This window comes from Corylus avellana, chromosome ca2 (assembly GCF_901000735.1).
Source record: "Corylus avellana chromosome ca2, CavTom2PMs-1.0".
NCBI classification, from domain to species: domain Eukaryota; kingdom Viridiplantae; phylum Streptophyta; class Magnoliopsida; order Fagales; family Betulaceae; genus Corylus; species Corylus avellana.
The window spans coordinates 28,192,641-28,264,729 of record NC_081542.1 but is presented as its reverse complement, the minus strand read 5'-3'; the positions used below and the strand labels follow the sequence as shown (position 1 = coordinate 28,264,729).

Sequence of the window (72,089 nt, the reverse complement as noted above, 5' to 3'; positions counted from 1 at the left end):
TTGAGGAAGAGCCTATAGAAGTAGATGAACTTGCAGCTGTGCAAGAAGCGAAAGAGGAGGAGGAGACTATCACTATGGGTGCTGCACAATATCGTTCCATCAGTGAAAAGATGGCAGCACTCTGGTTTGAGCTGGTAGATTAAAGACGGGAGGCCTGAGAGGAGAAGGTCTGGGCAAATCAGAGATTAGCCAAACAAGAAGAACTACTGCAAAAATAAGAAAAGCTACTACAGACACAAGGAGAACTACTGCGATCCGTTCTCGACCGTTTGCCACCACCTTCAGGGGCATCTTCTTTGGGACAGCAGTGAAAGGAGGACCAAAGTCTGGATGAAGACGTTAAACTTAGCGCTCATGGGAGGCACCCGACAGTCTATCCTGTTATTTTTTTCGATTGGTTTTTCAATTTATTTTTATGTTTATCTTTAGTTTCTTGTTGTTTCCTTTTTATTTTTTGAGTGTTTTGCGTTTCAAGAACAATTGTGCTTACGTTCAAGTTTGGGGGTGTGCTACGAGCCATGCTATTCTAGCTAGTTTCATCCATCTCCCGGGTAAGATCTTTCCATGTTTTACACACATTGGGGACAATGTGTAATTTAAGTTTTGGGGTATGGGAGACACATTTACACACACTTGGTCCTAATTTTTGAAAATATATATATATATATATATATATATATATATATATATGCATGTCCATGTTTGTCTTAAAATTTTGGTTGATCTAAAAGAATTGTGATTTGATTTCATTGGTGAGCTTACAATTTTGAACACATGATCAGATGATAGAGTTTTTCAGTTTGGTTACTTGCTTTAGGCAGTTGAGAATTCACATGTTTGATCTGATCTTACACGAGCACATTAGCATATAATTTGTGAGGTATGACATAAAAGTCGGATGTGTATGTTTCTATGTTTTGGGTAAAACTGGATGACTTGTTAGATGGATACTTTGGCATAAATTATAAAAAAATAAAAATTGATCATTGATAAGCTTTTCACTAAGTAACTGGACCTCTTGTCTCATTAAGCATTGAGTGTTCACGTTAAAAGGTGAAGAATTTTGATGTGGTTAATGTCATGGTTAGTTTGGTTTCGTAGCCTTTTTGACTCGAGTTAGTAAGTCCTTAAGGGTGTCTTTACACCTAATACCCTAAAACCACCTGGTTTGGGAGTCATTGACTTAACACTCATTACATGGGTCAACTAGAAAGCTTAAGGGTACCAAACATTGCACAACCTGACCAAAAAAGAAAAGAAAAAGAAAGTTATGCCATAGTTAATCATTCTGATACGAATTTCAGTCATCTTTGAAATATTGAGACATTGCACCTTGGAATTACTTGGAAGCTTCATATTTTTGTGCTAGTTCACTTTACACTGTTTCAAATTTGTGATGCCTTAGCCTGCCTTTTGTAAGTAATTAGACTTTAAAATTCCAATTCATTGTGAAAATGGAGTTTGACATTTTAAACTTGCCAATGAATGAAAATCATGGTTTTGGGTGACACTTGAATTTTGGATAACATGACCTGTGCATAATGTTTGAGGGTAACGTTCCTGGAAAACCCTCATGAGACTTCACTCATCCTCTAGGGAATGCCTAGAGGTTTAAAAGGCTTGTTGCATATGATAAATGCAATCATACATCTCACGAAAGATGGATTTAGCTTTTTGTTTTCTATTTTGTTTTTAGTTTCGTATTGCTAAGGGACTAGCAATCTGTAAGTTTGGGCGTGTGTTAAGTGCCAAAATATTCATATTTTAGCTCTTAACTTATATTTGTTAATTCTTTAGTTTTGATAGTTTGTGCTATTATGTGTTTTCTGTGTTTTTGTAGGCTTTTGGAAGAAAATGAAGCATTTCTAGAAGTATCGGGCTTAAAGAGCAAATTTAGGAAAGCTAGAGGCTCTGATAGTGCGATCGATCGCAGTGAACCTGCACTCGAGCACACTACTAGAGGATGTCCAGACAAGTGCAGGCTTACGCTCGTACGCACAAGAAGAAGGCGCGATTGTAGACCTGCGATCGAGCGCACATGGGCGGCGATCAAGCACGCCAGTGCGTGAAGAGCAAGGCAACAGCTGCCCTATTCCGGAAAGTGCCTCTTTTCACCCCAACTAGGGTGTTCAAAACCCTAGGCAAACTAGGACGAAGAACCTACGATTTTTAAGGTTTCTAGAGTGTTCCTAAGGCCTATAAATAGACCTTTAAGCCTATAGAATAGATACACAATTTCAAGGAGAAGAATTAGAGGCTCTTCAAGCTCAAGTTTTTGGGTTTCTTCTTTTCCTTTCTAATTTATTTTATGAAGATGTTTAACATCAAACTCATGTGTAACTAAACTCTTTAGTATGGCTAAATTGAAGCCCTAATTATGTTTATTTAATATTTCAAAATTGGCGCATTTATGATAATCATATAGTAATGCTTTGTTGTGCAAATATCTACCTAAATTAATAGGCAAATAATTGTACGTTTTACTCGCAAGTGCACAAGATCAAACAATAGTATAATGCAACAAGTACGAGATCGATCTCACGAGAATTGTTGCTTTTGTTTTAAAAATATCAAATTGTCACTAAATTGATATTGTGAAAAAGAAATAAAAAGATATAAAGATAAATGAAAAGTAAAGGCAGGGCTTTGATATCCACCACTAATCATACTTAGATAATATAACAATATGCCAATGATCCAATCATATTATGAATACTTAATGTTTGCCAACCTGAGGGTATGGGTGTCAACTCCTTAAGCTATTGATTTTCCTAAGCAACGAATTAGACATGGGTGTCTACTCTAATTCTTTTCTTTCTTAAAGGATTTAGCATGGGTGTCTACTAAGTTGTTCTTTAAGAAAGCATAAATTTGTGAAAATTGACAAACACATGAGGCCTAGGGCATGGGTGTCTACTCTTGGTTCCCCATGTTGATTAACCTAAGAACCCGGTGTGGATTTCTTTTGTTACTCTTATTAAACCCAGGAATCGATCATGGAAATTGATTTAATTAACTAGTCCATACCACATGCATATAATGCCCAATCACATACATATGAGGAATTCAAGAAAACAATAATTAATCAAGTTAAGCAACACAATATGATTATCACAAAGGCACCAATATTGAAATATTAAATAAACATAATTAGGGCTTCAATCTAATCCTCCTTAAGAGTTAGTTATACATAATTAAAATAAAAGAAAAGGGAAAGGGAAAGAAAGAACCAAAAACCGCTCCTAGAAGTACCCTCCAATTCCTCTCCCCAAAGTTGTGTCTATTCCAAGATCCCTATTCTAAAGGTTTAGAGGTCTTATTCATAGGCTTAGGAATACTCTAGAAAACCTAGAAACCCTAGTAAAATCGTAGGGTTTAGTCCTAGTGCAACTAGGACTAGAAAAACCCTAATACGAAAAAAAAAAAAAAAAAAAAAAAAGAAGAAGAAGAAGAAGGGAGTCTGGCTGCAACTTCTGGAATTCTCTAGTGCATAGGTGCGCTCGATCGCAGCCCGTGTGCGCTCGATCGTACCTCTACGATCGATCTTATGTCTTCTGCACTCTATCGCAATGCAATCGAGTCTTCTCTTGTGCACACAAGCGTACGCCTTGCACTCGCTCATCTAGACTTCTCTGGAAGTGCGCTCGATCGCAAGGGACCTACGATCGATCGCACTACCAGAATGCTTTTACGTGCTTCAAGTCTTCTTGCTTTTTCCCAATTTTATCCTTTAAGTTCGATACTTCTAGAAATGCTTTCTTTTCTTCCAAAAACCTATAAAACAAAGAAAATATAAAAAGAAAGTAAAATTGCACAAACTAACAACACTAAAGAATTAACACATATAAGTTTAAAGGCTAAAATATGAATATTTTGGTACTTAACATGCTTAACATCATTAATTCCGGTTTTATTGATTTCCTCATATGTGTGTGCCTGATCAACATATGCATGTGGTATAGATTAGTTATTTAAGTCAATTTGGATGATCGAGTCATGGGCTTAATAAAGTGACAAAAGAATTCCTCATGGGTTCTTGGGTTAATCAACATGGAAAACCGGGAGTATACACCCATGCCCTAGGTTTCGTGTGTTTGTCGATTTTCATAAATTTATGCTTTCTGAAAGAATAACTTAGTATATGCCCATGCTAAATCCTTTAAGAAAGAAAAGAGTTAGAGTATACACCCATGCCTAATTCGTTGCTTAGGAAAATCTATAGCTTAAGGAGTATACACCCATGCCCTTAGGTTGGCAAACATTAAGTGTTCATAATATGATTAAAGCATTGGCATATTATTATATTATTTGAGCATGATTAGTGGTGGATATCAAAGCCCTACCTTTATCTTTATTAGCTCAAAAAATCAATCTTTGTTTTATCTTAATTATGGAATTTATTTTAAGCATAATTTACGGCAATCCATGTGGAAATGATCTCGTACTTGCACCCTATACTATATTGATCTTGCGCATTTGCGAGTTAAACGTACTAAATATTATCTATTAATTTATGTAGTATTTGGCACAACATCGAGCGCACTCGTCCAGACCCTCACGTGACCTACTTTTTGGTCACGTCTCCCCATTTTCCCTCACTTTTTCCTTGCGCCGTGCACTCACCCAGCCTCCCTTCTACACGCACAACGCCACCTAGTACCTCCCCGGCACCTCTGCACCACCACACACCACCGACCCTCCTCCACCTCCACCGCACCCCAACACTTCTCCTTTCAACTTTTATCCCCTCATTTTTCTCCCCTCACCCATCTTCCCGTTTTCCCCAAATTTTGTGTTTGAAAGTCAATCTGTGGGTACCTCTCTACGTACGGATTGTCTCTATGTTGGACTTTGTTGGTTTTGCAGGGGGTTGGGTTGTTTTCTACGATGGTTTTTCACCTCCTATTCTTGAAGCTACACGCCAGGTGTTCGACAAATTGCCTAAACCACCTTTCAACATTCCTAAAACTCGAGCTTCATTGTCTCTGTCCTCCAGAGCCCGAGACACGTCCTCCTCGACCACTAGGCAGCAGAGGGAGCTCATTCTAGATACCATATTTGCGGTAAAGCCGACTTCACATCTCTTAAAGCCCCCTAGTGGGTGGTCAAGGAATTCCAGTGCCGTGGCATAACGGGATTTTTCCAACCGGTCAGCCCGACTGTCTACGAGCGCCTGGTCTAGCGATTCTACCAAAATCTCACTTACGACTGCACTCGGCTGGACATCCTCTCCTCATCCATGAATGGTTTTGAAGTTGAGGTGACCATTGCGAACATCGCTGCTGCCCTCCAATGCGCCCATGAGTGCCCATCGACTATAGTGGATCATCTTGGCACTCCTTGGTACATGAATTTTCCCTTTGGGCTCACTACTCAACAGATCGTGGATGATATGTGCGAAGGCCATTACACCGACGATTACCGCAACTACACCAGCAAGGCCTAGATGCCTACACGACTCTGGCTAGTGGACTTCATCTTGCAGCGTAATGCGTGTCCCTTGGTACACAAAATCTAGTGACGGGGACCATTTTTAGCCGCACTCTATCCCTTTTGTAAAGGCTATTGGTGCTCCATTCCTGAGCTCATCTTGGGTCAGCTATACAAGTTTTAGGACAAGGCGATTGCACAAGGCACTATGGGTACCGACACATGGGGACTCCCCGTCCCATTTATCATCACCCATATACTTCAAACATGGGGCATTGAGGGCGTGCCCAAGGATGGACCTATCATTGACCACCCTCAGTTCGGACTAATCTAGCGAAACCAAAGCTATTCCCACATGCCACGGAGACGTCAGGTATGAGCAGTAGCTGCAGAGAGGGACAAAGGTGATGCAGTGCCTATGGACATGGACGGGCCCAAAACTGAGGATGGGGAGGAGAAGACCATCACCATGGGCATCTCCGAATATGAGGCCATCCGCAATGACTTGTCGGACCTCCGGGTTGAGTTAGCTGATTAGAGAAGGGAGGCCTAGGAGGACAAGCTCCTGGCAGAAGAATGATTTAAGGCACAACAAGAACTGTGGCAGTCCATTCTATCCCGATTGCCACGTGCTTCAGGGGCATCTTCTTCTGCACTGCAGTGACTATTCAAGTACTCCTATCCCCTGCATTGTTTTATTTTCTCTATCCACACACTGAGGACACTATGCGATTCAAGTTTGGGGGTCTGTGTACACATGTTATTCTTGAGCATGCACTTGATTTTAAATTCTGGTTTGCATTTTGTTGGTGAGCTTAACATGATGAACACATGATCACTTGACTAGGGAATTAGAGATTTTGTTACTTTCTTTGGCAACATGAGATATTACCTGTTTCAATTTGATTCTCACAAGCACATTAACACGTAGTTTGTGGGGTATGAAATTTGAAATCAATTATGTATGTTGTCAATATCTTGGATGCAGTTGGGTAACTTGTTGGAGGAATGTTAAGTGCCAAAATATCTATATTTTAACCCTTAAACTTATGTGTGTTAATTCCTTAATATTGTTCATTTGTGTTATTTTAGTTCCTTTCTGGGTTTTACATGCTTTTGTAGGCTTTTGGAAGAAAATAAAGTAAATCTGGAAGATTTGGGCTCAAAGAGAGAAATTAGGAAAAGTTGGAGCCCTTGACAGTGCGATCGATCGCAGGTGCCCTACGATCAAGCGCACTACTAAAGAAGACAAGCAGTGAACCAGCCATGTGCGATCGAGCGCACAATAGAAGAGGCTCGATTGCAGACGTGCGATCGAGCACACACGGGTTGCGATCGATCGCACCCGTGCGCAGGTGACACATCAAAAGTGCGTCCAGACTGATATACTTTCCATATTAGGGTTTTCCAACTCCCACTTGTAATAGGAGTAAAACACTACGAATTTCCTAGGTTTACTTGTGTAACAAGGACTTCTAAAGCCTATAAATATACCTCATAGCCTCTAGGAATAGGTGTGGAGAAAAAAGGCACAAGCTCTGGAAAGGAACTGAAGGCTAGATCAAAAGGAGTTTGGGTTTTCTTCTCTTCCACCTTTTATCTTTATTATGTAGTTTATATTTTTAATTAGGGCTAGATTGAAGCCCTAATCATGTCTATTTATGATTGCAATATTGGCGCCTTTGCTACAATTATATTTTGGTGTATTCAAGTTGATTAATACATGTTATCTTGTATTCCTCGTATGTGTTTGTCTGGCCAACATATGCATGTGGTATGGACTAGTTAGTTAAATCAATTTGGATGACCGAGTCCTGGGTTTAATAAAGTAACAAAAGATATCCACACCGGATTCTTGGGTTAATCAACATGGGGAACCGGGAGTAGACACCCATGCCCTAGGCCTCGTGTGTTTGTCGATTTCCACAGATTTATGCTTTCTTAAAAAACAACGTAGTAGACACCCATACTAAATCCTTTAAGAAAGAAAAGAATTAGAGTAGACACCCACGCCTAATTCGATGCTTAGAGAAATCAATAGCTTAAGGAGTAGATACCCATGCCCTTAGGTTGGCAAACATTAGGCATATCGGTATAATTGGCGCATTGGCATATTGTTATCTTAATTAGTCTGATTAGTGGTGGATATCAAAACCCTAATTCTTTTTAGTTTTAGTTTATCTATTATTTTAATTCAATAGTGACAATTGAATTTTATTTGTTTAATTAAATAGGAAATTACTTCTAAACATAATTTACCAATCCTCGTGGGAATAATCTCGTATTTGCCTGCTATACTATCGTTTGATCTTGTGCACTTGCAAGTAAAACAAACCAAGTATTTACCTATTAATTTAGGTGGGTATTTGGCACAACAAGGAATAACCTTGGCATAATAATAATAATAATAATAATATTGATCACTTTAAAGCTTTTCACTGAGTAATCGGACCCTTGCCTCATTAAGCAGTGAGTGTTCGAGTCAAAACATGGGGAATTTGGGTTGATTGATAGCATGGCTAATTTAGCTTTGTACCCTTTTTGACTCGAGTTAGTAAGCTCTTATGAGTGTCTTAACACCTAATGCCCTAAAGCCATCTAGTTTGGGAGTCATTGGCTTAACGCTCGATACATGGGTCGATTAAAAAGCTTAAAGGAGCTAAGCACTGCACAGCCTGCATAAAATAAAAATAAAATAAATTGCCTTGGTTATTTCATCTGATGGGAAGTCCAATGAATTTTGAGTATTGAAACATTCATGATTGAGATTAGTTTTTTAAGCCTCATGACCATGTGTGAAGTTCACTTTACACTAGTTGAACCTTGTCATATCTCATAGTGTCATGTGTAGTAATTTGACTCTAAATTTCTGGGAATTGTGAAGATGGAGTTTGTTTTGTTAAGCTTGCTAATGAATGAGAACCATGATTTTTATTATGCTACATTCTTGGGGATAACATGGTACTAATAATGTTTGTGAGTATCATTCCTGTTAAACCCTTACGAGACTTCACTCATCCTCTAGGGATTCCTAGGGGTTTGAAAGGCTTGTTCCATACGCTAAATGCAATCGTATATCCCACGAAAGAAGGATTTATCTTCTTCTTTTTTTGTTAGTTTTGTTTCCATTTTGTATTGCTAAAGGACTAGCAATATGTAAGTTTGGGAGTGTGATAAGTGCCGAATGTTGCACATTCAAGCTCCATAAACTCGCATATGTTACTTCCTTAGTGTTGTTATTTGTTTGATTTTGTTTTGTGCTTCAGTGTTTTAAATGAAAGGTGCAAGAACTCCATTGAAAATTGGGCAAAAAGCACATTTTGGGAGCATCTTGAAGGCCTAGGATTGAGCACACCAGCAGAAGGGCTCAAGCGCACCTGCGCACGAGCACCCCACCAACTAAGGTCTAGCACACATGCGCTCGAGCGCATTCCCCTTGGGCTCAAGCACACTCGGCTTTCCAGAACTCGGCAGAAGTCATTTTCCAACTTGGATTGGGTTTTCAGTCTCCCACTTGAACTAAGAGACTGACCTATGATTTTTCTAGAGTTTATAGGGCTTCTAGGGTTCTCCTAATCCCTATAAATAGGCCTCTAAACATTGAAAAAATTACACTGCTACCTAGAGCAAAAATTCAGTAAATACTTCTTGATGGCTTGAAGAGTTGAAGGGAAGTACGTCATGGCAGGAGGCCATCGTAGTAGAGTCATGAGCGGCTAAACCACTCGTGGGGTATTGATATAACCCTATCCAAGCACAATAGTTTGATTGTATCTTAATTTAGAAAATTTTTGTTTATGCATGTTGGTTGTATAATTATGATGATTGCTACAATTTGATGTTGTTCTTAATGTTTAAATGCAATTATTCTAAATTCAAAATCAATATTGGTGAATTTCTTAACTTGTCTTAGAAAGCTTTTTATCTGTATTGAGCTCAAATCATTCTTGTTTTATATGATTATGGAGATGATGATTATACAACGAGTTTAATTGACATATGATCAAGAGGGTTAGATAGGCCATACCTAGGGAAGACAGATCGTACTACATTTTAGTTTAGTGTAATTTAGGTAGACGGTCCGTACCAACCAAAAATGGGTTATACTATTCTCTTGATTATATGTACCCTATTAAGGAATTAGATAGTCCATAATTAGGGAAGACGGATTGTACCGCATCTTAGTGGTTAGGTGGACAGTCCATGCCAACCGAAGATGGATTATACTTATTCCTTAATATGGTAATTTCTTGTTTATTTTTATCATGCATAAAATGAATTTCTCTAATTAAATATGATTAACCATTAATGTGCGGATAACGGTGAAGTCAATACCCTATATTCTCTCTCTCTTATATTGCAATTCTCTTTTGCGTTTATTTTATGCACTTTAGTCAACAACAAAATGACAAATCTTTTCTTAAGTTACTTTTAGTCTTGCAAAACTTGATAGCAATTCCTACGCAGTCCTTGAGATTCGACACCCTCAATATAGCCCTTTCCTACGAGGATTCGTACTATTGCGAGTGTTTTATTATTATTGATATTATTTTGCTTTAAAAAGACCACATCACCTACCAAACTGGTCAAGGCCAGATTTGGGGGCGTTACATGCTCAGAATAAGCTTACTGTCTGACCATCAAATGATCAAATATAAGAGGTTGAACATTCAGTCACGACATCAAACGTTCATCCAGATGAGGGTTGAACGTTTGGTGATCGGCAAAAACTCATCTCAAACCAAAAACCAATAAAACCTCCTCTTGGTACGTCCTTAGGTCTTAACATGATCCGAAATATAGTCCTAAACCACAGTAATGCACTCATGCAGAAAAGATGCGTCCAATATCATCAATCCACTAATTCATCGTTAAGCTAGTGTTAAAGCCAACAAAAGCCATCTAAAGGCTTAAACCTACAAGTTATGCCACGAAAACAAACCAAATAGTAAAACAACTAATAAAATTAGTTGGGCTAGGAAAGTTACCTCCTTAAACCACAAAAGACCAAGAAGACTCCTCCTCCTCCAAGACACTCTCTCACACTCACTCTAGAGGAAAACTGACTGGAAAACACAAATGTTTTACAAAGAAGCCAACTAGGTTTTTGGTAATACGGATCTCGAGGCAGTTGCAGACATTTGACATAACAATATTGATTTAGTTTTTGTTTGAGGACTTATTGCAGAATTTTGCAGGCTACTCATGGTAATTAGTACTTTTTGGTGATGTTTCAAACCTAGTGTTTTGAGATGTACTTGTGTATTAAGGTTTAGCATAGATATTCTTTTTAGTAATGATAAGTATAATGTAGTGATTTTAGTTAATATGTGACTCTTAGTAAATGCTATGATTGCATTAATAAAAGAAAAGTCATATATTTATGCTGCTTAGTGTGGCATCTCACATTGCCTGGGTATGGAGATGGAAATGTGTTTATATGTATACTTACACCCTTTATATCAACAACGCGTTTTAAAGTCATGATGGTCATGATCCTATCAGAACTCCGCAGTTAAGCGAGCTTATGCGAAAGTAGTACCAAGATGGACGATCTCCTAGGAAGTCTGATTCGGGAAAGCCAAAAGCAAACAATATTATGTGTCAATGAGGAGGGGTGTTATTCTTAGTAATCTCTTTTTGATGAGTAGAGGATATATTTGAACTTATTTACTTGGTAAATGAGTTTAGGGAGACAATCGAGTTATTTACCAATTAATTAATTCCAAGATCGTTACAAGGGAGCAACCACCCATTGCTGGAGGATGGTCATTCCAGCTACCCCCAGCAGTGGAAGGTTGTCCCACATTTTCCGTCTTCAATTTCTCATAATACGTTAGGACATGCATTTTACTCCCATTTGGTGTTATATTTCCAATTTCATTCCCCATGCAATAATTCGAATCTAATGGTACTCCATTTTGTGTCAAAAGGTACAACTAAAGTTCTTCCTTAATGTCCAGTTTTATGGTAAGAAAGTTCATAGGTAAATAGATGAAACTCATAATTATAAAGCTCTATTCACCAGGAAATGCATATCCTGTCCTACTTATGCACTCAATATGAATATATTATTAAGGCAAATTTATTGTTGGATGCATCCAATTTATTCAAAATTGATAATATTACTCAACTTTGAAGTTTTATGGAAGATGGAAACCTTGTTGAATTTTCTTAACTTCCAAAAAACAATGTTCATATTATATGGCTGATCAGAAGTCAGGCTGGGGGGAGTGATAGCCTTTACTCAAGGTCAGAGAAGAACGGCAGCATACAATCAACTCCACAACTAAATAGAACTGATAATTCTTATAGGTTTTTTACCGTCTATGAAATGTTGGCATCTTTAACCACCTTCATCAGTGGTATCAGTTCATTTGATAGGCCAAGTCATTTATTTGACCCATTTCCAACTATTCTTAGAAAAGCACTGTCGCATTTGTTTTTTATTTATAATTCCCTCCCTTTCCCCCCCACACACACACATTATATATATATATATCTTAAAATGCAGTAAATTAAAATTCATAAACGAAACAAAGTTTAAACGCATTCCGGCGAATAAGTATGTTTATGAACTAAATTAAGACATATAAACATATTATTTTGCTTGGTCAGTTTACTCAACCAAATCACAACACACACCAGAAGTATGTGAAGCAACTCAGTGGCAAACTTTAATCCATCAAGCCCTTCAAGAAAGGTAAAATAGTACACAGAGAGAGAGAGAGAGAGAGAGAGAGAGAGAGAGAGACCCTTGCTTCAGTTACAAAAAACACATTACACTTTCTTCCATCCATCTCTATATCATACTTGGTTAAGATCGATGAAGGGAAAACTAAAAGCAAACAAACAGAAGGGGGAGATGAAATCTTCGTTTCTAACTTGGAGATTAAAAAAAAGTGGAATTACAAATGATAAGTTATGAAGGAAATGGTACAAAATAATAAACAATTAAGAAAGGAAATGGTCTATTCAATATGAGATGAATTTTTCTTGTTCTTTCCATGCCTTTCCTTCAACTTCTCGACCTTCCCATTACCAGTATTCTGATTGCTAACAGATTCAGCTTGAGCACTGCACATCTGAGACTTCAACTTAAACCCAAATTTCTTCGACACGCTTCCCCAGGCACTCGAACCCTTTACACGACCCAACTTCTCAATCTCCTGCCTCATGTTTGTACATTCCTTCTCCAGCTCAGATACTCGCAACCTCATGTGATCCATTCCGACCTTCAAAACCTGATTCTCCCTCACGGCGGTGGCCCAGCCTCCTCCTCCTCCTCCTCCTCCTTCATTAGATGCAGCAATCCCACTTCTTAACTGTCTTGATCCATCAAGATTATCTGAAACCAGAAAGCAGCCAGCAATGGATGTCCTGAGCTGAAGCTGCTCAAAGAAGAGAACTTGAACAACTATTCTAAGAGGAAGCCTCTCATTCTGTGCAGCATGGGTGCATGCTTCTAAGGAAAGCTTCTGGCAGTCCATCAGCCTGCAGAGTTGTTCTCTTTCCGACTCTGCCAACCATGGGTGTGACTGCAGGTTTGATAACCAAAGGGAAACCAAATAAGCCCAAATTTAAAAAGTGTTTCCAATCTAGTATGTTGTCTTCTTTTTTTATCATTATTTTTTTGTCCCTTTCATTTTTCTAAGGGCCCTATAATATGATTTCAGACCCTGGTAAATCCAGTGCCAACAGCAACAAACTTGAAGCTGATTGCTCTGTCAATAAGTGTCCATAAATACAAATAAAAAGGACATAAGGATTAAAAATTGGGGACTCAGCAGAAGGTAGCCCTGTCTGGTTCAAATTTCCAGACTGAAACCAAGACGAAGTGAAACCGACCTTGGTTTGGTGGCAGTAGTTTGTTTCAGTTTCACAGACAGAAGCAACTTGATGTGCAGTGCTGAGAGTCAGCCAAACTTTCATAAATCAAGTACCAACTACATAAACATGGGGGCACGTTCTAATAGGAGAAAGAATAGAAAAGCGCCAGATAAATAAAATAAGATATACCAAAAAAAAAAAAAAGAACAAAACAAAACAAAAAAATCAAAGAAACCAAATCCTGTCAAAATTGTAACCTGACCCAACTGAATTTGAATTGAGGTGATTCAGGTTGGGTGCAGTCAACAGCTGAAATTGGCCAGGATTGAGAGTAGCAAGTTTGGGCTAAGACGTAGTATGTTCTTTCACACAATTTCCTGTTCAACTATGTTAGAAGTCAAAATGAATTACGAGCTATTCAGGCCCAGGGTTTTGTATGTGAATGAAATAATCAATACCTTCAGATAAATGTCTATCGCGCGGTAAAGACCATCATCCAAGGGCCTTGCATAGTCAGGAACTGCAGCAGCAAGAGCCTGAAATTTGGGGGGCTTCAAATTAACATCAGGGGCAACCTCTGCGAGGTACCCATCGATTAGCTTGGCTACCATTGTGACTGGTGTCAATGAAGGTGAGCCAATCAATTGGCCATCATCGATTGCACATGGAGAGGCCCCACCTGAAACCTGATCCATCTCAAGAAAGTGCTCAAGAATCCGTTGCACACAGTCAACATTGTATAGTGTCTCCATGGAATAAGAGAAATTGGGCATCAACAGATCTTCCACTGTAGCTTGATCAAGCTGCATCCCAATTCTTTTCTCCAAATTTGATATGCAAGACTGGCTGACTCGCAGAATCATGGATGTTCGAAGTAGACCAAATAAGATCTTAGTTGGCATTAGGCCCTTCTGTATTGGAAGTAGCCTATCAATCTCTTCCAAGAAAAGCTTCTGGTCTTCTTCTGATGGCGGAGCCCCCATAGCCACTGGTGCCAGACGGTTACTGGACTCACTGGCTCCCTGACGCCGATTCAAACCTGGCAGGTACCTTTTTGCATAGCAAGTGAGGGACCCAGCAATAATATCCTGTTTGATGCCCCGAGCTTCCATGACTGAAATCAACCTCTTATAGAGAGGCAAACTTAAAGTACATACGTCATCGTACCACCAATCTGAACTCGCATTCTTTGGTTTAGCCCCTGTACTTATCCCATTCCACAACACACTCCCTCCGGGGCTCTGCATGGGCCCACTATGCTCCATAACAGGCCAGCCAAATAGATTTGGGTCAGTACATGCCTTAGTAGCTAGCGACTCAATGCACCTTTTTGTAATGTTAAGTTCTTCAGCATAGGGGAGAACATCATCACAGGTTTGCAGAGCCTTTAGTGAGTCTTTCCAACTACGAAGAACTACTTGATTCAGAAAGGTCTCAGTCTGAGTAATCAAATTGCCTTCACCATACTCCTCTTTCATTTCAAGATGCTCGGCAGCACAGCGTAGGTACACAACATTTGAGGATGTAAGTTCAAGCTTCACCCCATAGCAGAACTTGGCCACAAGTTCAAAAGTTTTAGCCCCACCAGGAATGTCAGGAAGGTTTATGACACATCCTTCGTCTCCATCTTCAGATGCTTTTGCAATCAATTTTTCCATAACCCCGCTTCTAGAGAGCAAAGGGAACTGCATTATCAATTATTAACAAGTGTAAGACATTATAAATGGTATTGCCTGTTCCACCTCACCTAAAAAAGTAAGGAACTATACCTTACAGCTGATATGAAGCAAAAAAATATTTCAGCAATCATTTAATACATAATTTACTGGACATAAAGGTAAATTGAACAGGATAACTAGAAAAAAAAAAAAAAAAAAAAAAAAGGAGAGAGAGAGAGAGATAAGACTTAATAAAGTGTAGTTCATCAGAAGTTCTTTATAATGATCACATGCTGATCTCTAGTTAGTTTGGCATGCAGGTCCACATTATAACGAGACTGCCCCCCACCTTGAGTAGGAGTCAACAACCAGCTTGGGCAAGAAATCAAGAGACGAAAATTTATGAGAATGTAGGAAAACATGCAACTTACTCACAATAATCAAGAGGCAAGGTTTCAAAATGAAGGGGGGGGGGGATGAGGAATTACTAACATCTAAACCTACTTCTACACCAGGAGACTATTGGACAGGTAATTGAAATCTTGTTCAGTGTTAGTAACCCTGGCAGGCAGAATCTGAGTATATAAGCAATATAAATGATCGTTTACCCAATGAATTAACTCCACTAGATAAAGGAAGCAACATAAGGTTTTTGAAAAGGTGAAGCAAATTATTTTGAACAATTGTCTATATTCAAGTAAAGTACAATGACAATATATATCTCAAAAGGAATTGAATATTAACATAGTAAATATTGGGTACCTTGTGAAGATGAAAGGACATCTCCCCAACTTCAACAACAATATCACTAGGAAGTCCAGTTGTGCAGAACCTATAATATTACAGGTATATGAAACGTCAAAAAGAAGAGAAGAAAAAATAAGAATTGTTACACATGCACACGTATGCGCGCACGCACTCACACACACACACACACATGTAAGTGAAGTAGCACTTTTGTGATCAAGTAGAGGACCTGGGGCATATCACCAATTAAAAAATGGCAAATCAAAAACACCATTTCATAAGCAATAATCCATTGTGAAGTGCACATGATAAATATCCTTAAAGGCACGTTTTATCAAATCAAAGCAAAGATATAAACTGATCTCAATGACAGTATTTCAATAGTGTTACCAATTGGTCCTCTTCCTTGACGAACCATCTTATGAGAAAGGTTTCCTTGTTATACAAGTTTAAGGTTTGTACATACTAGAGTCATATTATGACTTGTATGTTCTGATAAATTCCACCATCAACAGAAGATACACATTAAAATGGGTAGAAAGCCATCTTCGATTCTTCCTTCTTTCATCTTACCACTTAAAGTTGTGTCATTGTCATAACCACAAGACTCAATACACAAAGAATGCAAGTATAAATATGAATGATCATTTGTGAAGCCATCTCAGATTGTTTATTCTAACCACAAGACAATCCACAAGAGGCCAGATAAGTTCTGGCAGGTAATACACTAAATGTGAGCCCATGGATGCTTCTAAAAGAGAGCCATATCCACATCATATACTTATTAGATACCAATACTCCTCGCATATTCCCCAATACATATCAAATACATGTTAAATATACCAAAATCGGAGAATAAAGCTATATATCTACAAACATTTCCAATAAATTTATCAATGTATGTGTGTTTAATGCACCTAAAGTTTACAACTAGAAACCTTTTTGTTATCTATATCCCTCTTGTCCAATCATCAACATATACCATACCTATACCCATCCTTCCTAGCCAATTGGTCTTACATATGATATATCCATCCTAAATTTTGAACTTAATGAGAAATATTCATTGCTCAATTTCTTACATTCTTTGATCAATTGAGGGGGGAGAAAGTTTGGAAGAAGTCAAACTTTCCCAGAATAAAAAAGAACTAGGAAAAAAAATTTGAAAAAAAAAAAAGGAAGTAATGGAAGGTCAAATGCCAAACCAAACTCAAGCACTTGGCTTGAGGTCAAAGCCCAACAACTTTTCCCATCCTTAAGAACTTCCCTCGTTTACCAACGAGCTTTAGCTCAAATGGTATTTCCTCCATTTGTAGCAAGGTAAGGCGGAGGGTTCATGTCCCACAAGGTGCATCTATAACTTATCAATCAAAAAACGAAAAAAAGAACTTCCCCCGCCCCATAATCATATTAACTATGCTTACACATGACCGCATTTGCACCCATCAGTTCATAAAACTAAAGAAAACAACCAAACTTCACTCAATGTTGCGATTTTGACAAAAACCCAGGTGGGGGCTTGTGTGTTAAATTTATTTAAAATGAAAAATACCCAGATCCTGGGCCAGGATCATTCTAACTATACGAGATCTAACGGCTGAAGCACATATTAGTAAAATGACAAAACCAATCTAATGAATAAGATTAGTTTTAAAGAGTCAAATCAAACAACCATAGGGATATCTGTGATAAAGCAGCTGGAAATGTCCATCTGCTTTATCAAGCTTAAAAAAATGATTGTGGTACCCAGCTAGAAGGACCGCCCACCCAAATTAGTTGAACCATTCCTCAACTACTATTTCCACATAATTAAGGGAAAATTGAAAACCATTCACCTATTGACACTTCATCAAAGTTCTATTTAGGCAAATATATTGATATTATCAGCAATGCATGCACATCTTCCCAAGCAACTATTTAACGATCTCAATTTCAACTCAAAACCTACACAGAAAAGTTTTCTTAATATACGAAAGTGAAGCTCAAAATAAAAACGAGTGACACAAGATTGTGAGTCATAAGCCGATGAAGAACGAGCAAGCTTCCTATTTCAAGAAAAAATTACTTGTCCGTTCAGATCGCAGACACATACAGATCTTTTCGCATGAAACATCTCTAACAACCTTAACTAAGAATAATTGTCTGTGATAGGGAGGGAGTAAACTTTTTTGTCCTCAACATTAAGTCGTGCAAAAGTCAATAGATTTCATGTATGAATCAAAGAAAGGAAAATATCAGAGAGACCCAATTACATACCAGGCCTGCCCTTGCCGTTGGAATGCATCAGTTTTGGATCCCAGTTTCATGCAAGCCATTTTCTCACAATAAAAGCACCTTAAAACTGCAAGAAAAGGGCTGAGCTAATGTGAAACCCAAAGACAACTCTACTCGGCCTCTACCTCACACTGAAGAGCGTATTTTCACACCCAATAAACCCTTTGGTTCAAGTAGAGCAATTTTAGTAGTAGAAACAGAAATCCAGTTGATTTTTACCCTCAAGAAACCAAAATCAACCAGAAAAACCATGAACGACCAAACCGGAAATTCTCAAACCAAGTCTCTCAGAAACTTGAAAAAGCACCACAATGTGGTTTCTTCCCTTGTATACCAGCCAAAAAACAGCACTTTGAAGAAGAATCCCACTAAATTTTCCAGCAAAACTACCCCAAATCTACCAGTAGATTTAAGAGAACAACGCATATGCCTTCAAAAACCCAGTCCAAAACCCATCAAAAACCTAAAACCACTCCATTAACACACACCCACTTAAAAAATGACCCAAATCCAATCCCACAGGCCACAACCCCAAAAGAAATCCCTCAACCAGACACCCAAATTAGGTCAACCCCTTCAATCTTCTCTGCCCCCAAAACCACCCAGCTGTCCACAGCCAAACCCAAAAAACCAAAAAAAAGTCGGTAAATTTTTTTTCCACCCTTAAACCCACCAAGAAGATTCCCAAATTCAAACCCTCAAACGACACAAGGCACCAAAACCACTCATTACCATTAAAGAAAAAGTACAGGGGAGCCACTGTGCTAAAAAAAATGTCCCTAACACCATCATTCATGCAAGAGCACAAGATGGGTCTTTATTATGCACGCCCTGAAACCCAATGAAACCCAATCCTCCACACACATGTGGGTCCTTTGCCGTGAAACACACTCATTGCTTTTCTAGAACTTAGCTCAAAGCCATCTCCAAACAAAAAACAAACAGTAATATGCAAAAGTTGACCAGCAAAAAGATTTGTATTCATTAAGGGAGAATATCTAGATTAATGACAAGCTTTGAAGTAACATCTACGATCTCTGTCCAGCGAGGCCATGTGATAATGCGTTACTTCGGTTACTTAGAAAACAATCAAATCAATAAAAAAATCAAGCACAGCACAAATTTTCAGTACCCATATAATCATAATATTAAAAAATACGTAGAGGGTATTAATTAATTATTGTATTTTGTGTTAAAATATTTGAGTAATCTTATTGCCCCATGCAAGAGTGGGGACCGTGCCACATTGTGATGAAGATGTGTGTAATAGCGACAAGGGTCTGTTACGAGCATTTAAGACAATTCAAGGGTATTTTCGGAATTTTGTGTTAAATCAGTCAAATCACCTTCCGTAGAGACAATGGAAGGCTTCAACTCAGAAAACGGCCTCTAAAAGTGGTGAAAATCACAAGAAAGTCTTTTTTTCTCTCTTCCCCCTTTGAGTGTGGTTTGGGAGTGTTTTTTTATTTTTAACGTCTCCCCATAAGAGGAGGAAAAAAATTTGACTTACTAAGGAGGCGTTTGTTAATACGTGAAAAGCATATATATTTTTTTAATAACACGTGCTTTTCATATTTTTTTTAATAACTATTCAACACATATCATTTTATTAAATGAATTTATATGAATTAACTATAATTCAGTTTATAGCAAATTTATCAGTAGAGAAATGAGTTGCCAAATGGTGCCTTTGGCACCTAAGAAGACTTTTGAGGTAAGTTTTTTTTAATAATAGTAAAAAGTGATTTATGTGATATAAAATAGAAATAAATTTTAAATTTTTTATATGAAAAAATTTTATTTTATAGTGAATTTTTTTGTTTGAATAGTAATAAAATTGATTGATGTATATAAAAAGTGAAAAAGTTCGAATATTTTTGAAGTTGGGAGGAGTGGAAAAGGGTTTGTATTTCTTTTTTAAAAAAAAAAAATGGTATCCCACATTTTTACTTTATAATTATCTCATAGTATTTGTAACTCATGTAGCAATTTTAATTAATTTTTTTTATAATAATTAATTCAAGAATTAGTAAAAAATCTCATATTAGCATTGTAGGATAATTGTGAAATAAAAATATAATTTTTAACAATATTTTTCTTAAAATTTACTTTGATTCTTTTTAGTAATACTACATATCACATAAACATTCTAAAAATATCTCTCAAAACTAATATGTCAAGGTCTAATAACTACGGGATATTTTGTTTTTAATGACCCAAGAATTAATAAACCCTATCACATCAATTTTATAAGAGGAATTATAAGATATTTGTTATCTTTGTTTTTATTTTAAGAAAAATAGAACTGTTAGAAAATATTCTATGTATGAGTCTTGTATATTCTCTAACCGTAGTTTTTAAAGCCTAATTTTTTAAAACACAACCCAACAAGATCCAAAATTTGATCGTGTTTTGGGGTCAAAATAGTATTAGGGGCCTTTCTAGGCGGTGAGTGGATAACTTTTGAGGTGTGAGAGGAGTTATCAATAAATAAATAAATAAAAACCGACAATTGAAAAGGAAAGTGAGTCTAAAGTACATGGAATGATTGATGTTAATTACTGGTGTTTGGCCAACCCTTTTGCCCTTGTTGTTGTAGCGGATGCGAGAGAAAAGTAAAACTGTTTAGAGGAAACTTTATTTGTAGTCCTAAATTATTATCTTTTTCGATATCTCTTAAACTTTAAAATATTTCACTTTACAACTTTGAATTTTTAATTTTTATTATTTTGAACTCTTTCGTTAGATTTTAAACATTAAAAGTTAGGTAATGACTTTAATACTCCTAACTTTTTTATAAAATTTTAAATTTATCATTAATTTCAAATTAAAAATTATTAAAAAAATCACAAGGTGACCCACAGTAGGCCACCTTGTAACCTTTTTTTAATTTTTTTTAATTTTTTTTAATATTTTTCTTTTTTAATAAAAAAAATTGAAAAGTAATTTTGTCTTTTTAAGAGTTTTAACGGCAAAAATTGATGGAGGGGTCCAAAGTGATAGAAATTGAAAGTTTAGGGATCTAAAATGAGAGGTTTTAAAGTTTGAGAGAGGCATGTCAAAAGAGGTGGTAGTTCAAGGATCTAAAGTGAAGTTTTCCCAAATGTTTAATATGAAAAAGTTTTAAAAAAAAAAAAATGTTTTGTAATGATTTTTTTATTTGAATTGTAATTAAAAGTAAATGATATAATATAAAAATGAAAATATTTTTATGTTGATTTTTTGGAAAAAGAAAATATGAATGGTGTTGAGGAAAGGGGAAGGGGAAGGAATTGCCAAATGGTGCCTACATTTATTTGTATAATGTAATGTTATATTTGGTATGGGGACACTTTTCGGTGTTAAATTCCTTAGAAAAGACTAAAGAGGTCAAGAGTCATGCCAATTAAGGTAGATGGCGACTGCCATAACAGTGTAGGCCTGCATAATATTTAAATCCAAAAAAAAAAAAAAAAAATTTCACATGATAACATTTATATTTGTTTACAGGGGTGACGGGGATTACAAGGATTACAGTGTAACAAAAAAATTATGTTAAGTCGGGTGGTTTTTGTAATGTCTCAATAAATTAATTAACTAGTAATTAATTATTCAGTATGATTCTTAGTCTAATTCCTTCAAAGAATAAGACCAAGATATATATATATTCAGTATGATTCTCAGTCTAATTCCTTCAAAGAATAAGACCAAGATATTTCATATATATACACTAAGCGGCATAAGCATCTGATATCTCTATGAACATTAATCTTTATAACTAGAACTTCTATTAAGAATCATTATATTAATATAAAATTATACTATACATACCAATGTTATAAAAGATCTAAACTAAACCTTAATATACAAACATATCACAAACACTAATTCAGCAATATCACCCAAACATACCTTCAAAATCTTGCAATAAATCATCAAGAATTGACTAGATTACTATCGTTACTCCAAGCGGCCACAGGTGGTCCAACTAAAAAACATCACATATTTTACATGTGAAAAAGATACATTCATTATGATGTTGAAACCAATTTACATAATAACACCCCCCTCCCCTGCGGTGCCCTTGTACTTTACCTATTTTTGACATTAAGATTTAAATTTTCAATTATCACCTTAGAATCTAGTTTACAAAGATTTTAAATTCAAGATATTCTTTTTTTTTTTTTTCCTTCAACTAAATACAAAAATGACATAAAAATATGATTATGCCCTTCATGTTAAAAATTTTAAAAAGTGAAAAAAATAAAAATAAAAAAAAATAAAAAAAAAATGTGGTTGTATAAGCAACACTTTTGAGAGTGTCGGTGTGGTCGTGGTTCCACTCCCTCTAACCAAGCTGGTCGCCCCTAATAAAAAGATGGCTCACAACCACCCCCTAATTAGAGAGGCATGGTTCACAGCCTCCCCAATCCCAATAGAGGAGCAACCCCAATCATGGGGCAAGATATTCCTGCTTCCTTTTGTTTGTTTTTTCTTTTAATTTATAATATGATTTGCATACTAGGTTTTTTTTTTTTTTTATGTTATTTTATATAAAATAGATGAAGGTCTTAGATTTAAATAAACTTGTGTTCCAAATTTGTAAAAGTGTAAACTGGACTCTTTATGTCAAAAATAGGTAAAGCACAAATAGGTTCAAACAATCTTTTCCCGAATTATTACTACATGCTTGACATGACATTGCATAGAAAGATATGACAACTTCACTATTTTGATAACAATAAAAGATCCGTCTGATCTCATTTCTATGTTTAATGGTGCTTATTGCTTAGTTCACATGTTTATTGGGTTTTGGAATAATAATAATAATTGATGATGTTGAACCAATTCCAAGGGGACGTGCAATGACTAAGAAAACTAGCTTAGAGACTTGTTGAGGAGTTTTTTTTTTTAATCAAATAAGATTACAAGTGGAGTATTTGCCATTCTTAATCTAAAATGAAGAGAAAATGAAAAATCAATTGAGAATGCTTTCGACTACAAGATCTAAAGCGACCTATCTGACTAAAAAGAGGTACAGAATAAAATGCACTCCTAACGGCTTTGCAAGCATGACAGCTATACAAAGGTAGCAAATAAACAAAGAAAACGAAAAAAAAACTAGAGTCCAATCTCGAGATGCTTGCAGCACAACCCAAAGACAGCATAAGACAAGAAATGTGTGGTGGCAGCATGGATATTACTATTAAAGAATCTAAATAACCACAACTGCAACTGACCACTTCTTAACCACCATAACAAAGCACATTAGTAAAACATATACGGTAAAAGACTGAAACAAAGCCTTGAATTGAGTCTCCACCCAAAAATAAAACAACAATAGTGCAGGGAGACTATATGATATCTAAAGCTCCAACAAAACAAAAATACAAAGTGAAGAAAAAAAAAAAAAAAAAAAAAAAAAAAAACACCGAACTACTAGTGGCAATGTTGAAGCTGGATTGGCGATTGATGCTTTCTGACCGGCATGTGAGTCCCATGCACGGGTAAATCAAACATGAAGGCCGATGATTGGACACTGGAAGGCCGGTGAGTACAGTGGTGGAGCGGAGCTAACAGATGGAAACTATACCATTGACGAAGTCGCTGACGGGCCAACGTGTAGCCAGCAGAATGAAGCATGAAGGCCAATGGCCAGAAGAAGGGAGGTCAATGAGCACGGTGAGTGGTTGCATGGATGAACAGAGCTGATAGAGAAGGCTAGATCTAATTTTTTAAAAAATTTGTTCTAGAAACCCAACCAGATCCGGTGGGATGGCGATGAGTAGAGCGTGGCGTGGCAGTGGGATGGCGGTGAGCAGCGCGTTGTGTGGCAATGGAGAGGTTGATCGACAGTTGGGGACTAACCAAACGGCGATGGATGAAGGGTATAAACAGTGAAATGGAGTAGAGGAAGAAAAACAAGGGAAACATTAAACAAACCAAGGAAGAAAGAGAGGGAGATATGAGCAAGGGAGAAAGGAAGAGAGGGAGGAGGGAAAGAGGAAAACACCTTCCCTCCTCCCCTAGTATCCACACATCGGTGGCAGAAAGCCTCACTAAGGAGGCAAAAATTCTCTACCTAAAGATAAGGAAGAGCTTCTCTCGACCTGTCAAGGACTTGCAATCACTAAGAATACTAGCTTATTGTGTGCTTTGAATAAATGAGTGAAGTTCTTACCTTTCCTTTTTAACTTTGTTCCCTCTAGTTGAAGGTCATTCCTTCCTTATACGACTAAGCCACGTGTCGCCCTTCGACTAGGTTGCGTGTAGTTCTTCATTGGCCTAGGTCGCTGGCTCTAGCAAGGAGTGTCTTGGATAACCCATAATCTATTGAGAGTTAGGTGGCATTGAAGCCTCGTTTGATTTGTGGATTGGGTATTCCGTTAGGAAAATTAATAACTATTAGGAATAAACGAAAGTTGAATTGAATAGTTATTCATATTCCTTAATTTAGTAACAACATATGTATTCTAATTGGAGTTGAACCAAAATTACTAAAAACCTCACCCTTCTTTTAAAAAATTAAATAATAATAATAATAATAATAAAAAAAAAAAACCTAGAATTGCAGTGGTGGCTGCCCACCCGCTACAGGACTTGGGGGTGGTGCAACCATCCCCAAAGCACCTTGGGGTGGACCCCCACGACGTTTCGGCAGTGGCCAAGGCCACCTCCAAATCCACCGAGGGTGGTCGCACTACCCCCGGGGCTCCTCGAGGGTTCACCCCAAGGTGCTTCGGGGGTGATGCGTGTGACCACCCCTAAGTCCTGCAATGGGTGGCCGACCACCCAATGGGGTTGTCGGCCACCCTCCTACAATTTTAGGTTTTTCCTTTCTTTCTTTCTTTTTTAATAAAAAACAAATTTAAGAGTTAAAAGAAATTTTTGAAAAAAAATTGGTATTTTTAAAAAAGGTTGTCAATTCCTTCATAAATAGCTATTCCTCTCATTTTTTAGAGAAATAGCTTATGTGTATAGGGATTAGTGATTCCTACTTGAATAATTATCCTTTATTTGAAAACACAAAACACTTTCTTAAAAGTTTATCAAACAATTTTCTTTTTCTTTTCTAATGTGCAACCCACCAAAAAGAAAAAGTTTACATAACTTTCTATCACATCATAAGACCATATCAAATGAAAACACCAAAAACATTTTTAAAACGTACACTTATCAAACATATCCACAATTTTCATATAAAAGAAAGCATGAAAATATAAACATTTATCCAAATTCTTGAGAAAAATGAGTTACTACTACATGAAGTCAAACTAGAAACATAACAAGGCAATAATAACGTAATTGTAACGCACCACGAGATAACTACATCATTTCTGTAATATTCCCGTTGCGATACTACTATTTCCTTATAAAAACTCGCAGTGAAAATATGCTCTATGCTCTCTCTCTCTCTCTCGACACACACTCTCACAAAACTATTAAGGGCCTTGGCTTCCCTTGGTTTTCAATTTTCTTTTAAATTTCTTTTATAAAGTTGAATATATATGTATTTTTAGGCTTAAAATTAGGGTTGGTCTCTATCAAAAATAGGTTTGACCATGGCCCCATATATATATTGTTATGCTTTAAAACTAGGGTTGGTCTCTATACAAATAAATTTGACCACTTGTCCATGCTTTGTTCCTTCCAAATTAGAAATTCTGATTCTGTCCGTGTGTATTTATATAGCTTTGAAACTACATCATTACATGATGTAACACCATAGCTTTAAAACATTTGTACTCCTAAAGCAGTAGGAGGACTTGTGCTTAGAACCATGGAGTTACAAAACAAAGCCCTTTTGGGTGAAAATTCACAAGAATGAGGACCTCCTATGGGTGCAAGCTTTAAGGGGTAAATATTTTGCAGAACTCAAATTTTTTTAGAGCTAATCCTCGTAGCAATGCATCATGGTTATGAAAGGGAATTCTAAAGAATCTTAACCACAAGAATTGGTTTAAAAAAGAAAAAAAGTGTGTTTTTAAATATTTTTCGTTTAAATTATTATTTAAAAAAATGATTGAAAATCCACCTTAAATTAATAAGAAAACTATCAGGTGACCATATGTCTCATTAAAAATTATATTAAAAAAAAAAAAAAAAAAAAAAAATCCCATATATGGCCAGCCCTACGGGCCAATGCATAATTTTTTTTTTTTTTTTTGGCCTTTTAGAGGGTGGCTAAACAACCACCCACAATGGCCATAGTGGTGGTCGAAATCACCCAAATTAAATAGGATAACCAAGCTAGTCCCAAAGCCCTTGAAAGTCTCCAAATAGAAAAATATAAGTAATTGAAACCACCCGATATTCGCCAAAATGGGGGTGACCAATTTTGTCCAGGGAAGGCTTGAGTCACCCATTTCATTTTACTTGATAGAGTTGAAGGGCTACACATTTAACTTATCTCCTTTTTAATGCTTTATAAAGTAAGCCTATAAAGAGATGAGATTATGTGTTTTAAAAATTACCATTTTTTTAATGAAAAAGAGATTCATTTTTACCATTTCTGTAATGACTCATTTCTACTTTCACTTATCGAAACAGAAGTCCACGATTAAACCCACAGTAAGTTAGCTACTTGGCCTTTTAGAATTTTTTACCATTAGGCAAGTGTTAAGTAAAATGAAGTTGGTTTTTAAGGGATAGCTTAATTGGTTGAGAATCACGCTTAATAAAGAAGAATAAATTAGTTCAAATCTTTCCTTTTCCTTTTGGATGGACATGTAAAAAAAAAAAAAAAATTAGAGCTGAGAAATTTTGCCGGAGAAAATGAGAAAATGATAAGAAATAAAAATGTCTATTTTCTTCTTAAATAAGATATTGTCAACTGAGTTATACTTTGGCTGCTCAACATTATCATTAGCTGGGACCTGGTGGTCCATAAATGGTCCTTTTGTAATGAAGAGAATTAAAATTCGAACGACAATTAAAGATCATTGACGTTTACAACTTTCAGCTTTTCAGAAAAGAAAACCAAAAAGAGTGGGTACGGTCTGCATGGAATAAATTAATGGTATATTCCACTTATTTCCACATTTTATTTTGTGATTATCTTACAATAATGTGGTAACTTCTTTTTTTTTAACAAAGCTTAATTTAAAAGTTGATTAGAATTGACATATCATCATTGTGATTCACAATTGTGTGATAAAATGTACTTTGTTAGTTTCGACGTAAAATATTTTTAAAAATATTATTTTTTAGAAAAATGTTTTTCGCTGAATTTTTTTTTCAACATTTGGCGTTTACAAAAAATTACAAATATTTTTAATATCCAATCACATTATCCTGTAAAAATTAATTTTTATTTACAACATTACAATATTAATATAAAATAATTATAAAAAAAAAAAATTAACCTAAAAGTTTGAGATCCGGTGGTGATGGTCTAGCGAGGCTCGACAGTGGTTCGATGGTGGTCAATGGAGGTTAGGTAGTGGCCTTGGTGGTGGCCTAGCGGTGGTCCAGTGGTGGTTTAGTGGTGGTTCAATAGTGGCCTCGTTGTGGTGAGTTGGTGGTCCAACAATGGCCCAGGGGTGGTCGGTGAAGTATGATGGTGGTTTAGCAGTGGCTCGGTGCTGGTCCATCGATGATCCAGTAGAGGTCCGATGGTAGTATAGTGGAGGCCCATTGGTGTTGAGGATTGTGCCACAAATCCCAATGATTTTATATTCATATTGACATTCAATATTTATAATAAATATAAGTTTTATTCATTAATTAAATTATTTTGAGCATTTGACATATAAAATATCTTTTACATGCTTTTTACAAAAGTTCATTATATTTATTATGAATGTGAAAAGTCCTTGGATTACATTGAATATGGTTATGAGTGTGAGAAACGTGATTATCACACAAGGTCTTAGACCATAATCATTGTAGCCTTAAAAATAGAAAGTTTGTAGCTGGTAAATGAAATTGGGCATTTCATTTTGAGAAAGACTGTTACATATTGAATCACGGTGATCTACATTGATCAAGCGAAGCGGAGACTTCAGATTGATGCGTAGGTGATAAGGCACTGAATGGACCAAAGAGTTGGCTTTCAACAAAAATATTGTCTATAAGAAAAAATAATAACTCCTAAAGACTACTTACAACTTTGATTCTAAATCCTAAAGAAATTGTAAACTCAAATGTGAAATAGAGATTGCTTTGATATACCAAGGGGTGAGATTAAATATATGGTCAACAATTCTAGTGTGTTGGGCAACCACATGTAACATTGGGATGTGGTTGATGACCTTCCCGAAATACACCTCCAGACTCCTCCTCCTCACCGGAATCTGCTACATTCTTTTTTCGGCCGTGTCCAGTCCAGCCTTCACGATCATAGCATCTTGAAAATCCCCCTGTTGCTGATTGTTCAGAGTTTGCCGCCCTTGATTTGGCCGCGTGCCTACCATGATTCCTCTCCACCCTCCTAGTCGGAGATGATGCTCTCAGCCACGGGCCAAATTGGGATGTAACCTCTTGGTTACGCAGATTACTCCTCTTCAGACATCCCTACTATCCAAGGTTGATCACTCCACATTGGAAACATAACTTGGGAAGCCTTTCATATTGGAAAGCAATCCAAGTCAAGTACCCCTGAAATTTCAACATTCAACCTCGTGGGAGGGGTTTAGAGAGGTCTATCATAATCTTGACACGTAAAAAACTCCCCACATCCAATTCCATCCATATCAGTTTCTACCTCCTCCACCATACCTACTGAAGATCCGAATTGGAATCCCACATCTCGCCCCATGCAAGCCAAAGACAAGTTAATCATCCTCACCCAGAAATAAGATTTTTTGAAAGTGAACTTTGACGATAGAGTAGGGTTGTCGAAATCCTCTACCAGGAAAAGATTACCTTCAAATACCCAAGGTCTACCCTCCAAGACTCGTGCTTTGTCCCTGGCTTGTTCAAATTCGATCAGAAATAAATTTTCCCCCAAGACTTTGAAAGTTAGGGCCCCAGACAGTCTCCACCAACGCATAAGCGTGGTTTTGATTGTCTCCTTGCTCACAATCCAATCTGCCGCTAGTTTGCCCACAATACAGGATTGACCTCTTGTGACCACCCCTTTCACCTCTGTCGCCTGAATTTCTACCTCCACTCTTTCTTCCTCAATTAGAGAGAAATTATCCCACAATTTCGATAGATCGTCCGCCATGGTTACTAACATTCAAGACAATCTCAGTCTACTTCCACGATCTTAAATAATCATGAAAAGTGGCACCTTCTCCTCTAGGGTTTTGCTAGAGAGAAAACTTATTAGTTAATGACAACTATCCTTTTTAAATATCTGCTACATCTATCTGTCAATCAGTTTTCAATAACTTGTTATGACCAAATCAATTGTAATACTCTACCTAAATAAATAAGTAATCCCAACTTTAAAAGAAAAATGTAATAATAAATATGAAAAGAAATTGGGTTAGTAAGTGCACAGAAATAATACTTAAGAGGATTCAATTGATTATTGTAATACTCAAGAAAAATAAAAGCTGACTCTTACTAAAAAGTAGGGCTTGAGCCGCCAGGAGAAAAAACACAAAGGAGGGAAGAATGACTTCTCTGTTTTTCCCTCCTCCCCCTTCTCTGTCTATGTCCCTCTTCCTCCCTTGGTAGTAGTGTTTGGTGTATTGTCCGTAGTCTCTTCCGGTCTCCATTTTGATGGTTTTGTTTTAGAACTAGTTTTTAGATCTAGATCTAGTTCTTCATGATCAAATCTACTTGTCCCGGCCGGCTTTTCTGCTTTCCATTGCTTTTCTGTTGATCAACCAACGAAGTCTCGTGCGCTGACGCATGGATCTCACGCGCCAAGTCGTGTCTTCCCGGGGATGTCTACAATGTTGTGCTCCTTTGCTGCTGCTTCTAATGGTGTTTTGTTGTTTTTAGTTTTTTGCTTTTATTTATTTGTTTGTCTTTTTGTCCTGACTTTTGGATTGATGACGTGAGTTGACTCATGACCTTTGGGTCGAGGAGAATTAGATCGGTGTGTGGGATTATTTATCACAGCCGAAAAATAAGTTTTGGGAATTCAGGCTACCCATGTCTTAGATCTAGTCTATCTGAAGCAGATCTATTTCATAACTGAAGTTGTACATTGGTTAGCAGAAGCTGATGTCATAGATAGGATTTGATTGTAAGAATTTTTTTATTGTATCTATGACTTTTTAATTTTATAGCTGATACAAGAGCTTTCATGCTCTTAATTTTTTATCAATAACTTCTAAAAGATTCCGCTTTGAAAAAAATAAAATAAAATAAAATAAAAGCTATAGGAAATAGCAATTTGAAGATAATCACGAACAGAGAAAAGAGGACCTAGCAACCCCAAAGAGAATAAATATTTTATAAAAATGTTATTTCGTTCTTTCTTTCTTTTTCCTTTTTGTTTTGGCTGAATTTCTTTTCTTTTGTTTTTTTTTTTTAATCTCATAAATTAAACATTCCGGCCTCCACCTTTAAAATACCTTTATGGCCAATATATTTTTTTTAAAAAAAAAAACAATTCAAATACAATTTGGGCTTGTTTTCAAAATCCTTCATGTTTTTTCTTTCCAGAATTCAAAAGTTCTCATTGTTGGGCCCAAATTCATTATTATGCACCTTAAATAATTTTTCTTCGTACTTATGGCTTAAGCCATTAGGCTCTAAGCTTAAAGCCTAATACCGGGTCTATAATTTATTTCTATACTCAATGAATTCAATTAACACATTTCAAACTCATTTTTACCCTATTGAAAATTTTAATTATAACTTGTCTATTTTTTCTCTTTCCTTGAAAAATTCAGGTTCCCTAAACACGTGTGGGCACATATCACTTTGTTATTCTTTAATATTTTTACTATATAATTTTTTATTTTATAATTTTTATTATTTTTGGTCGGGGTATTACAATATTTTAGAGGATTCATATGTTTACTCGTGTAAGGTAAACCCGAAGCAATGGTCTCAACACGCATTTAACACTTTCCCAAGATTGATATATAATGTGAAATAATATCGCATAATAATTTAACTATACCACATGGGGGAAAATATATATCGAGTGTTATGCCCAAACATAAACCCTATGCAACTATGCTTGATCTTGATGAGTGGTTGGATTGCAAGGATAGTCTTAAAGTGTTTCCACAGTTCGGAGGAACTTGGGAGGCCTAAAAAGGAAAGGCGAAGGTATGTGGATTGAAAATATAAAACAAACTCTAAAATACACCTAGTGGGGTGAATAGGTGTTTATTAAAAATCATGCAAAATTAAAATCTAGAAGTATGCAACAAACAATCACCAAAATATGCAAAGCAATAAATGAGATGAACACATATATTTTGATGACAAAGTGGAAATCTTTAAAGAACTCTTTAAAAAGAAAAACTACTACGGGGCAGCCAAACCTAAGAAATTATGCATTATAGAAGGACAAATTACAAGTTATTCACACTTACAAAACTTTTGTAGTTGATACAAACTTGTCTAGACAATTGACCATTCTTGCCTTCTACCGCAGTAGTTCTCCAAAACCTCTAAAAACTTCTTCTATTGATTTCTCATGTCAAAACCTCTGACAGACTTCTTGATTGTCGTTGAATAACAACTTCTTAAATATTAGCAACACTCTTAAGAAAAATATTTTCTCTTAGCACAATTTAGAATTTGCCCCCTTAGTTGCTTGAAAAAAAATCATGCTCTGAAGAGCCATATATATATATAGGCAACTAAGAATTAGGTTTCCTTGCTGGAAAGGAGAACCCTAATATGAAAAAATCGAGGTGGTGTTCGGACGTCTGCAGATCCCGTTCGAACGCATCTAGGGTTATATAGAAATCCAAGCTGAAGATGAAAAACCCTAAAACGGCAACTGACAACTTTCATTCAGACCTGGCTAGTTTAAACTTCTTCTTTGACATCTCTCGTCCAAACCCACAGCAAATAGCCTTGTGAACGAAGCTCTCTGGATCCACTAAGTGCAACTCCCATTCGAACAACACTGTAAATGCTTAGCGAATGAAGCTCTCGGGTTTTACTATGGAATGCATCTGTTCGGACAGTCTTTCGAACGCCCAACAAACAAAGCATTCTGCCTTCTCTTCAATAATCATTCGTTCAGATGCCAACGAACGAGGCCTTCTGGAAAAACATGTAGAGGCATGCCGTATGAACTTCACCAAAAGCTCTTGCACATTGAAGCTCCAAATAAAGAAAAACTAACAAAGTTTGAGCACTGAATTCCCCAATAAAAATAACTAACATAGCGTGTTGACACTTACAAAGTCAGTGAGAAAGGGTACAATCTAAAATTTTGTAGCTTTGGGTTTGCTAGCCATAACTGTCTTAAATGTTCATAGCCACCAAATCCTAATAGAAAGATATGTAAGAGGTAGTTCAGGCCAAATATAAGAATGGTAATTTATGTTGGGATCATGTGCATAAAATTATTGCACAACGAAAAATAATCCCATGATCTTATACTTCAAGAGAACTAAGCTAGAACATGCATAAATGAAATTAAAACACAAGAAGAGTGCACCTACCTACATGGATTTTCGGCAACTCCTTAGCTTATTGGGGAAATTGAATTTTCTTCTCCTTGCATGCTGACAAAAAACACTAACAACAGGAAAACAATCTTTCAAGCCTTCTTCTTGATGATTGAAGATGACTAAGAGAGCGGGCTCTCAAACTGTTTCTCAATTTCTTAAGAAATCAAAAGCTTAAACTCTAAGAAAAAAATTGTTCTCTGAGAATTAAGAATGATAGACTTTCGTCTGTCTATTCTCAACTCTGTAATTGTGTTGTGTTGTTTAAGCTCTCACTAAGGACCTTTATTTATAGGCCAAGGAAAATATGAGTAGGAAAACAAAATCCTATTACTACTAGGATTCAGCCACAAGGAGAATTAATCCCCTTGTACCACATGGCCATGGGGAGAATTATTCTCCCCATGTGTCTGTCTAGGAAACCCTACTGTACTTCCTCTTAGCCTAATGCTTCTTTCCTTATTTGTGTTATGAATTAAATTCCTTAAGCCCAAACATATCCTTAAAACTGACAATTTGGAATTTAATCATTTTGGCCTATTTTTTATAAAATAAAACAAGCATATAAATAAATAAATAATTGAGGCCCTAATATTACTGGTCAAATTACATCAAGTCAAATTACATAAACTTATTAACTGATTGTTGTATGACTAACCACCGATTCAATAAGAAAGTATAAGCTCCTTCAGTAAGGAACTCCTTATGTGCATGGAAGAATGCGTGAATTCTTTGCCAAAAAAATTTATGTTTTTGGTTAGCCGCTTGCACTACATCCGAAATACAGCTTTCTTCTCCTCTTCTTTTTTGTTAGACAATCTCTTGTGTTAAGACTAAAGTTCAGAATTTGTAATATATTTTTGTATTCCTTATTGCAAAACTTATTGTATAAGTAGGATGCAATATTTGTCTAAAAGACATTGATATTCGTCTTACTGTCCAAAAATATATATTTTCATTTCTAATTCATAATCCTTACACTTGTAATTGCTAAAACACCTTACTCCCCTCATGCACAACAGATTAAGAGCATGTTTGGAATTGCATTTGAAAAATAGAGTTTTTAAGTTAAAAAGAGCTTTTGAGCAAAAGTTTCATTTTTAAGTTTTTGTCAAAAGTGCCTTCTGGCCATTTTTAGGTTTTTTGGACATTTAAAAACGCTTTTATTTTTTTTTATCAAACGAGTACTTTTTTCTTCAAACGAACTTTTTGAGTATTAAAAATACTTTTAGACCCCTCAAATACAATCTCAAACCGGCCCTAAGTCTCATTTTCTTTGCTGCCAACTTACAACCAAATCTTTTGGTCTTTGTAGACATCAAAGCGGAAAATATTGCTAACAACATTACTTTTAAATTTTTTTTATTTTTTTATTTTTTATTTTAGTAATTGTTCAAATGATCCTAACATGTTTATTGTTAATACCAATTTGAAGTATATTTCATGCACAAAATATCATCATACAGAAGACTGTAATTTCAATGACAAAAATGGTAACAATAGCAAAGAAACTATGTTAAACAGTAAGGATAAATGGAATTAAAAACCAAAAAAATGACACGTTGTCTACAACGTTTCTTTTATGCAAACACAATGCCTGGTTCAACTTCAAGAGTACATGGTCACCACCATACTGCAGGCTATATTATGGCTGTAACAATTTGCAAAAAAAAAAAAAAAAACAAACTTCCTACTATACTTGCATTTCACCTAAAACCAATACAATGATAAGCCCAACTCAAAAACCCTCAAATCTATATACCAACAAAGAATCTCAAAAACCAACACCAACCCGACTTATCTATTGAGCACCTTCTCAGACACTCCCCCAACGACAACAAAGGTCCATGTTGATAGAAATCAAATCAAACACAACTTTTTGCTTTGAGCATTATCACTATAGAATAAGAGTCAGAGGTCATGAGTTCGAACTCTGACTCTACAATTTATTCTATTTTAATTAAATATTTTATTTGTTGGGTCTCACCTATTAAAAAAATAAAGTTCAAACCTACATGAGAGGAAGAGTGTTAAAATATCGATTAAATGATTAAATTCATTACTTCCGATCAACTTAAACTTTTAGAATAAGTGGTAAGTTAACATTCCAACCATTTCAATTTTTTTCATCATATTGAGTTATGGTACATGATTAATCTACCATAACTCATTATTATTATTATATACCATTTTTTTCAGTAAGGTGCATAATAATCATGACAAAATATAAAAATTGAGGTATTAATTAGAAAAAAAAAAAAAAATTGACCAGATTGAAAATTGGGTTGTCAAACGCAAACGTTGCCTTTGGCATAAGGGATTTTGAATAGTTTTTTTTTTTTTTTTTTGATAAAGTCTATTTAGTATTCGCATACTATAACCTAATTAATAACGTCTCTCTAAACTTTAAATTGTAAAAATGTCTCCTAAAGTACAAAAAATTGATAATATTCCTTCACTGACAATAATATTCTTAGTAAAAAAAGAAAAAAAAGTTTTTTTCTTTGAAAAAGGAAAAAACCCATTGCTAACATTGGAGTTTTTTTTTTTTTTTTTTTACTTTTTCGTTTTTTGTTAGTTTAAATTTATAGCTTATTAAAAACAACTAAGATTATTTTTGTGTTTTTTTGCTAACATTGGGAGAAATTGAAAATTGTTTAAGGCATGTTTGAGTGTGCGTTTGAGTGGTCTAAAAGCGGATTTAACACTCAAAAAGTGTGTTTAAAGAAAAAAATACTCGTTTGGTAAAAGAAATTGAAAGCACTTTTAAGGGTCTAAAAAACTTAAAAATAGCCAAAATGCACTTTTGGCAAAAGCTTAAAAATGAAATTTTTGCAAAAAAAAAAAAAAAAAAACCGCTTTTTGAGTTAAAACTGTATTTCTTGAACAAAATTCCTAATACACACTCTCCAATCTAAATACCTGCTTCGAAATAATAGCTTCAGGACGTTTAATTTTAACACTCAAAAAGTCTGTTTAAAGAAAAAAATATTTGTTGACAAAATAATTAAAAGCGCTTTTAAAGGTTAAAAAAGTTTAAAAATTGCCAAAATGCACTTTTAGCAAAAACTCAAAAGTGAAGCTTTTGTCTAAAAGCTGTTTTTGACTTACAAACTATATGTCTTAAATGCAATCTCAAATAAACACCAAAGTTTGAAATAGTTATTGCCAATTTGAGTCCTGCTATGGGGGCTGCCAAAGCATAGGACAAATATTAAAATAATAATAATAATTTCTTTTTGTTAAATTTTTATGAGTTAATATTTAATTTTTAATGCCTCAAAACTTATTTTTGGATTTAAAACTAAAACTTAGGGGGTGGAAGATTAACTCTTTAGGGATAATATCACTTAAAAGAGGTTTTATCATCATAAATTTGGTACTAATACCTCAAATTTAAATTCTCCTATAATATCTCTTTCATCTTTTAAAAAAAAAAAAAAAGGAGGAAAGAAAGAAGGTCAGATATCTGACGCTTAGCAGCCGGAAATCCCTATTCGCCAATTTTGCTTTGTTTGATATGCAATACTTACCGTGGTACGTGTGTTCCTTCTAGAAGCGTTTTGAGCATATCTTGCAGGGACTCTAGAAGGAGTTTGGGAGAGTAGAATTGGTTAGAATTAGCCGAAGACAAATAGTCCGAGAGAGCGAGAGAGCTAGAGAGCTAGGGCTCCACAGAGCTCAGAGAGAGAGAGAGAGAGAGCGAGAGGATGAGTATCTGGAACTACGTCGTTACGGCTCACAAGCCCACCAACGTGACCCACTCGTGCGTCGGCAATTTCACCGGCCCTCAGGAGCTCAACCTCATTATAGCGTAAGCCCCTCTCTTTCTCTCAATCTTCTTTCTATTCAGCCGTTTTTCTCAGATTCGTTTTTGGGATTTTCTCTTTCTGGTTAGGGTTTCGCTTTCATTTTCATTAACTAATTCGTTTCTTTGATTCGAATGTATCGAATTTTTTGACAAGGTTCGTCCAGTGCTTTAAGTTTGTATTATGCTTTGCTATTGGCTAAATGTGTTGCCGCGAAAATCATGTGCTTTTGTAGCTGTGTTTTGTTTATTTGTATATAGAACTTCTCTCTTTGTAAACCATGAGATTGAAAATTGCAAATTTTTGTTTGATGAGATTTAATAGATATTGCTAGTTTTATTCAATTATTAGGGGATTGTGTGTATGATGATGAATGATATTGTTTTGGCGGATGATAGTTCCAACATGTTTTTGGGGAAAATATTGTAACGTATATTATCTTACCATGCTATGAGCTTCAACTCATTTTTCTCTCGTAAACTCTTTTAGAGAGTTGAGTTCATCTTCCTCATTTTGGTCTTAATTTGCATAAAAAGTTGCATTTCTGAATAAATTGGCTACTAACAGTCTGGAAAACATTTTCAGGAAATGCACCCGAATCGAAATTCATTTGCTTACTCCTCAGGGCCTTCAGGTATATAAATTCCATTTTTTTGGCCTTACTAATCTACATTTCAGTTTAGGCACTTCTGTTAAGTGTTTAGAGGTTGTATCAGCTTGCAATCCCCTACTTTCTTTTTTTGCATATATCTTTTATTTCTTCACTTTTGATGGAAGGACCTGCACTAGTTGTCACCTTGTTTTATTTCCTGAACTGGGGTTTTGTCATCATGATTGTTAGGATATTAGTTCATTGTCTACAAGTTTAGTTGACTGTTGTCTTTGCTTACTCTCTGAATCATTAAAACAATTATACAATTATATTTTTAAAGTGGCATTTCATGGGAAAGCATACATCAAAATTTATTTTTCTTGAAAGTATTTAAGAGATGGCTCACAACTAAGACAAAATAAGTATGGATATGAACACAACATTTTTAACAAAAGCATTTTATTTTTGAAGTGTAAAAATGCCATGTGGGAAATAGTTCTTTTTTTTTTTAAAATTTTTTATAAGTAACATAATCTCATTGAAAAAGAGCAGAGGGTGCGAATCCTATTTCCTAGGAAGTATACAAGAAAATTCCCTAATAAGAAGAAAAAGAAGAACAAAGGTTCAAAAAGTTTGAAAAACTAGAAAAAAAACTTTTAGGAGTTGCTATCCATGTGTAAAGGGCAATATAATCTTTTTCAACTCCGTCTCCACTGTCTCTCCATCTTCAAAGCTCCGTGCATTCTGCTCTCTTCAAATACACCACATTAAACATAAAGGAGCCAAGATCCAAACTTTCGAAATATCACGACACCCCACTTGAACTCCCAGACTCATCAACAGCTCTCTCACCCTTCTAGGGATAATCCAATCCACACCAAGCAAATTACATAATGAACTCCATAAATCTCTTGCTACTTCCACGATGAAAAAGAAGAAGATTAATAGACCCCCCACTCTTTTTGCACATACAACACCAATCCATCACAATGATGTTCCACCTCCTTAGATTATCCAACTTCAATATTTTCCATAAAGTCACTGTCCACACAAAAAATGTCACTCTTGAATGAGTCTTAAATCTTCAAATACTCTTCCACGGAAACAGGAACCAATAGATATGGTTAACACATGATAAAACGTCTTTACTTCGAACTTGTATCTCTTGGAAGGGATCCAACATATTCTATCTACATCTTCTTGCCTTACTCTGAGAGAATACAACATTTCAAAGAAAGAGGAGACCAACTCCACTTCCCAATCCTGTACAGGTCTTGTAAAAATTATATTCCTATGAATACTTCCATCCTGGTATAGCATGAGATCTACCATCTGCTCGTCCTTACAATATGAAATACTAAACAAATCCGGATAAGATATCTTAAATGGTTGATCTCCACACCACACACATTTTTTTGATAAGTAATAATGATATAAAAAGCGCAAAGGGGCGCAACCCACATACACGGGAAGTATAAATAGAGAGTGCCTAAGAGAGAGAGAAATGAAAAAAAAAATCAAAGAAACTAATTACTAAAGGAGCTAGTCAAGCGGCCGTCCAAGAGTAAGAGTAAAGAAGAAAAAGTGAGTCAATTCCTAGTGGAATTTTCAAAACATCTAGCATTTCTTTCATTCCAAATACACCACATAAGACACAGAGGGATCATCTTCCACACAACCACGCTTCGAGATTGTCGTCCCGACCACCAGCTATCGAACAAGTCCCTCACCCTGCAAGGCATGACCCAAAGCAACCCAAACCGCTTAAAAATTGTGTGCCAAAGAGCACTTGTGAGCTCACAGTGGAGAAGAAGATGATCAACTGACTCCCCGGTCTTCTTCCACATACAACACCACTCCACTACCACTATGTTCCTCTTACGCAGAGTATCATGAGTCAAAATTTTGCCTAGGGTCGCAGTCCACCTGAAAAATGCCACTCGCTGAGGCGCCTTAGTACGCCAGATGCTCTTCCAAGGAAACTCCTCTTGATTAGAATTGGACAAGGCCTTGTAGAGCGACTTAACCTCAAACTTGCCCTTCTTGGACGAAGACCAGCAAATACGATCTACATTGCCTAAGGAAACCTTGCAAGAGTACAATCGATCAAAAAAAGGAGAAGCCAAATCCATCTCCCAATCTTGGACCAGCCGTACAAAAATGACATTCCACTCAACAACCCCATTCCTCCTAGTAAAATTATCCTTCACCCAAGCTTCTTTGTGTCTGGCAATACTGAATAAGGACGGGAAGGCTTGCTTCAAAGAATTGTCCCCACACCAAATATCATGCCAGAAACGAACTTTCGAACCCTCTCCCACCTCAAACCGAATACCTTTGGCAATAAAAGTCCACCCTTTGCGAACATGCTTCCATAGACCCACACCATTTTTTTTTGATAAGTAAGTAATAGACTTTATTAAAAGCGTAAGGCGCCCCGAAGTACACTGGAAGTATACAAGGAGGATCACCTAACTAGAAAGGGAAAAGCGAACAAGGAAATCATTATAACTAATCGAAACCGGGAAAACAAACGCTACAGTCCAAAGATACAGAGTATGGAAACAATAGGATAAAAAGTCCTCGAAAGACCTCTCCACATCCTCGAAGCACCTATTATTTCTCTCTCTCCATAGACACCAAAAAAAGCAAGTAGGCACCATCTTCCAGACTGCAGCACTCCCCCCCCTTCCTGCAGACCACCAACAGGCTAGCAACTCGAAAACCCGACCAGGCATCACCCATGATAACCCAAAACGGCCAAAGAAGGCACTCCACAAAGCAGACGCCACCTCACAATGAATAAGAAGATGATCCACTGTCTCCTCACTCTTCTTACACATCCAACATCTGTTTACCACAATCACATTTTTCTTTCTGAGGTTATCTAAGGTCAGAATTTTCCCCCAAGCCGCCGACCATGCAAAAAAAGCTGCCCTTGGAGGAGCTTGTGTCCGCCACACACTCTTCCAGGGGAACCTCCTCCCTTCCGAGCATGCCAAGGAGAGAAAGAGAGACTTGACCTTGAAAGTACCTCTTTTGGAAGGGTTCCACCATAATCTATCTTCCGACCCTCTTCTCACTCCTGTAGAAAAATTAACAAATAAATTTGATACAAAATATAAGAAGTAATTGAGTATGAGAACCCGAAACCTCCTTTGTGCACAACCCACTTGCTTGGTCTTCATACTTAGCTTTGATCAACTTACACCAAAGAGCCCTGCTCTCATTCGCATATCTCCAAAGCCATTTCCCCAAAAGAGCTTGATTAAACTGGTGCAACTTCCGAATGCCAAGACCACTATAGCGTAGGGGGCGTCAAACTTGGTTCCAACTTACAAGATGCAACTTAGGTTCATCTCCCATTCCTCCCCACAAGAAATCTCTTTGGACTTTCTCAAGCCTTTTAGCTACACTTAAAGGAATCGGAAACAGAGGCAAAAAGTAAGTCGGAAGATTAGCCAAAGTGCTCTTAATGAGAGTTAAACAACTTCCTTTAGAGAGATACATTCTCTTCCAACCTGTCATCTGACGCTCCATCTTTTCGATCACATCATTCCACATAACCGTATCCTTATACGGCACCCCAAGAGGAAGACCCAAATACTTCATAGGCAACTCGGCAACACTACACCCAAAGATATTAGCTAAAACCCCAATGTTCTCCACCTCACCAATAGCTACAATCTTTGACTTTCCCAGATTCACTCTCAAACCCGAAACAGCTTCAAAACATAAGAGAATGAGACGAACATACCAGATTTGCTCGATAGAATCTTCACAAAAAATCAAAGTATCATTCGCAAATAAAGAGTGAGAGACATCAACTCCGACAAGACCCTATTTCCCACCGAGAATCCAGTCAAAAGGCCTTGGTCTACCGTCGCATTCACCATCTTACTCAAAGTCTCCATAACAAGTACAAACAATAACGGAGAGAGAGGATCCCCTTGCCGGATTCCCCTCGAATTGTTGAAGAACCCTTCCGGAGAACCATTCACAAGAATGGAGAATCTTACCGACTTAATACACCACTCTATCCAAGCCCTCCACCTCTAATCAAAACCACATCCATGCAGCAAATACAAAACAAAGTCCCAATCTACATGGTCATAGGCCTTTTCCAAATCCAATTTACAAAGAACACCTGGCACCCCTGATTTCATGCGACTATCCACACATTCATTTGCAATGAGAACGGAATCTAGGATTTGCCGACCCCCAATAAAAGCATTTTGAGAATAGGAAATGACCTTACCCAAAACAGTTCTCATCCTATTGGCAAGAACCTTGGACACAATTTTATACACCCCTCCCACCAAGCTAATGGGCTGAAAGTCCTTCATCTCCACTACATCCGCCTTTTTTGGAATCAAGGAAATAAAAGTTGCATTCAAACTCTTCACCAATTGACGTTTACGATGGAACTTAGCGAAAACCGCCATAACATCTTGTTTAATAACACCCCAGCAAGCTTTAAAAAAAGCCATGGAAAAGCCATCTGGACCCGGAGCCTTATCACCATCCATGCCTTTTACCACCTCCCAAACCTCATTTTCCTCAAAATCTCTTTCTAACCACCTATTATCCTTCTCATCGATGGAAAAAAAAGGCTGGTTATCCGTTCTAGGGCGCCAAGTGCTTTGTTCCGAGTATAAGCTTTGGTAATACTGCACTATGTGATCTTTTGCCTCAGCTGGATCACTGGATAATACGCCATTAATAGAAGCACTTCCACACGATTGTACCTTCGATGAGAATTAGCCATCTTGTGGAAGAAGCGAGTATTCCGATCCCCCTCCTTGAGCTACAAAGCTCTTGATTTTTGGCGCCAATGAATTTCTTCACACAACAAGGTATTTTCCAAATCTTTCAACATGTCCTCCTTCCGGAACTTCTCCTCCTGATCTAAGCCTCTCGATTCCGACAACTCATCCAACTATTGGATACCTCCCAACAACTCCTTCTTTTTCCTCCCAATATCCCCAAACACCTTCTCATTCCACTTTTTCAAATCCACTTTTAAGGGATTTCAGTTTATTAGCAAGCACAAAACTAAGTAAACCCTCAAACGAATACGACCCCCACCAAGAAGCAACCTTGTCAACAAAACCCTCTGCTTTAAGCCACATATTTTCAAATTTAAAACCCTTCTTATCTCCACAAGGAGTCCCGCAGTCCAGTAATAAAGGGAAGTGATCGGAGAGCAGGCGTTGAAGTCTTCTTTGTGACACTGCTGGGTAGTGATCTTCCCAATTCGTGGATAGCAAAAACTGGTCAATCCTTGACCAACTCTTATTTTCTTGATTATTAGACCAAGTAAATTGACCCCCCATCATCGGAATATCCACCAAATTGTTCTCTGAAATGAAGTTCGAGAAATCCATCATGCCCGATGAATAATAAGAAACACTGGAGCGCTCACTAGGAAATCGTACAATGTTAAAATCCTTGCCAAAACACCAAGGGACCTCCCACACCCTCATCAAACCGGCCAACTCTTCCCAAAGTGCCCTTCTTTCCACTTCCTCATTCGGCCCATACAGCCCCCCAAACGCCCAAACCCAGCTATCCTCCACATTTTGAAAAGAGCAAGCCAAAGTGAAATGCCCCACACATTCCTCCTTACACTCCACTACCCTCCTATCCCACATCATTAACATCCCCCCCGACGAACCATTAGATCCTTTATACTTCCACCCCACATGTTGACCTCCCCGAAGACTATGAATCACCTCTCGGGAGATAGTCTCCATCTTAGTCTCAATCAAACACACTATATCTACTTTCCATTCTTTCAAAAGACCCCTAATGCGCAACTTTTTTTTTGAGGGCATTCAACCCTCTCACATTCCATACTAAGATATTAAGCTTCATGATCCACCAAAACGACCCTCTCACATTCCTCAATCTCTTCAAGTCCTTTGAGTGCAGGAACATAGGCAGAAATGCCTCCCAAATCAGAATCATACTGCATTTTAGAAGCTTCAATAGCTTTGAACAAAACCTCCAAGTCCTCCTTTTTTCCCTCATTAGAAACACCAACTTTAGGACAAAATTTGAGGCAGATGAAATCGTGTCTGACCCTAAATCCTCCAACCCTACTGTTTTAGAAATTTTGTCCTTAACCATACCTGAATTAGACTGAAAAAGCTCCAACTCCGATATACAATCCAATCTTTCCTGACCAATTTGAATCAGTGGACCCAATCTCATTACCTCCCCCCGACGAGCTTGCTGAGTGCAACCCCCCACGGCCATCCCAACCTTCCGTCGAGAGGGACTCCCCCTCAGAAGCTGACCTGTGGCCGAGTCCGTACCCGCCCCAGCCTCGCCGGTCTCCATAGGCCTCTCCGGCGACCTCTGATGTTCCTTCGGCGCCAGAAGCGTCTTCGGCACCCTTTGAGAATTTTTCGGCGTCGGTCCAAGGATCCCTTTCAACTACCCAAACGCCAAAACTAAAGCTTCTAGCGAACCCACCAGAGTCTCGTCCCGTCTCTGCGGCCCTATCTTCCTTTTCCTATATGTCAACAGGCTTTTTCCTTTACTAGAGGGCTGAGTCTCCTCCACCGGGCTTACGGGATTCTTTTGACTTGATTTCTCTCCGGCCAAGAAACCCGTTAGTACCCCCCGCAGAAGTGCCGATAGACACCCTGGGAGTCCCTTCTGTCGATGACCCAGTCACCCTTCCCCCTGTTAGCACTCTGTCGGCCAACGACAAGCACGCCGATGAAGCCATGAGAAGTCGCGACCTAGTCGTGTCTTTCTCAGAGGCCGCCATTGAAGCCAACCCAGCTTGAGAATTAAAACCTCTTGGACCATCTTGAGCTGGGCTAAAGCTATAGCCCACGCCTGAGCCCACGACACCTTTGGGCTTAAAAATCACCTTCTTCTTCACCTTCAGCCTACTATTGGGCTTTATTATTTTTCCTTCTGGCCCAAATTTCTCCTTCTCTTTCAATTCTGCCCTCCACTGACCAGCAACTTCCTTATCTCCCGGCCCAAGCCCACTGAGCTCCATCTGTTGAATCACCCTGTCGATCTTGCTCATCCCCACGTCACATTCCCTCTTTAGACGTCTCAACGACTCCTTCACGTTGAGGAGCTCAATACCTACCTTAGAGTAGGTTTGCCCAGCATGGTACCCCATCCCCTCTCGTCCCTTCATGCGATCAGAGACTGACAACGACGCAGATTGCTCCACCGGCTTTGCTGTACAACTCGCTAGAACTGTTGGCAAGACCTCCACGCAACCTCCAGTCTTCGTACCATTCACGCCACCCTTTACCGGACCTAGAACAGACTTCGCCAGCCAGAAAGATTTCGTTGGAACCGTAATAGGCTCCATCGGAACTCCCCCCGAACCTCCCTGAGCCATTGCTGGAGCATGGGTCTTCTTCGAACATAATGTCTTCTTGTCATACTTCTGTACCTTCTGTACCGTATATCCTCACCGACCTGGTTCTTGGTAGACATTGCAACCTTCCTGGGTTGCCCACGACGACAGTCTCACTGTCTCCGCATAGCTTCTCTGCTTCTTTAACTCCTTTTCTCCCTTAAGCTCTCTATACTCACTGATCACTCGGTGTTCATGGAGAGAGGAGATAGCCGCTTGCATTTCCTTGATGAAACGATCCCACCCAAGCCCACGACGTCCTTCAGGAATGATGATCGAGCCACACCTTCTTCTTCTATCGAATTCCTCCACTGTCAGGAAAGATCCATGCCTATTAGAGCACTTATGAGCAATTATTCTAGGGTATCCAGCTCTGGATTGATCCCAAAATACTTCAAAATTGTCCACTGCCACCAAATCATCCACTATTCGCACCATCCAGGCTAGCTCATCCTTTTTTAGAAAGATGGACCTTTTGATTCTTTTGCTCCTTTCAAAAATCCTCACCCTTGATACTCCTACCTTGATCAACACCTCAAACTCCTTGGACTCCACCGTTGACCTTCTCGGCCCATCCATGACACAACCTGAAGCTAGCACCAACCAACTTACACATGCCCCCACACGCTGACACAACTCTCAGCTCTCCCCACACCACACACATCATGCAAAAACCTGACCTTGAATCCATCACCCACCTCTAATCTAACAAATTTTGAAAAACTTTCCCACCCTCTCCTATGTTTTCACACCCCCACTCCAAAATGTCCCATTACCTCATTGGAACACCAACCTCCCTTTAAATTGTCATATTCCACAATGCCTCACTCTCCGTAGCATAGTGCCATAGCCAATTACCCAATAGGGCTCGATTAAACTAATTCAAGTTTCTAACCCCCAATCCTACTCGTTTCATTGGGGTACAAATTTTTGACCCATTAACCAAGTGGAATTTAAACCTGCCACCAATTCCACCCCATAAAAAGCCTCACTGAAGTTTATCAATTAGCCACGCCTATTGGAATAGGGAAAAGAGACAAGTAGTAAGTTGGCAAATTAGACAGTGTGCCTCCCTTAGATAAATAAACGTATATTATCTAGCCAACCAACTTTCCATTTTTTCATTGATGCCATTCCAAATAAATATAGCCTTGTAAGAGCATTCACAATGGGTTCTTTATATTTAGCTTTTCCCTAAAAATCTAACAAAACTCATGAAAACATTCATTTAACAAGTTCCTTTTTTTACTTTATATTTAACTATTGTTAGACATGCTTTCTACATTCTAAGAGCCAAAAAGCTAAAATTATATAATTTTTTAAGCTTATGTTGTATTGACCACTCCCCTGATTGGTTTAAAACAATAAAAAATAATATTTAATTAAATTAGAGAAAGGTATAGAAAGTTTGATGTTTGATGCTTTTTAAAAGTGCCTCTCTAAATTTGATAAAATGAATTTTCTCCTCAAATTTCGCTTTTATTTGAGGAGCCCATTGTGAATGCTCTAAAACACCCAAAGGCAAAGTCAAATACTTCATTGGTAAAGAAGTTACTCTACAACTAGGAATGCGAGCCAATTCCTCTATATGTCCAACTTCACCAACAAGAGCTATCTCTGATTTTGCCAAATTAATCTTTAGTCTTGAAACAACTTCAACACATAAGAAAAAAGAATGGGTATAAAAATAATATTATCTTGAAATAGGTCCAACTTTCAATGTAAGGTTATCATGTGGTATAAAGCTATTAAATCTCGGTGGTGTTGTAGATTTAATTGCACCCAGTATCATTCTAAAAAGCCGCCGTAGCACATGAACTTGAGGATAACTCAACACTTTGTACTGCATGCATATCCTTGATGAGAAGCATTCAAGACCAATCTGTCTCCAACAATTTTCACACAAAATGCCATGGAAAGTTTTATTTGGTGTTTATCTTGTGAAAAAGGTGGGAATAAAGAGACTTTTTATTTTTATATAAGTAATAAAATATTTTACTACAAAAAGCGTGAGGCGCCCGTAAGTACACAGGATAGTGAAGAATAAGATAGCTAAGCAGTTGCATAAGAACAAGGAGCTGCTGACCGAGTTTGTGGCGGAAACTCCGGTGGAGGGGGTGGACGGCTATTCTGAGGTGGCGCTTAGTGCGGTGAAGTTCCCTCCCATTGTGGGGTTGTCTTGTGGAGGTGACAAGGAAAGACTGTTGGATCTTTTTTCAGTCATTGAAGAGGAGCGGGAGCCCAAAAATGACGTTTCTGCTCCAAAGGCTAAGGGAGGGAGCTCAAAATTTTGGAATGCTCCATTAATTTTGAGGCTAGAGGCCACGGCTGGAATAGGGTCATTGGCAAGGTGATGTAGGTTTGCCTATTGAGCTTAGGGTTTTTGAGTGTTTTGGGGTATTGGATTCTTTAGGACTCTTTTGTTTTTAGGGTTGGTATAGGGTCTTCTTTTTGTGGGATTTTGTGGGTTTTTTTTTTGTATACTATCTATGTACTTAGAGGCACATTGCGTTTTATTTTTTTATTTTTATTTATACAATATTACTTATCAAAAAAAAGTACATAGGATATTCTTTCCGCTTCAAGAAAGAATATACTCTTTATGCTTCTTTCCCCATTAACTGTTATTTGGTTGTGTCATGGCTGGTTCGAGGAGGTGGTCAGTGGAGTCCAAGGAGTTTGAGGTTTTGTTTAGCTGGGGTAAGGATTTTGAGAGGAGTAATAGATTCAAAAGGTCCATTTTCATGAAAAAGGACGAGTTAGCGTGGATGGTGCGAATAGGTGAGGCTCTGGTGGTTGTGGATAATTCAGAAGTTTTTTGGGATTAGTCTAGAGCTGGGTATCCTAGAATAATAGCTCAGAAATGTTCAAACAGGCATGGATGTTTTCTGACAGTGGAGGAATTTGATGGAAGGAGGAGGTGCGGCTCAATCATCATTCCTGAAGGACGTCGTGGGTTTGGGTGGGATCGTTTCGTCGAGGAAATGCGAGTGGCAAACTCGTCTCTCTGTGAGTCTCGAGGGGTAAGTGAGCACCAAGTATTCAGGGAAGACAAGAGAGATAAGGAGGTGAAGGAAAAAAGGAGCTATGCGGAAACACTGAGAATGTCATCGAAGTCAACCAAGGATTGCTACAATTCTTTCCTAGAACCGAAGGCCAGGGTGACTAGGGAGCGGAAAGATGACTCCGAATACAGGAAGCGGCAAGCTCAAGATTATGGCAGCAAGGCGGTGTTTCTGTCGAAGACCCATGATTCGGCGTTGGCTATCGGTGTTTCTGGGGTGGGTCCGAAGAAGCTACCCTTGCCGGCGAGGTCTGATACAGGTCCGATAGAGGCTAGTAGGCACAGCGTGAAGAATGGAGGATGCATGGAGGCGCCGATAAGAGCTCCGGCAAGTTTCAATTCATTGCCGGCAAGGCAGAAGGCGTCGACGTCAGCTTCTGTGCACTTGAAGGGATGGAAGGGAGTGGTGAACCATGCTGGGCAGACCTACTCTGCTGTACATCTCGAGCTCCTCAACGTGAGGGAGACTTTGAGATGTCTGAAACGGGAATGTGACGTGGGATTGATAAAACTTGACAGAGTATTCAAGCAGTTGGAGGGCAATGGGCTTGGGCAGGGAGATAAGAAAGATATAGGCCATCAAAGTTCAGTTTGGAAAGGAAAGGAAAAGTGTGGGCTGAGCTCAAAGCCCAACAGCAAGATGAAGGTGAAAAAAAGAGTAGTTTTTAAGCCCAAAGGATTGCTGGGCTCAAGCGCGGGCTGCTTCAATAGCCCAGGTAGAGTTGGACCGAAAGATATATGTCTTTTAGCTGAGGTGGCAATCAGGGAGGAGGCTGAGGAGAATTCGTTAGAGCTGAGATCACACTTGGCACAATCAGCGAACTCGTCGTTGCTGGCCGAGAAGGTTCTACCTGTGGGTGGGAGGGCTATATCAGCGGAAGGTGGTATACTCACAGAGGTCTTCGGCACTTCTACATGGGTTGGCAATGGGTTTATGGTCGGTGAGAAGCCAAGCAACAGAGTCTCCACCATGTCGGCGATCGAGGCTCAGGCTACCGGAAAGGGAAAGGGTTTGTTGACTTATAGGAGAAGGAATTTTGGGCAAAAAAATTGGGACGATGTGTCGGTAGGCTCGATTGCGGCTTGTGGGCAGGGGAAAGGGGTTCTGGGGTCGAAGCCGGAATCAGCCCAGAGGGTGCCGAAGATGCAAGGTTCGCCGGAAAATGCCCAGAGACCGCTGATTTGTCTTGTGGAGACCGGAGAGGCTGGGGAAAGTATTGCGACTTGTGGGTAGGGGAAAGAGATTCTGGGGTTGAAGCCAGAATCAATCCAGAGGGTGCCGGAGACGCAATTCTGGCCGGAACATACCCAGAGCCTGCCGATGTGTACTGTGGAGACCGAAGATGTGGGGGCAGGTACGGGCGTGGGTGCAGATCAGTTCTTGGTGGAGTACCCTCTCGTCGGAATAAAAGAATGGTAGGGGGGAGCTGTTCGCAGGAATTCTGTCGGGGGGAGGCAAGCAGTACGAGTCCGCAGTGGCTGGAGGGAAAAAAAGGAGTGGAGTGTATGCCAGCAATGGAGCCCTTCGGGCCTGGCTCTAGTTTGGAAGAGGAAAGTATCTCAGATTCTGTTGGGTTGGAGGATTTAGGGCCAGGGTTGATGTCTTCCAGTTGGGTAGTTAATAATTGCCTCAAATTCTGCCCTAAAATTGGTATTACTGATGAAGGGAAGAAAGGGGAGTTGGAGTTTTTGTTCAACTCTATTGAAGCTTCTAGGAATCAGGGTGTTGCTGATTTGGGAGGAATCTCTGCCTATGTTCCAGCCCCAACAGGATTAAAGGAGTTCATGGATGGTGAGAGGGGCACGTTGGTGGATCATGAAGTTTAACATAGTTGCATGGAATGTGAGAGGGTTGAATGCCCTCAAAAAAAGGTTGCATATTAGGGGTCTATTGAAAGAGTGGAAAGTAGATGTAGTGTGTTTGATTGAGACAAAGATGGAGGTTATTTCCAGAGAGGTGGTTCATAGTCTTTGGGGAGGCCAACATGTGGGGTGGAAGTTCAAAGGGTCGAATGGCTTGTCGGGGGGGATGTTATTGATGTGGGATAGGAGGGTGGTGAAGTGTAAGGAGGAGTGTGTGGGGTATTTTTCATTGGCTTGCTCTTTTCAAAATGTGGAGGACAATTGGGAGTGGGCTTTTGGGGGGGTGTATGGTCCGAATGAGGATGGGGAGAGAAGGGCTCTTTGGGAAGAGTTGGCTGGTTTGATGAATGTGTGGGAGGTTCCTTGGTGCCTTGGAGGGGATTTTAATATCGTTCGGTTCCCTAGTGAGCGCTCCAATGTGTCTTACTATTCCACTAGCATGATGGATTTCTCGGATTTCATCTCAGAGAACAACTTGGTGGACATGCCCTTGATGGGGGGTCAATTTACGTGGTCTAATAATCAAGAAAATGAGAGCTGGTCTAGAATTGACCGTTTCTTGATTTCCTCGGATTGGGAAGATCACTGCCCTGCAGTGTCACAAAGAAGATTTCAGCGCTTGATTTCCGATCACTTCCCTTTATTATTGGACTGTGGGGCCCCTTGTGGAGGTAATAAGAGCTTTAAATTTGAAAATATGTGGCTTAAAGCTGAAGGTTTTATTGATAAGGTTAGTTCTTGGTGGGGGTCTTACTCGTTTGAGGGTTTACCTAGTTTTGTGCTTGCTAAGAAATTGAAATCTCTCAAATTGGATTTGAAAAAGTGGAATGAGGGGGTGTTTGGGGACATTGGGAGAAAGAAAAAGGAGTTGTTGGGAGGTATTTAAGAGTTGGATGAGTTGGCAGAGGTAAGAGGGCTAGCCCAGGAGGAGAAGGTTCGAAAGGCGGATATGGTGAAAGAATTGGAGAACACCTTGCTGTGTGAAGAAATTTATTGGCGCCAAAAATCGAGAACTTTGTGGCTCAAGGAGGGGACCGCAATACTCATTTCTTTCACAAGATGGCTAACTCTCATCGAAGGTTCAATCGTGTGGAAGTGTTGTGTATTAATGGCGTTCTATCTGATGATCCAGCTGAGGTAAAAGATCATATTGTGAGGTATTATCAAAGCTTATACTCAGAATAAAGCACGTGGCGGCCTAGAATGGACAACCAGCCTTTTTTGGCCATAGATGAGGAGGATAATAGGTGGTTAGAAAGAGATTTTGAGGAAAATGATGTTTGAGAGGTGGTTAAAGGCATGGATGGTGATAAGGCTCTAGGTCCGGATGGCTTCTCCATGGCTTTTTTTCAAGCCTGCTAGGGTGTTGTCAAACACGATGTTATGGCAGTTTTTGCCGAGTTCCATTGTAGACGACAGTTGGTGAAGAGCTTGAATGCAACTTTTATTTCCTTGATCCCAAAGAAGGCAAATGCGGTGGAGATGAAGGACTTTCAGCCCATTAGCTTGGTGGGAGGGGTGTACAAAATTGTATCTAAGGTTCTTGCAATTAGGATGAGAACTGTGTGGGGTAAGATCATATCATACTCTCAAAATGCTTTTATTGGGGGTCGCCAAATCCTAGATTCTGTTCTTAGTGCAAATGAAAGTGTGGATAGTCGCATGAAGTCAGGGGTGTCAGGTGTTCTTTGCAAATTAGACTTGGAGAAGGCCTACAACCATGTGAATTGGGACTTTGTGTTGTATTTGCTGCATAGGTGTGGTTTTGGCGAGAGGTGGAGGGCGTGGATAGAGTGGTATATTACGTCGGTAAGATTTTCCATTCTTGTGAATGGTTCTCCGGAAGGCTTCTTCAATAGCTCGAGGGGAATTCAGCAAGGGGGACCCTCTTTCTCCGTTACTTTTTGTGCTTGTTATGGAGGCTTTGAGTAAGATGGTGAATGCGACGGTTGACCAAGGCTTTTTGACTGGTTTCTCGGTGGGAAATAGGGTGTTATCGGAGTTAGTGGTCTCTCACTCTTTATTTGCGGATGACACTTTGATCTTTTGTGAAGCTTCCATCGAGCAAATCCGGTATGTGCGTCTCATTCTCTTATGTTTTGAAGCTGTTTCGGGTTTGAGAGTGAATCTTGGAAAATCTAAAATTGTGGCTATTGGTGAGGTGGAGAACATAGGGGTTTTAGCTAATATCCTTGGGTGTAGTGTTGCGGATTTGACGATGAAGTATTTGGGTCTCCCTCTTGGGGCGGGATATAAGGATAAGGTTATGTGGAATGAGGTGATCGAAAAAATGGAGCGTCAGATGGCAGGTTGGAAGAGAATGTATCTCTCTAAAGGAGGTCGTTTAACTCTCATTAAGAGTACATTGTCTAATCTTTCAACTTACTTTTTGTCTCTGTTTCCGATTCCTATGAGTGTAGCAAAAAGACTTAAGAAAGTTCAAAGAGATTTCTTATGGGGAGGGATGGGAGACGAGCCTAAGCTGCCTCTTGTAAATTGGAATCAAATCTGTCGTTCCCTTCGGTACGGTGGGCTTGGCATTCGTAAGTTGCATCAGTTTAATCAAGCTCTCCTGGGTAAATGGCTTTGGAGATATGCGAATGAGAACGAGGCTCTGTGGTATAAGGTTATCAAAGCTAAATATGAAGATTTGGAGGGTGGATGCTGCATAAAGGAGGTTTCGGGTTCCCATGGTGTGGGCTTATGGAAGCACATTCGTCAAGGTTGGAAATTATTCGCCAAAGGTATTCGTTATGACATGCGGGTGGGTTCGAAAGTTCGTTTTCGGCATGATATTTGGTGTGGGGACTCCTCTTTGAAGCATGCTTTCCCGTCTTTATTCAGCATAGCCAGACATAAAGAAGCTTGGGTGAAGGATAACTTTATTTGGAGGAATGGGGTTGTTGAGTGGAATGTCATTTTTGTGCGGTCAGTACAGGATTGGGAGATGGATTTGATTTCTTCTTTCTTTTTTCCGGTTGTACTCGTGCAAGATATCCATAGGTTCTATGGATCGTATTCGATGGTCTTCGTCTAAGAAAGGCAAGTTCGAGGTTAAGTTCTCTTCAAGGCATTGTCCAAATTTGACCATGAGGTGTTTCCCTGGACGAGCATTTGGCGTACTAAGGTGCCTATGCCAGTGGCTTTCTTCAGGTGGACCGCGGCCTTGGGCAAAATTTTACGACATCCTGCGGAAGAGGAACCTAGTGGTAGTGGAGTGGTGTTGTATGTGCAAGAAGAAGGAGAGTCAGTCGATCATCTTCTTCTCCATTGCGAGATCGCAAGTGTTTGTTGGCATACTATTTTTGATCGGTTTGGGATGCATTGGGTCATGCCTTGCAAGGTGAGGGGCTTGTTCGATTGCTGGTGGTTGGGAGGACGTTCTCAAAGCGCGGTAGTGTGGAAGATGATCCCTCTGTGTATTATGTGGTGTATTTGGAATGAAAGGAATGCTAGATGCTTTGAGGACTCCACTAGGACTATAGAGGAATTGAATCATTTTTTCTTCTTTACTTTGTATTCCTGGATGGCCGCTTGGCTAGCTCCTATAGGGATTACCTGCTCTGATTTCCTTTTTCATTTTTCTCTCTCTTAGGCGCTCTCTTTTATACTTCCCGTGTATGTGGGTTGCGCCCCTCTGTGCTCTTTTATATCATATTTACTTACCAAAAAAAAAAAAAACTACATAGGATAACCAAAGCTAGCTCACAAAGGAAACCCAACAAACCCACCAAAGGCCCTCAAACCTGAACCCCACAAAAAAAACACGACACTATATGACGTGAGCCTAGCCTTTCCCGCGCCGAGAGGAAGAGCTAGCATCACCATAGTTTATGGAGCTTCTTAAATTCAATAGCTCCCTCTTACCCTTAGACTTAGGGCATGCTATCTTAACAACTCGATGATAATCCTCTTCAATGCCTTCTAAGTTCGCCAAAGACGGATCCTTGTCCTCTTCACCATCCATCAACCAATCCAATGACGTGTCTGGGTGGTAAGCATCCCGTGGGAAAGGGGAATCACCAACCTCCCCATCCCAAATCTTGCCACCCTAATCCCACACAATGATCTCCCCAGACGAACTGAAGCCTACCGGCCACTTTTGAGATTGGGTCAATCCAGTCAACTTGAAGTCCTCACCCATTTCAGCAGTTGTGGTGTCAGAGGTGTAGCCACCCAAAGGAGAGGGAGCCCCTTTCACCCAATCATCCTTAACAACCATAGTCGACGGCGAAGCGACTGACATCTTGGGCAAGGGAGGAAAACTACCTTTCACTGACTGACTTGGAATAAGAAACCCCCGCTGTAGAAAGCCCATCACCGGAGTAGAATGCTGAGTCATATTTCACTAGTGCAACCCCAAGAGAAGTGACTTTCTCCAGCTTCCTCTACATGAACTGATCCCGAAAATGGAGGCAATGAGATTTGTGCAGCCTCTAACGAAATCTGTGCAACGAACCCAACACTTGGCGTAGATTGAAACTGCACCAACAGAGCACTGAGAGACTCCACCGCCTCAAGAAGAAGAGAATCTTTCACCGGAACTCCTCTGGCTTCCTTAGCTCTCCGGTAATATTTCAACGTCTACTTGTACATTGACCAGACTAATGGAGTCCCATTCTCCGACGTCCCCGGAAGCGAGTGGAGTCTCTCTCGGGGGAATAAAGAGAGACTTGACAAAGCCCATCAACTGGACTCTGAAGTCAGGACAAAGGGCTAATAAGATGTGCATAAATTGTTAAATCCCAAACTTTCGAGGTGCAGTGGAGTGAAAGTTGTAAATATAGGTTGACTACGTAATATCTTACAGAAATTCCATGTGGTAATACTTGGTAAGAGCACAACATTTTCCATTAAAAGTGGCTTTTTTCGTTTGGTTGGCAGCTTTAAGGAAAATTCTTACCATGGACAATCTTAAGAAGAAGCATGTCATTGCGATCAATTGGTGTTGTTTGTACAAACAGAATGGGGAGTTCGTGGACCATCTCCTTCTTCATTGTGAGGTTGCATGTGCCTTATGGAATGCTATCTTGGGATGTCCTGGGCTATGCTTAATTAGGTGGTTGATTTGTTTGCCTGTTGGTGGACAAGCGGGTGGTTGCTTTCGGAGTGCTGTTGTATGAAAGATGGTGCCTTCTTGTCTTATGTAATGCTTGTGGAGGGATTGAAATGATAGAACTCTCTAGAACCAAGAAAGGACATTGGAGGAGCTCAAGTCTTTTTTTCTTTTATTTCCTCTTTTCTTAGACTGCTGCATTTTTAGCTCCCTTAGTGACTAGCTTTAATGATTTTTTTGTTATTTTTTTCTTCTGCTTAGGCGTTCTCTTGTTTACTTCCTATGTATTAAGATTGTGCCCCACTGCATTCTTTAATGATTACATTACTTATCAAAAAAGTATATTGTTTGGATTTGAAGTATTTCCTTTTGTATTATGTTAGGTTATGGATTTCCGATACAGCATTCTTTTGTATCATGGGGATAGTTCTGTGGTGGGGATTTTGATGGTTATGCAGATCAGAGATGGAATTCTTTGGATTTTTTTTATCTTACCTGCAATTTGGTTTGCATATATTATATATTTCCCATCTACCTTTATTTTATTTTATTTTTATTGGTTGAAATTTCTATGCTTATTAAAAAGAAAAAAAATTTGCCATCAATTTTTCTTCTGGTAGTTCAAAAATAAATAGAATGAAATTGATTGTTTAGAAATTTGATTACATGTCGAACTTTTTTATGAATTTTCAAATTTACTACGGCCTCCAAATAGCAAACTTCACCAATGGTCAGACTATGGATTCCTTGATGATAAACAAAAAAATACTTAACTTCTTTATTTTTTCCAAATTTATGGGTTTTCTATGTTGTGTTTCTTCTTCTTCACTCATTGATGAAGTAAAGAGCGGGCTCTTTCTCTCTTGGCAGTGTTGAGCTAATTGTTAATTTGTATTTTAGTTGATTTATATTACTTGGTTGTCGGGAAAAGCAAGAGGAGGAATGATTTTAGAAGTTTTAAATAGAAAAAGAAAAATATATTTTCCTTGTTTGAATAAAGGATGGAGAGAATAATGGTTTATACATGGTATAAAATTGATAACTGAATTATTTATCCAAAAAAAAAAAATTGATAAGTGATATTTATTAAAAAAATAAAATTGATAAGTGATGCCACCTTATTTCATTGGTTTAAGCAATTGTGTACGTTATGCCATTGGTTTGAAGTTTGAACATCATCTGCACCTCGTATTTGGGGCTTTGGAATTTAATCTTTACTGTAAGGGGATTTTGGTGTCACAAATAGAACCACAAGGTGTCCATGTTCTATGGCCTCACTGTAGAGGTGTAAAGTGTAATTTCCCGGAACACACAAAAAGTGAAAAGAAGGAGAGAGGTTGGGAGGGAGTTGGCGCATTGCTTACCATGTTTTTTATGTCACTATATGTGAATGATCCTTTAGTTTTGAACTAGAACAACAACATATTTGGTTGTCTAACTACAAATTATGGAGTTGTTTTTCATCGTTCGTAGAATCTTATGGTTCTTGGACCGATCTAGATTACTCACTCAAAGATCTCAGGTCAAATTGTTGTTTCAAAAAGAGGTATATGCTATCTGTGATATGCTAATAAAGAAAATTTAAATGTCCAACTTCTTTGTGGTTTCATCTTCATTTAGTCTTCCTTCTCCGTGTTGACTATGAATTTCTTTTCATGAATATTAGTATTTTTTCCCGGGCAGCTAGAACCGAGATCTAAAAACTTAAGACTTATCTAAAATTTCTCTTGTGCAGCCTATGTTGGATGTGCCAATATATGGGAGAATTGCAACACTTGAACTTTTTCGCCCTCATGTGAGCATTGCTATTAATTTTTTTTATCTGAACCTACACATTTATTTTGTGATTTACTTTTTATTTTTTACTGCACTCACATTACTTGTTCTGAACAGGGTGAGGCACAGGATTTTCTATTTATTGCAACAGAAAGATACAAATTCTGTGTTCTTCAATGGGATGCCGAGAAATCTGAGCTTATTACAAGGTTTAAGCTTTAATGCTTTATTTTCTTAATTGATGTTGGGTATTGTTGGGAGTTGGTGCTCATACTTGTATTTTGTAGGACATAATCATGTCAGTGTGAACAATTGAGTCTGAAAAGGCTGTTATATTTTTATGTTTTATTAAAAAAGAAAGCTAAGCTGTTATCTTGTTTATGAAGTCAAACAGTAAGTATATTGATTGTTAACTTGGCTTTTCTTATGTGAATCAACTTTTGGGGGTGTTGTGGGGTGGGGGGAGATAGAGAGACACTCTAAACGTGAATTGAAGGAGCCTGTACATGTCTGTGACTCATTGTAATGTTCATATCTTCTTTTGAGAGCCCCTTCCCACTTACCCGAGCACTGTATAATATGGCCAAAATTAGAACTGTGTTTTGAATTCCAATTGGGCTTTTTAGTAGAATTTTGATTATCTTTATGGAGGAAAATGTTGTTATTATGATGCAACATATTCAAAATGAAAGTAACTTAGGCTCTAACTTATTTCAATGTAAAGCAATTTTTATCCAAAAAGTTTTCTAGTAGAAGACATTTATTGGTAAAGTTGTAAAATTTTCACAGTTTGGCTGAAATCTTGAAAATGATCTTAAGAACATTTTCCATTGTTTAGCTTGCTTTGAAAATCATTAACCATATAATTTCTAAAGGATTGGCCTCCTCCTCCTCCCTTGTCAAAACATTGATGAAAATTTTCATGGCCAGCGATCCTGGATTTCTTGGCTTTGCCATCATCATTAAGCTCTACCACCTTGGCTTAACAAACCTCTTCCTCTGCACCCACTTTGAGGTTGACTTCACCCTTTGAAATTCCTTCGTTCGACTTCGCAATCAAGCAATGATTTCTTTGTTTGAAGCAAAACCTCTAATCACCACCTCAATGCCCTAAAACCCCTTACTTCAAGCTCCCAATAGAACAACAATTGCTTTGGATTCGAATCAAGACCTCAAATGAATTAGAAGTTGTTGCTGAAGATGTCGTTCTGACCAAAAGCAAAACGGAGTGGATGCAATTCGTAACCCGAATTGCCAATTGGATGCATCATTTTCTTAAAAGAAAACTCGAGTTCTGAAGTGAAAAAGCACTACATATGGGACTGACAAAAGGCCATGTGCAAGTACGCAACTGAGATATGAGAACTAAACTGCCATAGGTCATGTGTCTAGCTTGGACCTCATTGCAAGAATGTGGCCTTTGTTGACAACTCCTACTGTGTTTGTTGTGGTGCTTAGTCTATTTGTCGGCAAAGGTGGTAACACTGACAACGTCATCAATCTTGCCAGCTTTAGCCATGATGGCGACTCTTCGGTTTGAAGGTCGTGTTGATCTCCCAATCCCTTTACAGTGTCACCAACTCCCGACTTCAATCTCTCTTATTCTAGAACAATATAACTGTAGATGTCGACAAAGGTGGTAACACTGACAACGTCATCAATCTTGCCAGCTTTAGCCATGATGGCGACTCTTCGGTTTGAAGGTCGTGTTGATCTCCCAATCCCTTTACAATGTCACCAACTCCCGACTTCAATCTCTCTTATTCTAGAACAATATAACTGTAGATGTCGACAAAGGTGGTAACACTGACAACGTCATCAACCTTGCTAGCTTTAGCCATGATGGCGACCCCTTTGGTTTGAAGGTCATGTTGATCTCCCAATGCCTTTACAATGTCACCAACTCCTTACTCCAATCTCTCTTAATCTAGAACACTATAACTATAGATGCCAAGAGACCCACCTCTCACCCTAAGCACACAAATGAAGAAAGATAAGGAACAAGATCACTTTGATGATTGGAGGAAGGTTGGGTCTCGATGGAGAGGGAGACAAAGTAGTTGAGGTTGTCACCAGTGCAACTAAGAAAGTTTGAGCTGGGTCGAGTTTGGCCATGATGGAGGGGCAAAGTCTGGGGGAGTGGGACTTATTTTTTAATAAGTAATCGATAATTATTATTAAAAGTGTAAAGGTGCCCCTACGTACACAGGAAGTGTACAAGATGATGCACCTAGCTAGAAGGAGCAAAAGGGATAAGGAAATCACTAGTAAGTGACAACGGAGAAACATAAACAACTATTCAAAGATACAAAATTTTGAAGAAAAATGATTTGATCCCCTCCAAAGTCCTCTTATAGTTCTCAAAACTTGTGTCATTGGTTTTCTTCTATAAACACCATGAAAGGCATGTAGGCAAATCCTCTACATAGCCGCACTTTGCGTACTACTGGTAGTCTACCAAAAAGCATACAGGTCAACTACACGTTTAGGCATAACCCAAGACAAGCCAAAACGACTGAAAAAGGCAATCTAAATGGCATAGAAGCCACCTCACAATGAAGAAGAAGATGGTCCACATACTCTCCATTCCTCTTACACATGCAAAATCTGTCCACCATAATGACATGCTGCTTCCTGAGGTTATCCACGGTAAGGATCTTTCCTAGAGCCTGTAGGGGGAGGGGGATTTAAAATCGTAAAACTTGTTTCATCCATCGTGCTTAGTTTTCTGTTGACCTTCTGTTGGCTTAGGTTTTCTGCTGCATCAAACACCAGAAAATGTCAAAATATTCGCCAAAAAGTGTTGTGAGTCAAACCAAATGCACCGTGGATTGACTCCTTGTAAAAGAATTATTGGTATCAAAGGAAATGAGTGCAAAAACTATGGAAGTTAAGGGGAAAAATGGTTGATTCCAGTATTGGTTGGAAGAAGTCCATAAATCAACCAAGGATGAAAGAAAATGTTGTCCTTATCAAAAAAAATAAATATCTCGATTTGTTGGTGGACTTGTTAAAACTTTTCTAGGTTGCCTCCTAGAAACAGAATTGTTGGTACCAAAGGAAATGAGTGCAGAAAATATGGAAGCTTAGGAAAAAAATGGTTAATTCAAGCATTGGTTGGAAAAAGTCCATAATCAACCATAGGTTTAAAGGAAATTTTGTCCTTGTCAATAAATATCTTGATTTGTTGGTGGACCTGTTAAAACATTTCTCTACATCGATTTTGCTTGCTAAGTATTTTGAGGGATAATGTCTCTGGAAGTTGTAAATTGTTGGATATGATAACTGATTGATTAATCTCTTCTCCATGCAAGAGAAAAAAGAAAAAATCATGGTTCTGTACAATTTAACACCTCTCTCCCCTCTAATTTTTTCTTGAGTTTGGGTTTTTTCTTGAGTTTTAGAGAGAGAGAGAGAGAGGAGGGGGGAACAAGGTTAACATCAACACAATGGTTAGACAAAGGTTGTCTAGAAGATTGAAAAGTTTGTTAAAGATTGGAATACCTTGATGTTTCCTTTCACAACTTTTTAAATACAAGTGGATCGGTGGTGGATCTAAAGGCCTTCTTCAAAACTCGTTACCGGTGGACAACTGCTTATGATTGTCTTCATATTACTAGATATCATGATTTAAAAAAAAAATAAAAAAATAAAATAAAATAAAAATCTTTATCTTATTAGGTATTTCTCTTGAACACTTCCTATATATTTGGGTTGCGCCCTTTCGATTTTAATAGAATTTCGACTACCTATTAACAAAACAAGAAAAAGAAAAATACAATTTCAAATAGGGAGTTGCTTTAAGTTTATTTTCCTAGAAGTTACTGTCATTACGTAATAAATCATCTAGATAAAAACTTCTGATCAGGAATGTATACATTTTTCATTCCTTTTATTATCTGCGAAGAATCTTCATAACTCTATGAAACCATTGTATTTTGTTGATAGATTTTACACTAACAAATTCATGTCTGTCGTGCAGAGCAATGGGCGATGTATCAGATCGTATAGGTCGTCCTACAGACAATGGTCAGGTACATATTTGAATCTAGGTTCACTTCATTCTCTTCTTGACTTCTCTCAGTAGGTTTTTAAGTATATCTTAAAGCTGTTGCTTTTCCTTAAGGTGGACATCTATAACTTATTTTAGTTTTTATTGAAAATTTCAGCGAATCTCATTGCACCTAGTTTTCTCTTGTTCTTATTCTTATTATTTTCCTGCAGATTGGCATAATTGACCCAGATTGCAGACTAATTGGACTCCATTTATATGATGGATTGTTCAAGGTATGTTGTTTGATATAATTAATTGCGGTGTCCATGGCTAATACTTTTTTGGTAGTTTGTGTCCCTATTTACAGTAGAGCAGAATTCTTATCTTTGCCTTTACATTAAATTTTTTTTAAGTGACCATCAAAGTTTGTGGTTTCTCAGGTCATTCCTTTTGATAACAAGGGGCAGCTCAAAGAAGCATTTAACATTAGGTATGCTGCTTTTATTGTTCTTTGGGCTTTTCTTTGTGTAAAAAATTACTTATCAAAAGGAAATTGTTCTTTGGGCTTCTAGCCAGAAAGGGATTTTTGGTTGAGTATGCTTGTGAAGTAATTGGCTATGGCATGGATGCATAATGTATTAAATACTCTCAAAATCTCATATTTTTTTGTCCATGTAGCTGCTGAAATATACAGAAACTTCATTCGCTGATATATATATATATATATATATATATATATATATATATATATATATATATATAGGTGGTTCCTTCTTGAAGATTTATCTTTATCAATCATACAATAGTTCATGCTTTTAATGTTTTAGCATTTTCTTAGTTTATTGGAAGAATCAATCTAGTTACATCTTTTTACCTTTTGTGTTTTCAGGCTCGAGGAACTTCAAGTTTTGGATATCAAGTTTCTTTATGGTTGTTCAAAACCCACAATTGTGGTTCTCTACCAGGTGCCCCCTATATTTCTTTTTTCATCCATATGTTTATCAAGCGCTGTGTGCTTTTCAATGTATTTACAAAAAGTTCTTCAATTATCATTAATGCTACCTTTCTATTGCATTTTATTTTGGGACTTTTGTGACACTTCAAAAAGTTAGTCCCACATTGGGGTGGATGAATTTTTCACGTAGAGTGGATGGATTATAAATGTGTTCATGTAAGTCTTACATTGGTTCTTTAGTAGGTGATACTGGGCTTTATAAGTGATTTTAGAGAGCTCCTATTGTAACTTGACTAGTTCTTTTAGAGCGATACAGTAGATGTTGCTAGTGCTTTCCCAATAGTTATTATAAATGGTATTAGAGCAACCTAGTAACACCATGTAGCATTGGAGCATGAGTAATTCTAGAAGTTCCTCTTGTGTCTTTTCAAGAATGATGTGGCTCTTAAAATTACCATTTGATCAAAATCCAATAATGATCAATCACAAGCTCAATGGTGATTTTAAGAGACACATCATTCTTGGAGGGACACAAGAGTAACATGAGAGGGACTTGTAGCATTACTCATTGGAGCATTGCGACATGAACCCTAATGAGGATGTCAAGGATTTGAGTGAGTAGATTATGACACCCCAGAAAGTTTCTCCCTGCTGCTCCTTTTCCCATTCTTTTTGGTCCCTTGAAAGTCACTTTGGCCTATGGATTACACAAGGGTAGTTGACTTTTTTTTTTTTAATCACCCATTGGCAAACTCTTATTAAAATAATATCTCTGTGACAGGTATATGCATTTGTTCCTGTATAAATGCACATGTATAAACCTTGTCATATGTCAAATTCTTAAGTAAAAGGGTGGGATCTTAATCCATGCTCATTACATTTCCATTGTCTGTAATTGTGTCTGTGGAGTGCCGCATTATGAGTGGCTCTAATATAAGCTTGGCCTCCAACATGTGAATGACTCTTCCTTAGAAATGTAACATTTAAATGACACTTATATAGAAATGTCTCTTCTGCATGGTCAGAGACATATGCGCTCCCTTGTAACTTGTCAGGTGTATTCTTCTTTTTTTCTTTTGTGATTCTTCTAGTCTATCCATGTCAGATAGCCTCATGTAATTTATTTATTTGTGACAGTGCCATTGCATTTAGTGTAGTAATTTAGATGGCGTCATTTTCATGTTCTGACTTTTGCAGGATAACAAAGATGCTCGCCATGTCAAAACATATGAGGTCGCTCTTAAGGATAAAGATTTTGTTGAGGGTCCCTGGTCTCAGAACAATCTTGACAATGGAGCTGATTTGCTAATACCAGTACCTCCACCTCTTTGTGGCGTCATTATTATTGGTGAAGAAACAATTGTCTACTGCAGTGCCAGTGCATTTAAAGCAATTCCAATCAGACCGGTAGGATATGCAGAGTTCTGCTGATAAATTTGGCTTTAGTCTTTAGTAGTGAAATTTCCAAATAATTGCTATTCAAAATTTCTAATGGGTGGACTAAGTTTTCTTATTGTTGCTCATCATGTTGGTCTGCACTTCAAGTCCATCACAAGAGCCTATGGAAGAGTTGATGCTGATGGTTCTAGGTATTTACTTGGTGATCATGCTGGGCTACTTCACCTTCTTGTCATAGCGCATGAGAAAGAAAAGTAAGATATTCCATCTTGTGTTAATGATTGAACAACATGCACTTGAGAAATTTCTTGATTACAAAACCAAAGGAAACCCTGGTTTATAATTTGTGGATTTGTTTTAACACTCAGATTTTCTCAATGCATCATCTACCTTACTTTGTAGGGTCACGGGACTTAAAATTGAGCTCTTGGGTGAAACTTCCATTGCATCTACTGTATCATATCTTGATAATGCATTTGTCTATATTGGCTCAAGCTATGGAGATTCACAGGTGTGAGATTGCATTTACTCTTTGCATAGTTAAGTGTATATTCTGAGAAATTACATCAGAAGTTTCACTGGCTTTAATGATCTTGACTTTCCAATTGTTATTTTCAGCTTTTTATCTGAAGCCTATATATTTAAAGATTGATATAATGAAGACATGGTAATAAACAATATCCATGTAAATAGCTAGAATATCTCAGATGAGCTGAATTTAGAATGAAGAACAGGAATTATTGGAGGCATTAGATATATTGGAAGCATTGACATTCGCCTCTGAGGAAGATGTTTAGAAATGCAGAGGCTGCCATCTTTCCTAGTTGCCAGCTCAAGCAATTGATGGCAGAAAGTCATTAGAATTTCTCTTATTCAATTTCTCTTTTAATAAAGCCAATATGTTAACCAATTTTTTTTTTTAGAATGACAAATAGATTGTGTTTGGATGTGTTTGCAACCATTTTGGCGACATTTTTTATGTATCTGGTTTGGTTTATGCCAATTTTAATTAAAAGAAATGTGGATATCATTTTAAGGGAATTTTTAAAGGCTTTTGGCATAAGGTCCAACTTTTTTACGGTATACTGTAGAGTAACATGTCAATATGACTTGTAGCTGTAAGTTGTTTATTGTTATAAGATCACTTGCAATATTGGGTATTAATAGTCCATTGTGGTGTGTACACAGCTTATAAAGCTAAATCTTCAGCCCGATGCAAAAGGTTCATATGTGGAAGTACTGGAACGGTATGTAAATTTGGGGCCAATTGTTGACTTTTGTGTGGTGGACCTGGAAAGGCAAGGCCAAGGTCAGGTTGTAACTTGCTCTGGAGCTTATAAAGATGGTTCTCTTCGCATAGTTCGAAATGGAATAGGTATTAATGAACAGGTATGTTTTACTTGGTGGTTCACTTTTCCTCAAAACTCCTCTATATGGATTTTTGGATAAAACTAAATTGGTGTGTATATATGAAATGGTGTAGGCTTCAGTAGAACTCCAAGGTATTAAGGGAATGTGGTCATTAAGATCTTCTACTGATGATCCATTTGACACATTTCTGGTTGTAAGTTTTATCAGTGAGACGCGAATTTTAGCAATGAATCTTGACGACGAATTGGAAGAAACCGAGATAGATGGCTTCTGCTCTCAAGTGCAGACTCTGTTTTGCCATGATGCTGTACACAACCAACTTGTACAGGTAGGTTTTGTTGCTCTTTTTCCGTTATCAATCTATGAGTTCCTCTTTTGATCTAAATATGTGGAAGATATTTTTGGATGAATTGAACCAAAATAGATGAATATTCTTTTTTTGTAATTTTTTTCCTGACTAAATGACCTGCAACTGGTAGTTCCAAGCCTTCTTAGTCCAAACAATGCATTCTCTGTTTTAAATATTTGAAGCAGTATTGTGAAATTTGAAACTGGAAGCCAATCAGTCTGGGGTTATCTATGTCCAAAGCATCTCAATTGCATTGATCATTTAACCAGAACTTCTAGCCTTTTTTTTTGTGAATCAATGATTTTGTGTTGAATATTTAAATTTATCTTGCTACCTAGCCTACTTGAAAAGAGATTAAGGGAAAAATTTGCTCAAAGTTGTTTCTATGTTGTGATTTGATTAATAACTAAAGTCTTTCCTTTTGTTAATACTAGGCATTTTTGTCAACAAATTCTTTTTTTTTTTTGATAAATAAGAATAAATTTATTTCTAGCAAGTGACGCTTAAATACATGTGGTTATGTACAAGATATCCCTTAAAGAAATATAATCAAGAAATTCAATGAACAGAAAGAAGATGATGAACACTGCCTACAGCCAGCTTCTGTTTGTACAACATTCTAAAGAAAGAGGTTTTATAATTGCCTTTGTGAAATTAAAAAAGCTGGAGATGGATAACTTGTTATTAGTTTGCAAATTTAGTATACGCTGGCTGATCAACTGCATTTACAGGTCACTTCGGGCTCTGTGAGACTGGTCAGTTCTACATCTAGAGAGATGCGGTACGAGTGGAATGCTCCATCTGGCTTTTCGATTAATGTTGCCACCGCTAATGCCACCCAGGTTCTTTTACAACCTGTGCTATGAGTTTGGACTATAATTTTGGTTTCAGTGGTGCTGGGTGATAATGTCCCCAACACTACTGCCGTGATTTGATCTTTCCATAATCTGTTAATTATTGTTATTTGCCTTGGGAAAGTGAATCCAATAATTCTTTAAATAGTATAATGATTTGAATTTTGTGATTCGCCAATGCTTGAGTTGGTGCACTTGGGAACACGGATTGAAGTACACTTCGTACAACAAAATAGTGGAGTGAATACTTGCTGCTTACTAGCACCCATTTGCCTTGTTCAGATTTTGTCTTCATTCGTATCAGTGTGGAGTTTATGAAATTAATGGCCAATTGATGCCTTGCACTTCTATGACAGGTTCTATTGGCAACTGGTGGTGGCCATTTAGTTTATCTAGAAATTGGAGATGGGACATTGACAGAAGTAAAACATGCACAGTTGGAATATGAGATCTCATGCCTTGACATAAACCCGATCGGTGAGAATCCCAACTATAGTCAGCTGGCAGCTGTTGGGATGTGGACAGATATAAGTGTAAGGATATTTTCGCTTCCTGACTTGAATCTTATCACAAAGGAGCTTTTGGGAGGAGAAATTATACCTCGCTCTGTTCTTCTTTGTGCCTTTGAAGGGGTATGCTTATCTCGGTTCCTTCTGAGTTATTTTTGTTCACGATTATAAGTTCTTATTGTAGCCTTTTAGAGATACATTAATGGTAGTCATCATGACATCCAATTGGAACATTGAGGGAAGCAACTGTGGGCCAATTCAAATTAATATCAATGATGCTGTGAAACTCACAAATTTGCCACCTTTTACATTTCATTAATGAAGTTTTTATGTTGTACTTCCCTAGCTTTTCATACCTTGCTTAAATAGGTCTGTTGTTTGTTTGTTTCAGATATCTTACTTGTTATGTGCTCTTGGAGATGGGCATCTATTAAATTTTCTATTGAACACAAGTACTGGGGAGCTGACTGATAGGAAGAAAGTCTCTCTCGGCACCCAGCCTATTACTCTCCGCACTTTCTCATCCAAGAATACTACACATGTATTTGCTGCATCTGATAGGCCAACTGTCATTTACAGTAGCAACAAGAAATTACTTTACAGCAATGTAAATTTGAAAGAAGTTAGCCATATGTGCCCTTTCAACTCTGCTGCTTTCCCAGATAGGTATTTTCTTTCGTCACCCTTCCTTTTTAAGTCAGGTGGTACCTGAGTGGTTAATACTGAATATATCATCTTTGTGTCCTATATTCAGCTGTGATCTGGTATAATACTGTTTTAACCTTACTACAATTTGGATATTTCTATTCATCAAATTCTGCTTGTGAAAGAGGAGCTAAATGGGCAGTTGATTTATGATAAGAAAGTGTATTTTTAACATAATACAACTCTATACATCAAGCGATTTAGAAACAACTTGTAGTCATAAATAGAGTAATGAGGATCCCAAGTGCCCTGAGATATCATTACAGCTCTAGATATATATATTTCTTGACTCAGTTCAAGCTGGATCTTACTCGTATTTATGGTACTTAAAATATCTTTGGATTGCTTGCCCAGATCTGTTAGTTTTCCTTAATGGGAGTTTATCAGATGTTTTTCGTAACCTGTTTGTTGGTTGTTCTGGTATTGGCTTTAGATTAGGTTCTCTCTTGCGGGTGTTTTTGAGGTGGGGTATTCGAGTATGTTTGTTGTTGAGTGTAAGGTGTTTGAGCTCTGGGCGGAGGGGTGGTGGTCGGAGTGTTTTCATTATCTTGCTGGAAGGATAAGATGGAGTGGGCCGGAGAAGCTGCAAATTTGAGTTGCAAAATGTTGTCAATTTTTTTTTTTTTTATTCAGGTTTCTTGCAGCGGAAGGGTCAGAGTTTTGCCTTCCTACAAGCCTCTTGGTGGCCTGTTGTCAACTGGAGTGGGCGGCAGGTCATTGGTTGTAGAGGAGAAGGCTCCGCCTAAGGGTGTTGGGAAAAGGTCGTATGTGGAGGCTTTGGTAGGGATGGGGCAGTCACCAGAAACTGCCACAGAGCGCATTGGCATTGCAGGTTTTTCAAATTTTAGAGTACGAACGGGAGGGGTGGCTAGTGGCAGAGGTGTGCTAGGGGCAGCGTTAGGGCAGTCCAGTTTTTACACTGGCTGTGTCTGGCCTACAGATCCCAGAGAGGATTTGGGAAATTGTTTGATTTACACACACTTTAGGACTTGTTGTTTAGTCTAAAAAGGGAAATCGAACATTGTATTGGTAGGCTGGAGGTGGGCCAAGGCTTCTGTGGGCTTGAGAGGGTAGTGAAGGATGGAGATGTGGTGGTAAAGTCCAAGCCCACTGTGGGGGCCCCATCTAACTGAGTTGCTGCATCAGGTTCACAATTTTCAAGCTCATTTGTAGTGGCCTAACCCATTGGGGTGTGTGCCAAAGGTTTGGGTCTAGATTGTTGTAAAGAGCCCTTGGTGTCGAGTAAGGTCGGTTCTAAGAGCTCGGGTGTGGGGGCTTGTGATGTGGGCTCGGGTGACGGAGCCGGCCTGGGATGTTTTTCTAAGCATGCTGGCTTTTCAGATCCGAATGTCATGCATTATGGGATGACCTAGTCGTTTGTGGGCTCGAACACATGTGATCCAGGCCCTTCTTTGGCCCATCCCATCAGGAAATGTGATACAACCTGAGTTTTAAATCCGCAGCCCAGACCCAAATTTGATCTTAATGGTGAGTTAGGCACTGCTGCTCACACTCGACACCACGCGTTCTGGTAGAGATCGAGAGGGGAGGTTAGGCGTTTCAAGGGACTTGGCTCTGAGAGCATTGCAAGCTCCAAGACAGTGGCGCTACCCTTTGTCGCCCAAACACAGTCATTGTGTCTTGTTGAAAACACAGTCTTATGGTATTCTTTTTTTACAAATGTGGTTTCCAGGTCATTTATGATGCTAGAAGTAGAATAGATGCCAAGTTGTCGAGTGTTATTGGAGGGAGGGATTGGCATTGGATTCCAGCTAGATCGGATGCATTGGTGTCCATTCAAAGCAATTTGCCTCTTGTTAAAATTGGAAGGGCTGCCTTTTAGGAATTTGAAGTATTCTTGTAAAAATAATTGGAAAGCTATAAGGGTCAAACAGCGTAAGGTTGAGTGGAGTAAGCTGGTTTGGTTTTCCTTTGCTATTCCTCATCATGCCTTTTTCTTGTGGTTGACTTTTTGTGATAGTCTTGCTACGGGTGACAGATTGAGATGGGGTATGGCTGGTGACATGAAGTGTTATTTTTGAAGAAGTGCCATAGAGGGTAGAGACCACTTATTTTTTTATGGGGAAACTTCACAAAGGATCCTTGAACTACCTTGCGATTTGAAAAGACCCCTCCAAATTTCAAAACCTCTCAATTTTACCGTCCGAACTTTCAATTCAATGCATTCTACTCCTATCAATTTTTGGACGTTAAAAGTGATAAAATAATCTTTTTACTCTTGAAACTTAAAAATTTTTTCAAATTTACCCTTAATTTAAAATTGAAAATAAAATAAAAAAATAAAAATTGAAGGGTAATTTGGTCTTTTTAGTGGTAATTGTTGTAATCCTTTGGCTTTTCTCAAAGATTGGGATTAGTCTAATATTGTTGTTTTTTGTTGCCGTGCAACTCTGTTTCAGTGAGTCTTTCTTGCTGGAGAGACATTGTATTCTGTGTGGTATGAAAAATTTTATTCATCTAAAAAAAATATACTCATTATGGGATAGATGGGGCATTTATTATGGTATAATGATTACCATAACTAGCTGGTATGTGAAAACTGCTGTACTTAAGACCAAAGAGAGAGAGAGAGAGACAGAAGAGGTTCACACCTGCATTTGTTGGCCTGTCTAAAGATGACACTTGATGTGCAAGATGGATATCGGAAACCTGATCCCAGCCCTCCATTTGTTTGTTTTTTCTTTTCTTTCTTTTTTTTCCTTGTTTTGTGTGTCTTATATTTCTCTCTTGACTAATGAAGGGATATGGAGGTGGGAGGGGAGGTTAAGCTCCATTTACTTTCATACTGATTTTATTTATTTTTTGTCAACAGCCTTGCGATCGCAAAAGAAGGTGAGCTTACTATTGGCACCATTGATGATATCCAAAAACTTCATATCCGTTCTATCCCACTTGGTGAGCATCCAAGCCGTATCTGTCATCAGGAGCAGTCGAGGACCTTTGCTATTTGCAGCGTGAAGTATAACCAGTCCAGCCCAGAAGATTCTGAAATGCACTTTATCCGCCTTCTGGATGACCAGACGTTTGAGTTCATTTCTACTTACCCACTTGACACTTACGAGTATGCTTGCTCCATCCTTAGTTGCTCTTTCTCTGATGATAATAATGTGTACTACTGTGTTGGCACTGCATACGTATTGCCAGAAGAGAATGAACCAACCAAGGTAATATTGACAGTCTTTTTTTTTCTTTTTCTTTTTTAAGGCCCCGAAACATAAATGTAGTAGTCTGATATTATTGACTTTTGTGTTTCCTTCATAAACAATTTTAGGGCCGAATATTAGTTTTCATAGTTGAAGATGGGAAGCTACAGCTTATTGCCGAGAAGGAAACTAAGGGAGCTGTTTACTCTTTGAATGCCTTTAATGGCAAGCTGCTGGCTGCTATCAATCAAAAAATCCAGTTGTACAAGTGGATGCTCCGGGATGATGGTACTCGTGAATTACAATCTGAATGTGGACATCATGGACACATACTTGCCCTCTACGTCCAAACTCGTGGAGATTTCATCGTTGTCGGTGATCTTATGAAGTCAATATCCTTGCTAATCTACAAGGTAAGCAATTAGCCCCCTATTCTACCATCATATGATTTATCCTCTAGTCATTTAAATTATCCTTCTTGTCTACCAGTCCAACCACCAGTGAGCCCTTAGGTGAAAATAAAACCCACCGGCCGCATGTGATCCAACATTGTACATGTGCTGTTGGTTTCTGCCCTGACAACAAAAGACTCCTGTTTGAATCTTCAAACATAATTTCAATTTTCTTTTTCGGTCCTCTTGGTCAGCAGTTCGGTTTTTATCAGGATTCTTATAGCTACACTTTTCTTGCTGAATGACACAAACCTGCTCTTCTGTTCAGCATGAAGAAGGTGCCATTGAGGAGCGAGCCCGTGACTATAATGCAAATTGGATGTCAGCTGTTGAGATTCTTGATGATGACATTTACCTTGGTGCTGAAAATAACTTCAATCTTTTCACTGTCCGGAAGAACAGTGAAGGTGCCACTGATGAGGAACGGGGCCGTCTTGAGGTAGTTGGTGAGTATCACCTTGGAGAATTTGTCAATCGGTTCCGGCATGGTTCCCTCGTCATGCGCTTGCCAGATTCCGACGTGGGCCAGATTCCAACAGCCATTTTTGGTACTGTTAATGGTGTAATTGGAGTAATTGCTTCGCTTCCTCACGAGCAGTATCTGTTTTTAGAAAAGCTTCAGTCAAACTTAAGGAAGGTGATAAAGGGTGTCGGAGGGTTGAGCCACGAGCATTGGAGATCATTTAACAATGAGAAGAAGACAGTAGATGCCAGAAATTTCTTGGATGGAGATCTGATCGAATCATTCCTTGATCTCAACCGTACTAAGATGGATGAGATTTCAAAGGTGATGAGTGTTTCAGTTGAGGAGCTTTGCAAGAGAGTCGAAGAATTGACGAGGTTGCATTGATATCATTGTCTTATTTGATTCCTCCTCTTTTCTTTTCTTCTTTTTTTTTTTTTTTTTTTTGTTCTTTTTAATTCTTTTTATCTCGTCATTTGACATTCTTGCAGATGAAATCTTCTTTTGTTTTTGAATCTTTTTAGATTACGCTCTGGTCTCCTGTATGTCATGTATTATATCTTTGATCGGTTCATGTTTCATAAAATGAATGTTTGGCCCCATGGTTTGAGTAACCATCATGTCCAAATCTGTCCCACCATTCGTGCATAAGGAGAGAGGATTATTCCCACCAATTAACTACAAATTGATTGGTTTAAACCTGAGAGTTTGGTCATATAACTTTTCTCGGAGGCTTGGTTAAATTAGGGAGTGAATATGATGTTATATGTGTAAACAGGTAACGAGAGGTAGGGTCCAAAACCCAAACCCTATCCCGGCCCCATGTTCAGAAAGGTTTGGCTATGTTTATTAACGACATTGTTTTCCGTCTTACTCCTGCAAACTCTTCTCTCTTCGTCTCTTGTGAACTCTGTTTTACCGTTGCTGTCTCCTGCAAACCCTTCTCTCTTCCTCTCTTGTGAACTCTGTTTTACCTTTGCTGTCTCCGAGTAGGAGCGCGGCCCCTACCTCTACCTTACCTTCTTCTCACCTCTTCCCTTTCCTTCTCTCAATCGGATATATCCCCTTGCTATCCCATGGCTTTCCACCTCTACCTGCCACCCCTACCTTTACTCTCCCTTAGATCTTGCTTTACCTACTCCAAGTCTAGACCTTTATTCATGTCTCTCCACCGTCCTCCCCGACCATTGTTGGGAGCCTTTTCGGAAATCACCGCCCTCTTTGGTCACCAAAAAATAATAATTTTTTTATTTTTCTTATTTGATGTATGTTCTTTTATTTGGCCTCTCATTTTCAAGTGCTTGGGTTTTTCGGTTTGAGGGGTCACAACAACTAGCATCCAGATTCTCAATGCATTAAGACACTCTACTTGTAAGTCTTAAGTCCATCTTGCTTGCTTTTGTCTCCAACATACTACAGATTGCATAACTCTCTAGGTTAGGTTTGTTCGATTTCTATTATCTATAAGAATAGATAAGTAATCAGATTTTACATGTTAATATACCTCAGTTAATATAATTTAATATCTCCAATAAAAAAATTAATCAAGAATGATAATTCTTATACATAATTTAACCATGTTTTGTTATATTTTATAAACAAAGAAAAATTTTCCTTTTGTTAGATTTTATTTTTCTTTGTTGGATCTTTCCCTTAACAGTAGAAACTAGAATGGATTCCTTTGAAAGTTTCCTTTTGTTTGCTTTGTTTCTTTGTATTGGTTCTTTCTTTGTATCTTTTTTATTTTTTTGTAGTTTTGTATCTTATTCCCACATGAAAAAGAAAAGTTCTGCAATACTTTTTCCAAGTGCTTTCTCTTTTCTTCTTACGTTCATTTCCAATTGAAAATTAAAAAATA

At 38.2% G+C, this 72,089-nt stretch overlaps 2 protein-coding genes across 2 annotated transcripts; one reads left to right on the top strand and one right to left on the bottom strand.

The window, feature by feature from the left end:
* Nucleotides 1–12,169: 12,169 nt before the first annotated feature.
* On the bottom strand, nucleotides 12,170–18,844 carry LOC132170432 (BTB/POZ domain-containing protein At1g30440). The gene is made up of 4 exons (XM_059581418.1): nucleotides 17,922–18,844; nucleotides 15,681–15,750; nucleotides 13,719–14,945; nucleotides 12,170–12,968 (listed from the first exon to the last, which is right to left on the bottom strand). Exons 1-4 carry the CDS (start codon nucleotides 17,978–17,980, stop codon nucleotides 12,402–12,404), a joined length of 1,923 nt encoding a protein of 640 aa, XP_059437401.1. The 5' UTR covers nucleotides 17,981–18,844; the 3' UTR covers nucleotides 12,170–12,401.
* Nucleotides 18,845–35,982: 17,138 nt separating this feature from the next.
* LOC132170216 (DNA damage-binding protein 1) lies at nucleotides 35,983–70,841 on the top strand. The gene is made up of 19 exons (XM_059581108.1): nucleotides 35,983–36,275; nucleotides 36,856–36,904; nucleotides 55,977–56,036; nucleotides 56,135–56,226; nucleotides 60,000–60,051; nucleotides 60,242–60,304; nucleotides 60,452–60,501; nucleotides 60,901–60,976; nucleotides 62,164–62,373; nucleotides 62,512–62,618; nucleotides 62,767–62,875; nucleotides 63,553–63,753; nucleotides 63,848–64,063; nucleotides 64,816–64,926; nucleotides 65,295–65,570; nucleotides 65,839–66,113; nucleotides 68,986–69,337; nucleotides 69,445–69,729; nucleotides 70,037–70,841. Exons 1-19 carry the CDS (start codon nucleotides 36,172–36,174, stop codon nucleotides 70,616–70,618), a joined length of 3,270 nt encoding a protein of 1,089 aa, XP_059437091.1. The 5' UTR covers nucleotides 35,983–36,171; the 3' UTR covers nucleotides 70,619–70,841.
* The last annotated feature ends 1,248 nt before the right edge of the window (nucleotides 70,842–72,089 follow it).

Bases quoted from the DNA above. Each gene is read 5' to 3' on its own strand.
- LOC132170432 (XM_059581418.1), bottom strand. From the start codon at position 17,980: ATGGCTTGCATGAAACTGGGATCCAAAACTGATGCATTCCAACGGCAA. The intron at 14,946-15,680 runs GTACCCAATATT...TTGATAATGCAG, and splicing joins TGTCCTTTCATCTTCACAAG to TTCCCTTTGCTCTCTAGAAG. The intron at 12,969-13,718 runs GTATTGATTATT...TCAAACCTGCAG, and splicing joins CGATAGACATTTATCTGAAG to TCACACCCATGGTTGGCAGA.
- LOC132170216 (XM_059581108.1), top strand. From the start codon at position 36,172: ATGAGTATCTGGAACTACGTCGTTACGGCTCACAAGCCCACCAACGTG. The intron at 60,977-62,163 runs GTGCCCCCTATA...TGACTTTTGCAG, and splicing joins CAATTGTGGTTCTCTACCAG to GATAACAAAGATGCTCGCCA. The intron at 69,730-70,036 runs GTAAGCAATTAG...TCTTCTGTTCAG, and splicing joins TATCCTTGCTAATCTACAAG to CATGAAGAAGGTGCCATTGA.